This window comes from Somniosus microcephalus, unplaced genomic scaffold (genome assembly GCF_052327205.1).
Source record: "Somniosus microcephalus isolate GS21.2 unplaced genomic scaffold, FLI_Smic_1.0 unresolved_chr2, whole genome shotgun sequence".
Lineage (NCBI taxonomy): Eukaryota > Metazoa > Chordata > Chondrichthyes > Squaliformes > Somniosidae > Somniosus > Somniosus microcephalus.
This window is the reverse complement of record NW_028225180.1, coordinates 37,459,011-37,531,099: the sequence shown is the minus strand read 5'-3', so window position 1 is coordinate 37,531,099 and position 72,089 is coordinate 37,459,011. Positions and strand designations below refer to the sequence as shown.

At 44.1% G+C, this 72,089-nt stretch overlaps 1 protein-coding gene across 1 annotated transcript; it reads right to left on the bottom strand.

Moving 5' to 3' along the window:
• Positions 1-53,707: 53,707 nt before the first annotated feature.
• Positions 53,708-70,421, bottom strand: LOC147092534 (NACHT, LRR and PYD domains-containing protein 3-like). Its single transcript, XM_085975600.1, has 7 exons — positions 70,388-70,421; positions 69,894-70,269; positions 61,608-61,694; positions 61,199-61,261; positions 55,922-56,029; positions 54,020-54,190; positions 53,708-53,879 (listed from the first exon to the last, which is right to left on the bottom strand). The coding sequence occupies exons 1-7, from the start codon at positions 70,419-70,421 to the stop codon at positions 53,708-53,710; spliced, it is 1,011 nt and encodes a 336-aa protein (XP_085831726.1).
• Between the last annotated feature and the right edge of the window lie 1,668 nt (positions 70,422-72,089).

Below are 72,089 nucleotides of genomic sequence, written 5' to 3'. Positions count from 1 at the left end.
CCAGCATTTTCTGTTTTTACTTTGTGCTCAAGCCTCTGGACTGGGGCTTGAATCCACAACCTTCTGATTCAGAGAAGACCTGCTGAACCGCAACTGATGCCATACAACGCCAAGTTTTTTTTATCTTTCTAATCCTGTAACAAGAATCAAAGTTTAGCCAGCAATATAATAGTCGGTGGATTGTCGCGGAACATTGATCAAACATATCTTTTTCTTTTATTCTGAGCATAATATGATCAGACACTTGCTTTTTCCTTCGTTTTCTCTTTTTTGCAGCGAATTTTGTTATCATTGTCAACCTGTGCCGAGGCAAATGTGGTCTCTCCAAATTGGTCACTCTCTACTTGTTGACCATGGCTCTCTCGGATCTCCTCGCCATCTCTTTTTTCATCATATTTGATTACCTCGCCTGTTTCCACATCTCATCTTTACTATTTTTGTCTACTGCCATCTGCACATTCAATGACTTCATGAAATCTGCCTTCATGGACTGTTCCGCTTGGTCCACAGTGGCTTTCACCTTCGATCGCTTCGTGGCTATCTGTCACCAGGGGCTCAAAGCCAAATATTGTACCTTGAGAATGGTGGCCACCGTCCTCGCGACCATCTGGGTGGTGAGCATCCTGAGGAACATCCCCGATCTCTTTAAGTAGGAGCCTATCGTCACGAATGGCCATCATGGTTGGGGCTGCCGAGTGAAAATCGCCTTTTGGAATCTACTGGAATGGGCCATCTTTGACTTAGTCCATCACCTACTGACGCCACTCATTCCATACATCTCCATCCTCCTCTTCAACTGCCTTACCATCAAGCACATCTTGGTGACCAGTTCGGTCCGGAGGAGACTCCAGAGTCAATCCGGCACCAGCAATGTCGAGTTACAACCCGGAGAAAATCTACCATTCTACTTTTCAGCATATCAGCTAGCTTCATCCTGCTGTGGATGCCCAATGTCATTAATTTCATCCTGGACAGAATTGCCAAGATTTAGTACAGTCCGGTTGACTTTACACACCCCTTGACAATTCTCCGCCTGACTGGAAACATTTTGATGCTTCTGAGTTCCTGTGTCAACATCTTTATTTATGCCTTGGCTCAACTACGTTCTGGAATGAGCTGCAGAATGGGCTGACCTTTCCTTTTACTGTGATTGTTAAGTTAGTTAAATTAGTTAAGTGAAGAGAACATCTGAATATCCCTGAGCTTGTCCCACCTGCAAACCACTGATCTGAGCATTGGCTTCAGCAACGGGTGCTTGTAGCTGCTTCCTCCCACAATTTAGCCGTCTGCATCCTGTGCACCACTTAGACTCAGAGCACCTTACAGCAGAGGCAGAGGCCGTTCTGCCTATCCTATCTGGTCCCTGCTCTACCCAATTAGTCCCACACTTCCTTGCTCTTTCCCCAAAGCCCAGCAAAATTGTCTCTGTCATGTGTTTATCGAATTCCCTTCTGAAAGTCACTATTTAATCTGCATCCACCTCTCTTTCAGGCACTGCATTCCAGGTCATCGTCCCACTGCTTCCTTTGCAAATTATCATAAATCTGTGTCCCTTGGTTATTGGACCAACTGCCAGTAGAAATAATTTCTCCTCGCCTACTTGAACAAAGCCCTTTATGATTCACAACATCCATATTAAATCTCCAGTTATCCATCTCTGCTCTAAGGCGGACAATCCTAGATTCTCTAGTCTCTCCACATAACTGAATTCCCTCACTCCTGGCCTCATTCTGCTGGGTCTCCTCTCCGGTGATGCGAACTTCCCTCGTAGGTCCTCTACTCCTCTCTCTGCTGCAATAACTGCCCCCTGTTCAAGTTTTTATCCAATATCATTTTGAATGTTACTATTGAATCTGCCTTCACCATCCTTTCAAGCAGTGCATTCCACCTCATAACAACTCACTGCGCAAAAAGATATTTCCTCATGTTGCTTCTGGTTCTTTTGCCAATCACCATCATTCTGTGTCCTCTGGTTACCAACCCTTCTGCTACTGGAAACCGGTTCTCATTACTTATTGTAGCAAACCCTTTGGTGATTATGAACACATCTATTAAATCTCCTCTTAACCAGCTCTGCTCTAAGGAGATCAATCCCAGTTTCTCCAGTCTCTCCACATAACTGAAGTCCCTCATACCAGCTAAATCTCTAGTAAATCCCTTCTGCACCCTCCATAAAGCCTTGATAGCCTTCCTAAAGTGTGAGGCCCAGAACAATAATCCAGCTAAAGTCTATCCGATAAATTATAAATGTTCAGCATAACTTCCTTGCTTTGTAATCTGATCCTCTATTAATAAAGCCGAGGTTTGTTTTTTAAATACTTTCTCAAGTTGTCCTGCTACATTCACATATTCGTGTGCATAATCTCCCGGCAGTGACATTAAGGAGAAGGGAGTCAGATTTCAAAAGGGAGTTGGATAAGTACCTGAAGGAAAAGAATGCAGGTCTATGGGGTCAGAGCGCTGGAGTGGGACTAGCTGAAGAGCGTTTACAGAGAGCGGGCAAGGGCTCGACCGGCCGATAGGCCTCCTTCTGTGCGGTAGCCATTCTATGAATTAGAAAAAGGGAAGAGATTGAGGAGTAGGGATCAGATTGAGGATAAGGGATCAAATTGAAGAGAAGAGTTCAGATTCAGGAGAAAGGGTCATTTCAGTTTCGAGGAGACTTGGGGCAGGTTAATGGCTGTTTGTATATTTGAGATAGAATGTGCTGAGAAGAGGAGTCGAGCTGACGTTGCATGTATTCACAGGGCAGCTGTGGGCACGGAATGGAGCGACTGCAGTTCCCGACCACAGCCACTCAGTCTCGCTGTTTCAGCTATAATCAGAGCTTGAGTAGCTCAGTTGGTAGAGCATCAGAATTTATGTGACAGTTTTGCAAAGCTCTGGTTAGGCCCCGTGAGAGTTCACGGTTCAAGTCACTGTTTGGACGCTGCTTTTATCAATGAAATCACCATTTAATATACAATTTAAAGCAACGACGTTGGATTATAAAGGATAATAATATTGTTGTAAGTTGCAAAAAAAGAAAAATATTTTTGTATTTTATTGAGTCTGCAGGAAAGATCAGCGTGAATTGCTCGTGTTTTACAGTCCTATAAGGAAGTAAGATTTGAAAATCCTAAACTAAATTAATAGCCTGCACCCTCATATTTAAAATCTGATGCACCACCGACTGAGAAAGCCAGGCTTATGCTTTCAATTTGAAACAGCGACCTCCAATGGCTTACATGGAACATTACATCTTTCACATTCCACATTTCAAAGTACATTAATCCCGCATATACAACGCATTTCTCCCGAGCCCCCTCTAGTTAACTTGCCAATCTCTATCAATCTGTGTCCTGTGCTTACCAACCCTTCTGCCACTGGAAAGAGTTTCTCCTTTTCTACTCTATCAAAACCATTGGTGGTTTTGAACACCTCAATCAAATCTCCTCTTGACCTTCTCTGCTCTAAGGAGAACAACCCCAGCTTGTAACAACACAAGTGTTAAATCTCCAGTTAGCTATGTCTGACTCTAAGGACGACAGTCCTAGATTCTCTACTCTCGCCACGTAACTGAAGTCCCTCATCCCTGGTCTCATGATGGTAAGTCTTTGCTTCAGGGATGCGAATGTCCATCGCAGGTCATCTGCTCCTCACTCCGCTGAAGTCACTGCTTCTCCAAGACCACATAATGATGTTCCTCCATTGTAAATTTCCCAGCCAATTTCACAGCCAACCCTTTGGATCTTATGTTAAAATCTGTTCAATGGCAGTGAAAGTCTCTCAATTTAGTCAATATATTGATAGTCAAATAAGGAAATCATATTGAAACTGGGAAGTGAAGGTGCGTGGCAGAAGCTAATGTAATGTTGGCCATTTTCTCAAGGGGACTGGAATACAAAGGGGAGGAAGTTATGTGACAGTTTTGCAAAGCTCTGGTTAGGCCCCGTTTAGCGCATGGCGATCAGTTCGGCACCAGGCACCTCAGGAAGGACATCTTGGCAATGGAGCGGGTGCAGCGCAGATGCACCCGAATTATAATGACGCTAAAAGTGTTAAATTATGAAGACAGGCTGCACGGACCGGGATTGTATTCCTTTGAGTAAAGATGAGGAAAGGATGGTTTAATAGATGGGTTTATGATGATTAAAGGGGTTGGTGGGGTAAATTGAGAGAAACTATTTCCTCCGGTCTGCGATTGTAGAACAAAGGGGCAGAGACTTTAGATTGGAGATCAACTGTTCAGGGTGATGTCCAGAAGCACTTCTTCACACAAAGGTTAGTGGAAATCTGCAACTCTCTCCCGCCATAATCTGTTGAGGCTCGGTCCATTGAAAATTTTAAAACTGAGATTTTGTTAGCCAAGATTATTTAGGGTTAGGGAATCAACGCAGATAATTGGAGTTCAGAGGCAGATCTGCAATGTTCTAATTGAATGAGGGAAATGGCTTGATGGGTTGAATGGCCTCCTCCTGTTCCTATATTCATAGAATTCCTGTATTCCTAGACTAAGAAGGGATGGTAAGATTCAGGGGCAATAAATCGTAAGGACATAAAAATGGAGCAGGAATAGACCATATGGAGGTTCGAACCTGCTCCGCCTTTTAATAAGATCTTGGCTCATCTTCGGTCTCAAATCCACTTTCCTGTCCGATTCACAGTTCCCGTGATTCGCATGGAGTCCAAAATCCATGTATCTAAGACTTGAATGTGCACAAATACTGATCTTCCATACTGCTCTGGGTTAGAGAATTCCAAAGATTTGTATAAACTTTTACAATTTAAATCACTATCATTAGAAAATCACCCATTAAAATATCAGGTTTTGTTGCAATTTTGAAAACTATATCTAATATATGTTTTATCGATACAGCAGGAAACATTGGCCCAGTAATTCCGTTCCAAACGCGTGAGTACGGACGGGGTACTCACGCGTCTGGCCGGAGGAAATGCCGGTTTTCAGCATGCACAGCGCATGCGGGGAAAACCGGCATTTCCTGTCCTCTGAACGAAGGGGTTCAGAAGCACAGCGCGTGCGACTGCACAGGCAGCGCGTGCGCAGTGAACTTCGTCGATTTCATTCATGGATTCAGTGAGGTTAAGTCCTTACAACTTACACATGAAAAAAGCATGTGTAAAGTTGCTCCAGAGGCTGCGGAGGAAGATATATTTTATCGTGGAGCTTCTGAAAGGCAATATTTTTGTTTGGGAAAGGGAGGAAAGTTATTTTAAGAAATGATGAGGTAAGTTTTAAAGTTTAATTTTTTATTTTTAACGGGTTTTCAGTACTGTAGGTAGAAGGAGCAATTGTGGCTGTGTGAATTGAATTTGCTGTGTTTATTAAATGTGAAAATGACTGTTCTAAAATGAGTAATGTAACACTTCCAACATTTTTAAGAAAGAAACTTTTCATCAGTAATAAATTCTTTTAAGTAATTAAATATGTATGTCTGTATATATTCCTTTACGTATATGTATATATTCCTTTACTTATGTGTATGAATGTATGAATTTAATTATGATTTTCCAATAAGTTACTTTCTCTGAAAGTCATAATTAAATACATACATTCATACACATAAGTAAATGAATATACACATACATATACGCAAAGGAATATATACAGACATACATACATAATTACTTAAAAGAATATATTACTGATGAAAAGTTTCTTTCTTAAAAATGTTGGAGTCATTTTCACATTTAATAAACACAGCAAATTCAATCCACATAGCCACAATTGCTCCTTCTAGCTGCAGTACTGAAAACCCGTTCTAAAAAACAAAAATAAACTTTAAAACTTACCTCAGCATTTCTTAAAATAACTATCCTCCCTTTCCCAAACAAAAATATTGCCTTTCAGAAGCTCCACGATAAAATATATCTTCCTCCGCAGCCTCTGGAGCAACTGTACTCATGCTTTTTTCATGTGTAAGTTGTAAGGACTTAACCTCACTGAAAGCATGAATGAAACCGGCGAATTTTACTGCGCACGCGCTGCCTGTGCAGTCCCATGCGTTCTGCCTCTGAACCCCTTCATTCAGAGGACAGAAAATGCCAGTTTTCCCCGCATGCACTGTGCATGCTGAAAACTGGCATTTCCTCTGGCCAGACGCGTGAGTACCCCGACCGTACTCATGCGTTTGGAACGGAATTACTGGGCCAACATTTTACATGTCAATAATATGAAAAATTTAACAATTGCACGATTTGCCCCCTCGCATCTGCGACTGAGGGGCCAAGGAGGTGCATTGCGCAAGAGGTCATCATCGTACGTATCCTCACATTGTTCCCTTTCGGGAACTGTATGAAGTGGTGGAAGGATTTCTGGCCACATTAACGCTCCTTCCGTGACCATAACCATCCTCATACCAGCCATTAGGGTGGTTAGTCCTATGGCGTGAGGGTTTTACGGGCTCCCACAACCCATCTGGGGGGGGGCATCCACCCCTGCGGACGCAAGTATCCCACTGGATGTCCACCCAGAATTTATAGTTGGAGCTCCGACTCCACTTGCCGGGACTGTCTGGAGCGGGGTTCGAAACCCTACTCCTTCTGGCCCAGCGGCGGGGATGCTTACCGCTACACAAAAGGCCCACTCCACGCAAAAGGTGACACCCATACGTTTCCTGCGCCTTTTCCCTCCCCGTGACTGGAGCCCTATGCTGCCACTTGAAAGACCAAGCTATCATCTGTCCTTTTTGCAGCGCCTTTGACTTCTCATTACCAATGATGATCAGGCGCTGCGCCTCCACCTCGTTGAGGAGATTGCTGAGGTCATCATCAGTTCAATTGTGAGTTTTTTTAATGCCGTGAATTGTGCTCATTCCAGCCATTTCACGTTACTAATCGGATTGGGCATTTGGTGTAGTGTTAGGATCCTGCCGCTGGGCCAAACAGAGTAGAATTTCGAATCCTGCTCCAGACAGTCCCAGCAAGTGGAGTCGGAGATCCGGCTCTAAATTCTGCGTTGACATCTAGTGGGATATTTACGTGTGTGGGTGGTCCCCCCTCTTCGTATAGCTTGTGGGAGCTCGCAAAACCCTCCCACCATAGGACTAACCACCCTAATGGATGGTTACGGTCACGGAATGAGCGTTAATCACGGCCATAAATCCTTCCACCACTTCATACAGTTCCCCAAAGAGAACAGTGTGAAGACACGTATGACGACGACGTTGCAAAATAAATAAATGGAATGAAATTTTTTTTTTCAGGGCCTTTATATTACTTTTATTCTGTTTAAAACTACTTCAGATTCTTCAAAATAATGTAAACGTTTTTAAAAGTTTATATAAGTTACCAAAAGCTTCATAAAAATACCAAAAACCTATTTGAAATGCTGCTCTCCATGTAAAAATGCTTTTCAGCTTGTGAGAAACATTGGGGGCGTGTCCTATTAAACTGAGACCTCAAGGGGCGTGTCTCAGTTGCACAGCGCGCTACGGGCTTCGCGCTGGCTGCACTCCTGGGCGGCGTGACATCAGACGCTGCCCGGGATTCTTCTGTTTCAAAAAGGAATTCCAGGCGTCCCTGGAGGTGAACGGCAGGCGCGTCGGGTAAGTGCAGATCGGGGGCTTGCACGCGCGGAAAACCCCCAACCCGAATTTCTGCCCCATTATTGGACAAATTTCACACCGAGCCACAAAAGGAGATATTACGTCAGATGACCATGAGGTAGGTTTTAAGGAGTGCTTTAAAGGAGGAGAGAGGAATCGTGAGGCGGAGAGGTTTAGGGAGGGAACTCCAGAGCTTTGAGCCTAGGCAGCTGAAGACCATGGCCGCCAATGTTGTGGCGAATAAATTCGGCTGCGGGGGTGTGCAAGAGCCCAGAATTGGAGGAGTATGGCGAACTTGGAGGGTTGTAGGGCTGGAGGAGGTAACAGTGATAGTGATCGGACGAGGGCCACTGATGATTTGAAAACAAGGATGGGGAAATGAGAAGATTGAGAGGAGATCTGATAGACGTGATCAAAACCATCAGGGGTCTGGATAGAATAGAGAGAGAGAAACTCTTCCCAAAGGCGGAAGGGTCGAGAACCAGAGCACACAGATTTAAGGTGATTGGCAAAAGAACCAAAGGCGACGTAAGAAATAACTTCTTTATGCAGCGTGTGATTAAGATCTGGAATGCACTGCCTGAAAGCGTGGTGGAGGCAGATTCAATCTTACCTTTCAAAAGGGAGTTAGATGAGGATCTGAATGGAAAACAATTGCAGGGCTACGGGTAAAGGGCGTGGGACTGGGACTAGCTGAGAGAAGGCACGTGTTCAACGGGCTGAATGAACTTGTTCCGAGCTGTAACCATTCTATGATTCCATTCTATGATTCTAACATGCTCTGCCACCTTCAAAGATTTGTATATACATAATGCACCGGCGGTAAGATTAAGGAAGAGGGATTCAGATTGTGGACAAAGAATGAGATTGAGGATTAAGGATCAGACTGTGCTGACGTGTATGCTCCACGCAAGCCTCCTTCCACCCACTTCGTCATCCAACCCAATCAGCATACCCTTCTATTCTTATCTCCCTCATGTGTTTATCTAGCTTTTTTTCAATGCATCTATGCTATTCATGGATTCATAGAAACTTACAGAATAGAAGGAGGCCATTTGGCCTATCTTGTCCATGCCAGCCAGCAAAGAGCTATCCACCCTAATCCCACTATCCTGCAATTGGTCCGTAGCCATATACGTTATGGCATATTGGCCCAGTAATTCCGTTCCAAACGCGTGAGTACGGTCGGGGTATTCACGCGTCTGGCCGGAGGAAATGCCGGTTTTCAGCATGCACAGCGCATGCGGGGAAAACCGGCACTTCCAGTCCTCTGAACGAAGGGGTTCAGAGGCACAGCGCGTGCGACTGCACAGGCAGCGCTTGCGCAGTGAACTTCGTCGATTTCATTCATGGATTCAGTGAGGTTAAGTCCTTACAAGTTACACTTGAAAAAAGCATGTGTAAAGTTGCTGCAGAGGCTGCGGAGGAAGATATATTTTATCGTGGAGCTTCTGAAAGGCAATATTTTTGTTTGGGAAAGGGAGGAAAGTTATTTTAAGAAATGCTGAGGTAAGTTTTAAGGTTTAAATATTTTTTAACGGGTTTTCAGTACTGTAGGTAGAACGAGCAATTGTGGCTGTGTGAATTGAATGTGAAAATGAGTGTTCTAAAATGAGTAATATAACATTTCCAACACTTTTAAGAAAGAAACTTTTCATCAGTAATAATTAATTATGTATGTATGTCCGTATATATTCCTTTACGTATATGTATGTATGTTTTATATTCCTTTACTTATGTGTATGAATGTATGTTTTTAAGTATGATTTTCCAATAAGTTACTTTCTCTGAAAGTCATAATTAATTACATACATTCATACACATAAGTAAAGGACTATATACATACACGCAAAGGAATATATACAGAGATACATACATAATTACTTAAAAGAATATATTACTGATGAAAAGTTTCTTTCTTAAAAATGTTGGCGTCATTTTTACATTTAATAAACGCAGCAAATTCAATTCACATAGCCACAATTGCTCCTTCTACCTACAGCACTGAAAACCCGTTTTAAAAAACAAAAATAAACTTTCAAACTTACCTCAGCATTTCTTAAAATAACTTTCCTCCCTTTCCCAAACAAAAATATTGCCTTTCAGAAGCTCCACGATAAAAAATATCTTCCTCCGCAGCCTCTGGAGCAACTGTACTCATGCTCTTTTCATGTGTAAGTTGTAAGGACTTAACCTCACGGAAAGCATGAATGAAGCTGGCGAATTTTACTGCGCATGCGCTGCCTGTACAGTCGCACGCATTTTGCCTCTGAACCCCTTCGTTCAGAGGACAGGAAATGCCGGTTTTCCCCACATGCACTGTGCATGCTGAAAACCAGCATTTCCTCGGGCCAGACGCGTGAGTCCCCCGACCGTACTCGTGCGTTTGGAAGGGAATTACTGGGCCAACATTTTACATGACAATAAAATGAAAAATTTAACAATTGCACGATTTTCCCCCTCGCATCTGCGACTGAGGGTCCAAGGAGGTGCATTGCGCAAGAGGTCATCGTCGTACGTATCCTCACACTGTTCCCTTTCGGGAACTGTATGAAGTGGTGGAAGGATTTCTGGCCACGTTAACACTCCTTCCGCGACCATAACCATCTTCATACCAGCCATTAGGGTGGTTAGTCCTATGGCGTGAGGGTTTTACGGGCTCCCACAACCCATCCGAGGGGGGGGCCACCCACACCCGCGGACGCAAGTATACCACTGGATGTCCACCCAGAATTTATAGTTGGAGCTCCGACTACACTTGCCGGGACTGGCTGGAGCGGGGTTCGAAGCCCTACTCCTTCTGGCCCAGCGGCAGGGATGCTTACCGCTACGCAAAAGGCCCACTCCGCACAAAAGATGACACCCTTACGTTTCCTGCACCTTTTCCCTCCCCGTGACTGGAGCCCTATGCTGCCACTTGAAAGACCAAGCTATCATCTATCCTTTTTGTGGCGCCTTGGACTTCTCATTGCCAATGATGAGCAGGCGCTGCACCTCCACTTCATTGAGGAGGTTGCTGAGGTCATCATCAGTTCAATTGTGAGTTCTTTTAATGCCGTGAATTGTGCTCATTCCAGCCATTTCACGTTGCTAATCTGAGTGGGCCTTTGGCGTAGCGGTAGCATCCCCACCACTGGGCCACACGGCATAGGGTTTCTAAACCCTGCTCCAGACTGTCCCGCCAAGTGGAGTCGGAGCTCCGGCTCTAAAATTCTGGGTAGACATCCAGTGGGATATTTGTGTCCATGGCTGTGGGTGGCACCCCCTCCTCGTATCGGTTGTGGGAGCCTGTAAAACTGTCCTGCCATAGGATTAAGCACCCTAATGGCTGGTACAAAGATGGTTACGGTCACAGAAGGAGTGTTAATCACGGCCAGCAAATCCTTCCACCACTTCATACCGTTCCCCAAAGGGAACAGTGTAAAGACACGTACAATGACGACGTTACTAATTAAATAAATGGAATGGAAAAAATGCTTTCAAGGCTTTTAATACTCCTGAAATCGCTTTAATTCTGTTTAAAACTACTTCAGATTCTTCAAAATAATTTAACAGTTTTAAAAAGTTACCAAAAGCTTCTTAAAAATACAGAAAACCTATTTAAAATGCTGCTCTACATGTAAAAATGCTTTGCAGCTTGTGAGGAGCATTGGGGGCGTGTCCTTTTAAACTGAGACCTCAAGGGGCGTGTCTCACTTGCACAGCGCGCTCCAGGCTTCGCGCTGGCTGCACTCCTGGGCGGCGTGACGTCATAACAACATAAGAACATAAGAAATAGGAGCAGGAGTAGGCCAATCGGCCCCTCGAGCCTGCTCCACCATTCAATAAGATCATGGCTGATCTGATCCTAACCTCAAATCTTCTATCACTCTGCATCCACCCGAACCCATGTGATCTCCCGGGAGAGGCGAAAAACCAGATAAAGACCCAATGGCCAATTTGGGAGAAAAAAATCTGGGAAATTCCTCTCCGACCCATCTAGGCGATCGAAATTCTTCCAGGAGATCACTCTGTCCCTATATTTTCTACAGTACTTACCTTCTGTAAAGGCGATCTCCACCCCAGCCAGGAACAGGAATAAAACCATCTCCTGAAATCTAACAGAATTAGAACACAGTAGGAGCAGAACAAGGCTACACGGCCCCTGGGCCCACTCCACTACCCACAGGGCCATGACCATTCCGAACCCAGACTCATGTCCAATTTCCTGCCCGCTCCCCGTAACCCTTAATTCCCTTTACTTCTAGGAAACTATCTATTTCTGTTTTAAATTTATTTAATGATGTAGATTCCACAGCTTTCTGGGGCAGCAAATTCCACAAACCTACCACCCTCTGAGTGAAGAAGTTTCTCCTCATCTCAGTTTTGAATGAGCAGCCCCTTATTTTACGATTATGCCCCCTAGTTCTAGTTTCACCCATCATTGGGAACATCCTCACCGCATCCACCCGATCAAGTCCCTTCACAATCTTATATGTTTCAATAAGATCGCCTCTCATTCTTCTGAACTCCAATGATTAGAGTCCCAAACTACTCAACCTCTCCTCATATGACCACCCCCTCATCCCCGGGATTAACCGAGTGAACCTTCTTTGTACTGACTCGAGAGCAAGTATGTCTTTTCTTAAGTATGGACACCAAAACTGTATGCAGTATTCCAGGTGCGGCCTCACCAATACCTTGTACAACTGCAGCAATACCTCCCTGTTTTTATATTCTATCCCCCTAGCAATAAAAGCCAACATTCCATTGGCCTTCTTAATCACTTGCTGCACCTGCATACTAACTTTTTGAGTTTCGTGCACCAGGACCCCCAGATCCCTTTGTACTACAGTACTTTCCAGTTTCTTGCCATTAAGATAATAACTTGCTCTATGATTTTTCCTGCCAAAGTGCATAACCTCACACTTTCCAGCATTGTATTCCATCTGCCAAATCTCTGCCCACTTACTTAGCCTGTCTATGTCCCTTTGCAGGTTTTTTATGTCCTCCTCACTCACTACTTTCCGTCCCATCTTTGTATCATCTGCAAACTTTGATATGTTACACTCGGTCCCCTCCTCCAAATCGTTAATATAGATTGTAAAGAGTTGGGGACCCAGCACTGACCCCTGCGGAACACCACTAGTTACTGGTTGCCAATCTGAGAACGAACCATTTATCCCAACTCTCTGCTTTCTGTTAGAGAGCCAATCCTCCACCCACGCCAGAATATTACCCCCAATCCCGTGATTTTTTATCTTGAGCAATAATCTTTTGTGTGGCACCTTGTCAAATGCCTTTTGGAAGTCTAAATACACTACGTCCACTGGTTCCCCTTTATCCACCCTGTATGTTACTTCCTCAAAAAACTCAAGCAAATTTGTTAAACATGACTTCCCCGGGATTCTTCAGTTTCAAAATGGAATTCCAGGCGTCCCTGGAGGTGACCGGCAGGCGCGTCGGGTAAGTGCAGATAGGGGGCTTGCACGCGCGGCAAGCCCCCGACCCGAATTACTGCCCCATTAATTTCATATCCAAGTGCTTTTAAAATGTGATGAGCGTTTCTGCCTCTACCATCCTTTCAGGCAGAGTTCCAGACGCCCACCACCAACTGGGTGAAAAATAATCACCTCTAAACCTCCTACCAATTACTTTAAGTCTATGCCCCCTTGTTATTGACCCTTCTGCTCTGGAAAATAGGTCCTTCCTACCCAGTCTATCTAGGTCCTTCTTAATTTTATACACCTCAATTAGGTCTCCTCTCAGCCGCCTCTGTTGCAAAAAAAACAACTCCAGCCTATCCAATCTGTCATCATAGCTAATATTCCCCAGCGCAGGCAACATCCTCGTAAATCTCCTCAGCACCCTCTCCAGTGCAATCGCAACCTTCCTGTAATATGGTGACCAAAACTGCATGCAGTAATCTAGTTGTGGACTAACGAGAATTTTGTGCCATACTAAGTTAAACTCCCTGCTTTTATATTCTATGCCTTGGCTAATCAAGGCAAGTATCTCGTAAGCCTTCTTTATCATAGTGTCTAACTGTCCTACAGGGGTGTGTGGACATGCACTCCAAGTTCCCTCTGATCCCCGCCACTTTTCAGTTTCCTGCCATGTATTCCGTTGCCTTGATAGCCCTCCCCAAATGCATTACCTCACACTTCTCCAGATTGAATTCCATTTAACACCGTTCTTCCCGCCAGAAAGGTCTATTGATATCTTCCTTCAGTCTGCAGCTTTATTCTTCATTATCAACCACACGGCCAAATTTTGTATCATCTGCAAACGTCTGATGCTGCAAAGCTTTAAAAACATAAACAGAAGCGACTCCATTAGTAGATACAGAGTAAAAGCAACTGGGCAATTGTCTCCTGACGTTCTGTGTTCTGATATACTGTAAGATGATTGACGTTGCATTAAAATAAATGAAGCATTCTACGAAAGTATTGAAAAGGTCAGTTTTTTTCTCTCCTTCCCACTCACTGTGTGCCATCTTAGTTAACAGGGCGTGGGTGCCAAGAGCTCTCCAGCGTGTCACCACGACACTATTGCCATCCGAGTCTAGTCAGTGAGCCCAGCATTGGCACCGGTGTATCTCCCAGCCCAGGGATTGGTTCCAGACAAAATGCAGTGATAATCCGATAATTTTTACTTTGTGTGATAGTGTTAAACGGGCGATAGTGGAACGGCTGCTCCCTTATATATCCCTCCTGGTTTTTATTGCCGTTTAATTCTGCCCTCTCAGTTGGATGTGGAATATCCCATGGCACTATTCGTAGAAAGAATTTGCATTGACATTGCGGCTTGTACAACCACAGAATTCCCAAATCGACTTACATCCAGTGAAGTACTTTTGAACTGTTGGCATGTAGGAAACGCAGCAACCATTTTCCAAACAGCAAGTTCGCACAAACAGCAAAGCGACAATGTTCAGTCAATCTCTGCTTTAGTGGGTTAACTAATTGGCCTGGACACTTGGGAGAACTCCTCTGCTCTTCTCTCCAACTGTGGCGTGCGATTGTTTACATCCACCTGAGAGGGCAGACGAGGTTTAATGTCTCTTCCAAAAGATGGAATTTCCGACAGTGCAGCATTCTCTTGGTACAGCACTGGATTGGCAGCCTAGATTGGGTGCTCAAATTCCAGGAGTGAGAATTGAATCAAGGACTATTTCCCGACTTCAGATTTGAGTGCGCTACTAACTGAGCCAAGGCTGGCACAATAATATGTCACAAATTTAAAGAGCAGGGGAGTTCTTCCCAGTGTCCTTGAGAAAGTATTTAATTGGCTGTAAAACGCTTTGTGACGTCACGTGGGCGTGATAGCCACAGTATAAATGCAGCTCATTCTTACACATTTAAATAATTCTCACATTTCCATTGCCTCTCTCTGAGCGCAGCTACGCAGTGGAGTAAGGGAAGTTTGTTTATTTTCCATTCCCAGGACAGTCTCAGCACCAGATAGACAAAGCCAGTCAATTCTGGAGAGAAGGTAGGAAACACATCTTCAGGCAATGGATGTTAGAAGTGTGGAATTCTCTCCGACACAAAACTGTTCAATTAATCAATTTAAATTGGTGATCGGTCGAGTTTTGCTGGAAAAGGGTACAAAAGGATTTGGAGCCAAGGCATGGATGGAATTCGGATGCAGATCAGCAATGATCTTATATTTCTTTCTTTCAAATCCTACTTTCCTGGAGAACAATAAAACGCGAGCAATTCATTTCTGCTGTATCAGCATGAATATTTCCCTATTTAAACCGATTTTTGTGGTAGGCTATAATCTAACGTCGGTGCTGTAAATTGTTGTTTCCATTGATTAAAAGCAACGCCCGAAGAGGGACTTGAACCCTGGACCCTCACTTTAAAAGTCTGATGCTCTATCAATTGAACTTTCTGGACCCGGAAGAGTAAACAAAACAGCGGCACTGAGTAGCTGTGGTAGGAATTACATTTCCCTCACTTCCTGCCCACAGCTGCCCTCTGAACACACGCACCATCACCGCATTGCTTCAGCTCGACACATCTTTTAAGCACATTCAACCTCAAACATACGGACAGCCATCAATCTGCCCCGAATCTGCTCCGAACTGAAATGACCCTTTCTCCTGAATCTGATCACTTCACTACAATCTGATACAAAAAGAAAATACTGCAGACGCTGGAAATCTGAAATAAAAACAGAAAATGCTGGAGATACTCAGCCGGTCAGGCAGCATCTGTGAAGAGAGAAACAGATTTAACATTACAGGTCGATTGCTTTCGTTCTTGAGTGCATGTCCACAGATCCCTAAAGGTAGCAGGACAGGTAGCCAAGATGGTGAAGAAGACATACGGGATACTTGCCATTATTAGAAGAGGCATAGAATACAAGAGCAATGAGGTTATGCTAGAATTGCACAAAACACTAGTTAGACCACAACTACAATACTGCGTGCAGTTTCGGTCACCACATTACAGGAAGGATGTGATTGCACTAGAAAGGGTGCAGAGGAGATTTACGAGGATGTTGCCTCGGCTGGGGAAATTTAGCTATGAGGAAAGATTGGAGAGGATCGGGTTGTTTTCTTTGGAACCGAGGAGGCTGAGAGGAGACCTAATTGAGGTGTATATGATTATGAGGGGCCTGGATAGAGTGGTTAGGAACGACCTATATCGATTAGCAGAAGGGTCAATAACCAGGGGGCATAGACTTAAAGTCATTGGTAGGAGGCTTAGAGGGGATTTGAAGGGGAAATCCTTTCACCCCAAGGGTAGTGGGGGATCTGTGAACTCATCGCCTGAAAGGATGGTAGAGGCAGAAAAACGCATTACATTTAAAAGTACTTGGATATGAAATTGATGTGCCATAACCTACAAGGCTATGGACCAAGTGCTGGAAAGTGGGATTTGGGTGGACATCTCTTTGTCTGCCATCGTGGTCAAGATGGACCAAATGCCCTCCTTCTGTGCTGTAAGTTTCCATGAATACATGAATAGCATAGATGCTTTTAAAGGAAGCTAGATAAATACATGTGGGAGATAGGAATAGAAGGATATGCTGATTGGATTGGAAGTCGCAGGGGGTTTGAAGGAAGCTCGTGTGGAGCATACACATAGGCACAGAGAATTAGGGCCGACTGGCCTGTGTCTGTGTTGTAGACTCGCTGTAACACGAGGATACGAATTAAAGTTTGGGAACATTTTCCACCACCAAAAATCCACGAATGCTCACCCAAACTTACTGAGCGGTTGCGAAACACTTTTCAAAATGATAAGCCCGGTAAAATAGTAAGGTTTATTTCAAGTATTGCCTGATCTGAAATTCCAAATTCTACAGGGGAGCAATTGGGGCAAAGAAACTTATGAGAGCGAAAAGGGAACTTTATAAAACACAACAGCAAGCAGTCACAAGGAAGTGTAATACAGACAAACACCGCCCCACGCAGAGAAAGACTTGTTCGAATCAATCAAGCGAACTTCAATTGCTGCACTCAGATTGTAGCCAGCAATAAAAGCAATCATTGACATTTCTCCTCAGATGTGATCTGATAGTGCGGCGTTTCAGGCAAATGACAATCTGTCATCACACGCTGAAAATTAGTCATATTTATGTTGACATTTATACCTCTAGGAAACCTCACTATGGACGATTACACGACAACTTACTCACCCTCCCTTGAAGAAACAGATTCAGACACCAACTGGTGTTGTTTTGATATTAATAAATCGGTTAAACACTTTATACGTACTGTCTGAAGGTAGATAAAGGTGGGACTGAGTACAGTGAGTGATATAGGGAGACACCAGCAGAGGGAGATAGATAAAGTGTGACCGAGACCAGTGAGTGATACAGAGAGACACCAACAGAGGGAGCGATATAAAGGTGAGTCTGAGTATTGCGATATAGAGAGACACCTGCAGAGTGAGAAAGATAAAGGAGAGACTGACTACAGTTTTCTGTTTGCAAACAGAGTCCAGTTGAGGCCGAACAATGTTTTATAAAAGTGAAGCATAACTTCCTTGTTTTGTAATCTATTCCTCTATTAATTAAGCCAAGGGTCCCATATACAGTTTCTTTAACAGACTTAGCAACTGGTTGAAAGATTCGTGGATATATACCCCGGTGTTGGCCTTCATCTCAAGGGGGCTTAAATATAATGGGCTGGGTGCTATGGTACCATATTACAAAGATCTGGTTAGGTCCCATTTAGATTATTGCATTCAGTTATGGGTAACGCAACTCAGGAAGGTCAAATTGGCCTTGGACAGGGTGCAGCCTAAGTTACCAGAATTATACCGGTTCTAAAACGGTTACATTTTGAACATAAGAACATAAGAAATAGGAGCTGTAATAGGCCACATGGCCTCTCGAGCCTACTCCGCTATTCAATAAGATCATGGCTGATCTTGGGCGCAACGCCACTTCCCCGCCCGCTCCCCATAACCTTCCCTCCCTTATATTGCAAAAATCTGTCTATCGCCACCTTAAATGTATTTACTGAGCCAGCCGCCACAGCTCTCTGGGGCAGAGAATTCCACCGATTTACGACTCACTGAGAGAAGAAATTCCTTCTCATTACAGTTCTGAAAGAGCGATGCTTTATTCTAAAACTCTGCCCCCGCCATCTAGATTTCCCCACGAGAGGAAACACCTTCTCTGCATCTACCTTGACGAGCCCCTCAGTATCTTGTATGTTTCAATAAGATCACCTCTCATTCATCTAAATTGCAATGAGTATAGGCGCAGCCTGCTCAACCTTTTCCTCATATGTCAAGCCCTCATCTCTGGTTTTAACCTAGTGAATCATCCCTGAACTGCTTCCAATGATGACAGGCTGTATAGACTGGGCTGGTATTCATTTGAGTCTATAAAATGAAGGTGTGATCTAATTAACCTATTTAAGATGATGAAATGAGTTGATATTGTAGATAGAGAGAAACGATTTGCTCCCGTGCGGGAATGCAGAATAAGGGTCTTAACCTTGAAATTAGAGCTAAACCATTCAGGGCTGATGTCAATAACCATTGCTTCATACACTGGGAAGTGGAAATCTGGAACACTCTGCCGCAAGAACCTGATGAGGCTGGGACTCAATTGAACAAAGGGATTAGCAGATTTTTGTCATGCAACGTTGCTAAGGGTTAGTGATCTAAGGCAGGTACATGGAGCTAAGATGCAGATCAATCATAATATGATTAAATGGCAGAACAGGCTTGAGAGGCTGACGGGCTTACTCCAGTTCCTATAATCTGAGAATAAGATGAGGCGACGAGGTTAAGGAGAAGGGAGTCAGATTGGGGCGAAGGGATGAGATGAAGGAGCAGGGATCAGATTGAAGAGACGAGTTCAGATTCAGGAGAAAGGGTAATTTCAGTTTGAAGGAGACTCGGGACAGATTGATGGCTGTCAGTATGTTTGAGATAGAATGTGCTGAGAAGTGGTGTCGACCTGCAGCAATTTGGTGACAGTGCATGTGTTCAAAGGGCAGCTATTGGCAGGAATTGAAGGGAATTGTAATTCTAACCACAGCCATTCAGTGTCGCTGTTTCCGTCATTTTCAGATGGCTCAGTCGGTAAAGCATCAATATTTTAATCTAATGGTCCGGGGTTGAACTTCTTGTTCGGGATCTGCTTTAATCAATGGAAACATCATTTGCTGTACACATTAAAGCACCGACTTTGATAACAACTTACCTAATGTCCGTTGAAATTGCAAAAAAATGAGAAAAAGTTCATGAATTTTATTGAGACTGCAAGAAATATCAGCGTGAATTGCTCATTTTTTATGGTGCTTTCAGGAAGTAAGATTTGAAAATGCTAAAATAAAGATTTAGCCGCAGCACGCACTTGAACCCTGGAGCCTAATATTTCAAATCTGGTGCTCTACCGACTGAGATAGCCTCTACCAAATCACCCCAAACTCCTTTGCTTTAATGAAAATAAATCCAGCTTCTCCAACCTGCCCTTGTAGCTAAGGTCCCCCAACCGCAGAACCATTGTGCTACATCTCTTCTGCACCCTCTCAAGGGCCTTCCCATTCTTCCAAAAGTATGGTGACCCGAACTGGATGCAATGCTCCAGTTGTGGCCTAACCAGCGCTTTAGAAAAGTTCAGCATAACTTCTCTGCTTTTGAACTGAATGCTTCTATTTATGATAAATATGCTTTGCTTAGCACTCTCTCAATATCTCCTGCCGCCTTCAGGGACATATGTAAATTAATTCCAAAGTACCTCTTTCCCTGCACACTCTTTAAAACTGTGCCATTAAGTATATATTGCCTCTTCCTGTTCCTTCTGTCAAAATGCATCACCTCACACTGCTCTACATTAAATGCCATCTGCCACTTGTCTGCCCATTCTGCTAGACATTCTATGTCCTTTTGCAATCGATTGGTATCAGCCTCATTGTTTGTCACACCACCAACTTTGCTGTCATCGGCAAACTTACAAATTCTACTCTGTATTCCAATATCCAGTTTATTTATATATATCAAACAACGTAGTGCCCCAGCATTGACCCTTCGTGAACACCACTGTCTACCATCCTCCAGTCTGAAAAACAGCCATTTACCACAACTCGTTGTTTTCTGTCCTTAAGCTAATTGCTTATCCAAGCTGGCCCTGACCCACCTCTTCCATGGGCCTCAACTTTGTTAACCAGCCTTCTATGTGGTACTTTGTCAAACGCCTTCCTAAAATGCATGTAGACAACATTCATTGCATTCCCTTCATCGACTTTCCCTGGTACGTCATCAAAACATTCTTTTAGATTAGTCAAACATGATCTGCCTTTTACTAATCCGTGTTGGCCTCCCATAATTAGCTTAAACCTCTCCAAGTGCCCGTTAACTTTTTACTTGATTATGGTTTCTAAAACTTTACCCAGCACTGATATTAAACTGACCAGCCTTTAGTTACTAGGATTGTCCTTGCACCCTTTCTTGAACAATGGTGTCAAATGTGCCACTATCCAATCCTCAGGAACCTCCCCCGCATCTAGGGAAGATTGGAAAATTATGGCAAGCACTTCCGTTATCTCCTCCTTCCCATTCCCTTAGCAATCTGGGATGAAAACCATCGGGGATGAAAGCCATCGAGACCAGGCAAGTTAGCAACTCTAAGCATACCGAGCCTTTCAATTATATCCTGTCTATCAATTCTAGCTTTTCCACTGCTACCGAATTTTTGTCAGCATCCACCTCCTTAGAAAACATCGCTATAAAATACTCATTGTGTATTCTAGCCTTGCCTGCGCCTCTAATCATATATCACCTTATTGTCGCGATTAGGCCCCATGCCACCTCTTACTACTCGCTTACTGTTTAAATGCTGGTGAAAGATATTTGGGTTCCCTTTTATGTTAACCGCCATTTCACCCTCATATTCTCTCTTTGCCAATCTTATTAGCATCTTAACTTCCCATCTCAAGTTATTGTATTTGATCTGGTTCCCCCTTGACGAATTCACCTGACATGCATCATACACCATCTTTTCTTGTTTCATCATATTCTCTATCTAACCCATCGTCCAAGGAGCCCTTTCTTTGTTCCTTTACCCTTCCCTCTTGTTGGAATGTACTCAGCCTGTACTTGGAACATCTCCTCCTTAAAGTTCACCGATTGTTTTCATGTCAGCCTTTGGTTCCATGTTACCCAGGCTAGATCCTTTCGCATCCCATTGAAGTTAGGCCTATTCTACTTTAAAAGTTCCAATCTAGATTGCTCCTTGCTCCTCTCCATTGCTAATCTAAATCTTGTGATACAATGATCTTTTGTACACAAGTATTCTCCCACAGACACTTGGCCGGCCTGGCCTACCTCATTCGCCAGCACCAGATCCAGCAATGCCTAGATCGGTCAAGAACATACCGGTCAAGGAAATTCTTCTGAACACATTTCGGAAGTTCTTTCCCCTCCTTACTCTTTACCCTACCATTATCCCAATCGATATTTGGGAAATTAAATTCCTCCAATATCGCCACTCTAGCCCTTGTGATTTCCCTGCAGATTTCCTCCTCTACCTCCCTCTCACTATTTGGAGGCCTATTGACTGCCCCAGTAGCGTGATCATACCATTTCTGCTCCTCCACTCTAACCAAATAGATTGTGTCCTTGTCCCCTCAAGAATAGCCTCTCTTTCCAAAACTACAATGTCTTCCGTAAGCAGCCAAGCCACCCTACCTTCCTTCTTCCCTTCCCTATCTTTTCTGAACACCTTGTACCCTTGAATATTAAATGCCCGGTCCTCGCCGTTTTTAAGCCACTTTTCCTTTATTGCCACAGCAACATATTGCCACAACATCATAGAAACATAGAAACATAGTAGATAGGAGCAGGAGTAGGCATTTCGGCCCCTTGAGCCTGCTCCACCATTCAATGCGATCATGGCTGATCATCCAAATTCAGTATCCTGTCCCTGCTTTCGGCACATATGCCTTGATCCCTTTAGCCTTAAGAAATATATCCCACTCCTTCTTGAATATTTTTAATGAATTGGCCTCTACTGCCTTCTGTGGTAGCTAATTCCACAGGTTCACCACTCTCTGGGTGATGAAATTCCTCCTCATCTCAGTCCTAAATGACTTAACCTTATCATATTTAGACCTACAAAGATTAGTTTTTTATTCGTTCATTTATGGGATGTGGGCGTCACTCGAAAGGCCAGCATTTACTGCCCATATCTAATTGCCCTTGAGAAGGTGCTGGTGAGCCACCTTCTGGAACCGCTGCAGTCCATGAGATGAAGGTAATCCCACAGTGCAGTTAGGGAGGGAGATCTAGGATTTTGACCCAGCGACGTTAAAGGATCTGCAATATACTACTAAGTCAGGATGGTGTGTGACTTGGAGGGGAACTTGGAGGTGTTGGTGTTCCCATGCGCCTGCCCTCTTGTCCTTCTAGATGGAAGGGGTCGCAAGTTTTGGAGGCGCTGCCGAAGAAGCCTTGGCAAGTTGCTGCAGTGCATCGTGTAGATGGTACACACTGCAGCCACGGTACGCCGCTGATGGAGGGAGTGAATGTTTAAGGTGGTAAATGGGACGCTAATCAAGCGGGCTGCTTTGTCCTTTATGGTGTCGAGCTTCTTCAGTTTGGTGAGAGCGGCACTCATCCAGGCAAGTGGGAAGTATTCCAACACACTCCTTACTTGTGCCTTGTAGATGGTAGAAAGGCTTTGGGGAGACAGGAGGTGAGACACTATCCACAGAATACCCAGCCTGTGACCTGCTGTTGTTGCCAGAATATTCATGTGGTAGTTCCAGTTAGGGTTTTGATCAATGGTGACCCCCATGATGTTGATGGTGGGGGATACAACGATGGTAATGCCATTGAATGTCAAGGGGAAATGGTTAGGATCTCGTTTGTTGGAGATGGTCTTTGCCTGGCACTTGTGTGGTGCGAATGTTACTTGCCACTGGTTAGCCCAAGTCTGAATGTTGTCCAGGTCTTGCTGCATATGAACACGAACTGCGTCAGTATCTGACGAGTCTCGAATGGTGCTGAACTCTGTGCAGTCATCAGTGAACATGATTCCAGCTAGTGAAGAGTTTTCTCCCCGATTCCCATTGACCTCCGTATTACAATGGCTCCTTCATGCCACATTCAGTCAAATGCTGCCTTGATGTCAAGGGCAGTCACTCTCACCTCTCCTCTGGTATTCAGCTCCTTCGTCCATTCTTCGGCCAAGGCTGTAATGAGGTTCGGAGCACAGTGTTGTTGGCGGAACCCACAATGGGCGTCAGTGAGCAGCTTATTGGTGAGTAAGTGCCGCTTGATAGCACTGTCAATGACACATTCCATCACTTTGCTGATGATTGAGTGTAGACTGATGTGGTACTTGGCCGGATAGGATTTGTCCTGTTTTTGGGGACAGGATATATCTGGGCAGTTATCCACATTGCCGGATAGATGCCAATATTGCAGCTGTACTCGACCAGCTTAGCTAGAGGTGCGGCTAGCCCTGGCAAGCAAGTCTTCAGCACAATAGATGGGATGTTGTCGGGGCCCATATCCTTTGCTGTATCCAGTGCGCTCAGCCGTTTCTTGATATCACGTGGAGTGAAACGAATTAGCTGAAGACTGGCTTCTGTGATGGTGGGGACCTCAGCAGGAGGCCAATATGGATCATCCACTCGGCAGTTCTGGCTGAAAATGGTTGCAAACGCTTCAGCCTTGTCCTTTACATTCACTTGTTGGTCTCCACCATCATTGAGGATAGGGATATGGGGATATTCATATTACCTCCCCCTCCCGTTAGTTGTTTATTGGTCCACCACCATTCACGATTGGATGTGGCAGGACTGCAGAGCTTTGATCTGATCCGTTGATTGTGGGATCGCTTAGCCCTGTCTATAGCATGCTGCTTCCACATTTCAGCATGCATGTAGTCCTGTGTTGCAGCTTCCCCAGGTTGGCACCTAATTTTTAGGTAGGCTTGATGCTGCTCCAGGCATGCTCTTCTACACTTCACAATGAACCAGGGTTGGTCCCTTGGCGTGATGGTAATCGTAGATGAGGGATATGCCGGGCAATGAGGATAAAGATTGTGGCGGAATACAATTCTGCTGCTGCTGATGGCCCACACCGCCTCATGGATGCCCTGTTAATGAACTGCTGGATCTGTTGTGAATCTTTCCCATTTAGCACGGTGGTGGTGCCACAAAACACAATGGAGGGTGTTCTCAGTGTGAAGACGGGACTTCATCTCCACAATGACTGTGCAGTGGTCACTTCTGCCAAGAGTGTCATGGACAGATGCATCTGCGACCGGTAGATTGGTGAGGACGAGGTCAAGTTGGGATTTTCCTTCGTGTTGGTTCACTCACCACCTGTCGCAGGACCAGACTGGCAGCTATATCCTTCAGGACTCGGCATGCTCGATCAGTAGTGATGCTACCATGCCACTTTTTGTGATGGACATTGAAGTCTACTGCCCAGACTAAATTCTGTACCCTTTCTAGTCTCAGTGTTTCTTCCAAGTTGTGATCAAATTGGCAGAGTATTTATTCGTCAGCTTGGGGGGGGGGTGTGATAGGCAGTACTCAGCAGGAGGTTTCCTTGCCGATGCTTGACCTGAAGCCATGAAACTGCATGGGGTCCGGTGTCAGTGTTGAGGACTAACACGGCCACTTTCCCCGACTGTATACCACCCCAATTCCTGTCCCACCGGCTACAGGTGTAGTGCCAGAGGACTGGAGTTCTGCTAAATTGGTACCGCTGTTTAAACAGGTAGAAAGTGATAGACCGATTAATTACAGGCCAGTCAGCCTAACCACGGTGATGGGAAAAATATAGGAAAAAATTCTGAGGGATAGGATAAATCTTCATTTAGAAAAACACGGATTAATCTGGGAAAGTCAATCTGGATTTGTGAAGGGAAGGTCGTGTCTGACTAACTTGATTGAATAATTTGAGTAGGTAACAAGGAGGGTCGATGAGGTCTTAATGTATTTTAGCAAGGCTTTTGTTAAGGTCACGCATGGCAGAATGGTCAGGAAAGTAAAAGCCCATGCGAAACAAGGCAAAATAATATACTTCGTGCAGTTCTGTTCACCACATTACAGGATGGATGTGATTGCACTAGAGAGGGTGCAGAGGAGTTTTACGAGGATGTTGCCTGGGCTGGAGTAGTTTAGCTATGAGGAAAGATTGGCTAGGCTGGGGTTGCTTTCTTTGGAACAGAGGAGTTTCAGGGGAGACCTAATTGAGGTGTATATAATGATGAGGGGCCTTGATAGAGTTGATAGGACGGGCCTCTTTCCCTTAGCAGAAGCGTCTATAACCGATGGCATAGATTTGAAGTAATTGGTAGGAGATTTAGAGGTGATTTGAGGAGAAATCTTTTCACCCAGACGGTGATGGGGGTCTGGAACGCACTGCCTGAAAGGATGGTTGAAGCAGATACACACATTACATTTGAAAGGTACTTGGATAGGCACTTGAAGTGCCGTAACCTACAACACAAAGGACCAAGTGCTGGAAAGTGGGATTAAGAGTGATAGCACTTTTTCGGCAGGCTCGGACAAGATGGGCCGAATGGCCTCCTTCTGTGCTTCAACTTCTATGATCTATGAATCGAAAATACGCATTTAAGTCGAAGCTAGCTAAACACATGAGATAGAAATGAATAGAACGTTATGCTGATTGGGTTTGATAAAGAAGGTGGCATGAGGAGGCTCGTGTGGAGCATAAACATCAGCACGGAGAATTAGGGCCGAATGGCCTGTGTCTGTGCTGTAGACTCGCTTTAACTCGATTATATGAAGTAAAGTTGGGAGCCTTTTCCACTATATAAAAGCCACGAACAGTCACTCAAACTAACTGACAGTTTGTGAAACACCTTTCAAAGTGATACGTCAGGAGAACAGTAAGCTTTATTTCAAATACTCTCTCATCCGAAACTCTGAAAGCTGCAAGCGAGGAGTTGTGGGTGGGGGTCGGGGGGGGGGTTGCGGAAATGAAAGAGCGGGCAGGGAACTTTATAAAACATGACAGGAAGCAGTCAGAAGGTAGAGTAATACAGGCTAACACCGCCCCATACATAGAAAGACTTGTTTGAATCAATCAATCGATCTTCAATAGCTGCATTCAGATAGTAGCCAACAATATAAGCAATCATTGACATTTCCCCTGAACTGTGATCTGAATGGGTGGCTTTTCAGGCCACGGATAATCTGTCGTCACATGCTGTAAATGATTCATATTTATATACACATTTATACTTCCAGGAATCCTCCTTAGGGACAGCCCGATTACACAATGATTTACATTAGTCAGCCTCACTTGAACAAACATTGTCAGACACAATCTGGCGTTGTTTTGATATTAGTAATTTGATTACACACTTTAAATGCACTGCCTGGAGGTAGATAAAGCTGTAACGGATAACACTGAGTGATACAGGGAGACAGCAGCAGAGGGAGTGTGATAAAGGTGAGACTGAGTACCGTGAGTGATACAGGGAGGCACCAGCAGAGGGAGTGAGATAAAGGTGAGACTGAGTACGGTGGGCGATACAGAGAGACACCAGCAGAGGGAGATTGGCAAAGGTGAGACTGAGTACAGTGAATGATACAGAGAGACACCGGCAGAGGGAGGTAGATAAAAATGTGACTGATAAAGTAACACAGAGTGATACCAACAGAGGGAGATGTTTAATTCCAATCATTTCTTTACCATGACCACATGATTGCACTCATAAGTACTTCCCATTCCCAAAAAACACGTGATCAAGCTGACATATTCCAGAAATGACTGAGTGACTTACACCAGGCTATTTATCTGTGAAGATATCCTTACTTTAGGCATCGTTGAAACATTCACCCCAGCACAGCGCAAAGCTGGTTTAACTCACCATGTGTTGATTGCAAAGACTGCATAGAAATAACATCGAGCTACCCAGGTACTGAGAACCCTCGTTCCAACAAAGCACTTATGCAGTAAGTGGGTGTCTGTTGAGCAACTTCCCCTCAGAGTTGCTGAGCAGGGGACCAAGGTGCAGACATTGTGGGTCATCAGGGAGGAGAGAGTGTCCGGGACACGTTGAACCAGGAGGCAGTCACACGCTTAGGTTAGGTAGTGGTACAGGTCTGCTTAGTGGTCAGGGGCAAGATTTTGTGACTGCAAGTCAGAAATGTAAGTGGAGCGCAGGTGCAGTATTGGAGGAGCCTCGGCCTTTACCCTTATCCACTAGCTACCAGGTTCTTACTGCATATATGGATGAAGGCAAAATCTGCAGGGTGGATGAGAAATTTGACCATGATACTGTGGTACAGAAGGCCTTTCAAATGGGAGGGTGTTAAAATGACTGTGGTAGTGAAAGGGGACTGTATATTCAGGGGGATATATAATGATCTCTGCAGCCACGATCGGGAATTCTGAATGATGTGTCGCCTGACCAGTGCCAGGGATAAGGGCATTGCCTGGCACGAGGAGAAGAACCTGGAGCCGGAGGTTGAGGACTATTGTATACCCACTATTTCTGGAATGTTTTCTATGTCTACTACCATGAAGGTAGATGCAAAGTATTCATTTTATGTCTCTGCTATTTCCTTATTCCCGATTATAATTTATCCTGTCTCTAGCTCTCAGGGACCAACATCACCTTTCGCCAACATATAACTTTTTACTTCACTTTACATCACAAGGGGCTTGATCGGGTGTATGCGGTGAGGATGTTCCCAATGATGGGTGAAACTAGAACTAGGGGGCATAATCTTAGAATAAGGGGCTTCTCTTTCAAAACTGAGATGAGGAGAAACTTCTTCACTCAGAGGGTAGTAGGTCTGTGGAATTTGCTGCCCCAGAAAGCTGTGGAAGCTACATCATTAAATAAATTTAAAACAGAAATAGACAGTTTCCAAGAAGTAAAAGGAATTAGGGGTTATGGTGAGCAGGCAGGAAATTGGACATGAGTCTAGGTTCGGAACGGTCATGGCCCTGTGGGTAGCGGAGCGGGCCCAGGGGCCGTGTAGCCTGGTTCTGCCCCTACTTCTTGTGTTCTAATTCTGTGTTAGATTTCAGGAGATGGTTCTATTCCTGTTCCTGGCTGGGGTGGAGATCACCTTTTACAGAAGGTAAGTACTGTAGAAAATATAGGGACAGAGTGATCTCCTGGAAGAGTTTCGATCGCCTAGATGGGTCGGAGAGGAATTTCCCAGATTTTTTCTCCCAAATTGGCCATTGGGTTTTTTACCTGGTTTTTCGCCTCTCCCAGGAGATCACATGGGTTCGGGTGGGATGCAGAGTGATAGTAGATTTGAGGTTAGGATCAGATCAGCCATGATCTTATTGAATGGTGGAGCAGGCTCGAGGGGCCGATTGGCATGCTTCTGCTCCTATTTCTTATGTTCTTATGTTGTTTAGAACATTCAGCAATATTTCTATTACATCCTTGCAGTAATTTGGTTTCCAGGTAAATAATATCAGAAATTTGAAAAGAAGAACTTCTCTGCTAACTGCTGTATATTTTTCAGGTTGTTACTCTCGTGTCTACCTCCTATTTATGGTTAATTTTATGCTAGGAATATTTACACACTCAGGATGAAGCTCTTGTTATGATTAAATACTAGATAATCATATAATTTTACAGTGCAGGTTTTTGAAAGTGAGGTTAGGGAGAAACTGTTTCCACTGGCAGGAGGGTCGGTAACCAGGGACAAACATTTAAGGTCATTGGCAAAATAATCAGAAAGGAGATGAAATTTTTTTATGCAACTTCATGTTATGATCTGAAATGCACTGCCTGAAAAGGTGATGGAAGCAAATTCAATATTAACTTTTAAAAGAGAATTGGATAAATACTTCAAAATGAAAAAAAAAACATTGCACGGCTTTGGGTACGAGAATAGTGAGTGGCATATAATTGGATAGGTCTTTCAAACACCCGCCACAGTTCAGATGGACCGAATGGCCTACTTCTTTTTTTATTCGTTCCGGGATGTGGGTATCGTTGTAAAGACCAACATTTATTGCCCATCCCTAATTGCCCTTGAACAGGTGGTGCTGAGCAGCCAGCTTGAACCGCTGCAGTCTGTGTGATGAAGGTACTCCTGCAGTGCTGCCAGGGAGGGAGTTCCAGGATTTTGACACAGCGATGATGAAGGATCGGCGATATACTTCCCAGTCAGGATGTTGTTTAACTTGGAGGGGAACTTGGAGGTGGTGGGGATCCCATGCATCTGCTGCCCTTGTCCTTCTAGCTGGAAGAGGTTGCGGGTTTGGGAGGTGCTGCCGAAGAAGCCTTAGCGAGTTTCTGCATTGCCTCTTGTAGTGAATATTGGTCGATAACCTATCCCCAGAGATGGAGACGGAGAAGTCGAGAAAGGGAAGGGAAGAGTCAGAGATGGACCATGTGAAGGTGAGGGAAGGGTGGAAATTGGAGGCAAAGTGAATGAAATTGCCAAGTTCGGGGCGAGAGCAGGAAACAGCACCAATACAGTCATCAATGTATCGGAAAAAGAGGTGAGGGAGGGGACCCGAGTAGGACTGGAACAAAGATTGTTCCTGCAAGCCCACTGACTCTCACAGCTACCTGGACTACACTTCCTCCCACCCCGCTTCCTGTAAGGACTCTATTCCATTCTCCCAGTTTCTCCATCTCCGCCGTATCTGCTCCGACGATGCCACCTTCCACACCAGTGCTTCAGACATGTCTTCCTTTTTCCGCAACCGAGGATTCCCCTCTACCATGGTTGACACTGCCTTCGACCGTGTCAGTTCTATCTCCCGCACTTCTGCCCTCACCCCTGCCCCTCCCTCCCGGAACCACGATAGGGTTCCCCTTGTCCTCACCTTTCACCCCACCAGCCTCCACATTCAACGGATCATCCTCCGGCATTTCCGCTACCTCCAAAGTGATCCCACCACCAAACGTATCTTCCCCTCCCCTCCCCTTTCAGCATTCCGCAGGGACCGCTCCCTTTGAGACACCCTAGTCCACTCCTCTATCACCCCAAACAGCCCTTCCCCTTCGCCTGGCACCTTCCCGTGCAAGCGGAGGAGATGTAACACCTGCCCCTATACCTCCCCCCTTCCCACTGTCCAGGGCCCCAAACACCCCTTCCAGGTGAAACAGCGATTTACTTGTACTTCTCACAATCTAGTATACTGTATTCGCTGCTCACGATGCGGTCTCCTCTACATTGGGGAGACCAAATGCAGATTGGGTGACCGCTTTGCGGAACACCTCCGTTCAGTCCGTAAGGGTGACTCCGAGCTTCCGGTCACCTGTCATTTTAATTCACCGCTCCATTCCCACTCGGACCTCACCATCCTTGGCCTCTTGTATTGCTCCATGGAAGCTCAACGTAAACTCGAGGAACAGCACCTCATCTTCCGATTAGGCACTCTGAAGACTTCCGGACTCAATATCGAGTTCAACATTTTCAGATCATAAGCTCGGCCCCCATTTCATTTTTTCTTGTAATTTTTCCACTCCTTTCCCCCCCCCTTTCCTTTTGTTTCTCTCTCACACATGGCAGCTATCTTTTGCCCTGCCAGTACACTTTACACCTAATCTCAGCCTATTACCATCTCGTCTAGCTTCTAATCTCTTTTACTTCTTTTGTTTCTTTTATTCTTTTGTCCGATCGCAGCCCTGCCTTCGATCCAGTTTCTTTTTGTTCCAGTTTTGAAGAAGGTATCGGCCCGAAACGTCAACTCAAATTTCTCTCCACGGATGTTGCCTGACCTGCTGAGTTTTTCCAGCATTTTCTGTTGTTATTTCCTGAACACTGAACCCACATTTGAAATCTGATGCTCCACCAACTGAGATAGCGCGTCTCACGCTATCAATTTCACACAGCGACCTCCACTGACTGATTTGGAACATTACATCATTCACATTCTGCATTTCCCACTATATTAATCCCGCGTGTACAACGCATTACTCTCACACATATCCCCTCTAGTTCATTGCCAATCACTATCAATGTGTGTCCTCTGGTTGCCGATCCTTCTGCCAATGGAAACAGTTTCTCCTTGTCTACTCTATCAAAACCATTGGTGATTTTGAACACCTCAATCAAATCTCCTCTTGACATTCTCTGCTCTAAGAAGATCTACAACCTCAGCTTCTCACAACAAGCGTGTATTATCAATTATCAGGCGTGTATTATTAATTATCAGGCATGCATTATCAATTATCAAGTGTTTATTACCAATTATCAGCCGTGTATTATTAATTATGCATGCGTGTAAACGCAGGAAACATGGTAAATTGGGTTGGTGAGCTGCAGGCGCAAATGCCCACCTGGGAATATGATGTTGTGGTGATAACGGAGACATGGCTCAATAAAGGCCCGGATTGCGTACTAAATATTCCAGGAGAAAAGGTGTTAAGGAAAGTTTGTTTACTCTACAAACCATTGGTGATTTTGAATACCTCAATCAAATCTCCTCTTGACCTTACCTGCTCGAAGGAGAACAACCCAGCTTCTCACATCTCCGGTGTTAAATCTGTAGTTAGCCATCTCTGCTGTAAGGTGCACAATCCTAGATTCTCTACTCCCACCACTTAATTGAAGTCCCTCATCCCTGGTCTCATTATAAGTCTTTGCATCGGGGATGCGAATCTCCGTGGCAGGTCTTCTCCTCCTCTCTCCGCTGCAATCACTGCCCCCTGTCCACATAATCCTTTCCCTCCATAGTAACTCGATCTGACAAATTCACAGCCATCCCCTTGAATCTTATGTTAAAATCTGAAAAAGGGTGGTGAAAGTCCCTCAATTTATTCAATAGTCAAATTAAAAACACATTGAAATTGGGAAGTGCAGATGCGGGGCAGAAGCTAAAGTAATGTTGGCCATTCTCTCAAGGGGGCTGGAATAAAAAGGGGTGGAATTTATGTGGCAGTTATGCAAAGCTCTGGTCACACCCCCATTAGAGAACGGCAATCAGTTAGGCACAGTGCATCTCATGAAGGATATATTGGCATTGGAGCAGGTGCAGCGCAGATTCACCAGAATGGTAATGAAGCTAAAAGTGTTAAGTTATGAAGACAGGCTCCATGGGCCGGGATTTTATTGCTTTGAGTAAAGACGATGAAAGGATGTTCTAATTCAGGTGTATAAGATGATTAAACGAGTTGGTAGGTTTAACAGAGAGAAACTCTTTCCTCCGGTCTGGGAGTGCAGGGCACAGGGGCATATATTTAAGATTACAGCTATTCTGTTGAGGGTGATGTCCGGAGCACTTCTTCACACAAAGCGTAGTGGAAAGCTACAACTCTCTCCCACAGTAATCTGCTGAGGCTCGGTCAATTGAAAATTTTAAAACTGAGATTAGTAGATTTTTTTAAGGCAAGATTATTTAGGGTTAGGGAATCAAGGCAGTTAGTTGGAGTTCAGAGACAGATCAGTCATGATCTAATTGAATGGGGCAACTAGCTTGATGAGCTGAATGGCCTCCTCCTGTTCCTAGAATTTCTATATTCCTAGACTGAGAAGGGATGTTAAGATTCAGGGGAACATAAACCATAAGGACACAAGAACTGGAGCAGGAATAGCCCTTGCGGGCCCTCGTAACTTCTCCGCCATTCAGTAAGATCATGGCTGATCTTCGACCTAAACTCCACTTTCCCGCCTGATCCATAGTTCCCGTGATTCCCCTGGAGTCCAAAATCCATCTATCTCAGACTCCAATACACTCAACGACTGATCTTCCATACCCCTCTGGGTTAGAGTGTTACAAAGGTTTGTATAAACTGTTTATATTTAAATCACTCTGATTAGAAAATCACCTATTGAAAATCAGGTTTCTTTGCAATTATTAAAACTGAATTTAATATATGTTTTATCGATACAGCAGGAAAATAATTGAACAAATTTGATACCGAGCCACAAAAGGAGATATTACAATTCAATTTCAATTCAATTTCAATTTTATTTGCCACATAACCAATACAACAAGTGTAATCCAGTCAGTGAAATGCTTTTTTCTTAACGAGCCGTGTGCACCAAGCAGCAAAGGACACTTAGCTGCCTGGTACGCATGGAGCCCACAAGGATGGCAGCCATCTTCATCGGCGCCATCACAATAGCGTCCGCTCTCGCCTCGCTCCACCTTTCCCGCACTCCTGCCCGACAATCTTCAGCCGCCGTGATACCAACATCCCGGGGCCTGCTTCTCCCTGGCTCTCCCTCCACCCGATCTGACCTCTGAGCCTCCTGCGGTGTCCGACCTTCCAGGGCCTGCTTTTCCTGCCCTCGGTCCCCTGGCCGCCTCCCCTCCTACCGGTTCGACCTCCGAGCCTCCCGCCGAGGAGCTGCCGGCCGCCGTGCTACAGCGGGTCATCATGGCCTCCAAAAATCAGTTTGGACCTGCTGCCTAAAATGGGTGTACTTTGTGAAACTCCTCACATCCTCACATCAGGCTGTGTTTGCACTGTTCGCTGCCCCCGACTCAAAGCCCATCTGCAGACACAGTCCCAATGCGATGTGCTGCAGTGAGGAGGCTGCTGTCTTCTCCCTTACTCGGGGCCATGATATCTCCACTCCCTGATGTGTTCAGCAATCATCAGCCGAGCACAGAGGAAACGGCCCCCGCTGGCAGAGCTGGGGGAGAGGAGCTCGCAGGAGCCCTTCCTGTCGGTTTAAACACTGTGTACAACAGATGACCATGAGGCAGGTTTTCATGAGTTGCTTAAAGGAGGCGAGAGGAATATAGTGGCGTAGTGGTTTAGTGAGGTAATTCCAGAGCTTTGAGCCTAGGCAGCTGAAGGCCATGGCCGTCATTGGTGGGGCAATTAAAATCGGGGGAGGGGGCAGTGCGCAAGAGGAGCATGGCGATCTTGGAGGGTCATAGGGCTGGAGCAGGTGACAGTGACAGTGAGCGGACGAGGATCATTGAGGATTTCAAAACAAGGATGGGAAACTGAAACTTGAGGCACTGCTCAAGCAGGAGCCACCGTCCACAGGGGCGATGGGTGAACGGGATTGGTGCGAGTTTGGAGGAGCTCTAGCGAGCATGATGGGAGTCCAGCCAGGAGTGCGGTGGAATAATTAAGCCTAGAGGTAACAAATGCATGGATGAGGGTTTCAGCAGCAGATGAGCTGGGGCAGGGAATGTGTCAGGTGATGTTACGGAGGTGGAACAAGGCGGTCTTGGTTATGGAGCAGATATGTGGTCAGAAGTTCATCTGGGGTTCAACTACAATGCCAAGGTTGCGAACGGTGTCGCTCAGCCTCAGATAGCTGCAAGAGAGAGGGCTGGAGTCAGTGGCTATGGCATGAACTTTGTGGCGGGGAACGAAGACAATTTGTTGGTCTTCCTAATGTTTAGTTGGAGGAAATTTCAGGTCATCCAGTACGGCATGTTGGACAAGCAGCGCAACAAATTAGAGAATGTAAAGGGGTCAAGAGATTTGGTGGTGAGGTACAGATGGGTGTCATCAGCCAATATGTGGAACCAAATGCTGTGTTTGTGGATGAGGTCGCCGAGGGGATGCATGTAGATGAGAAATAGGAGAGGGCCAAGGATACATCTTTGAGCGAGTCCAGGGGTAATTGTGCGGGAGCGGGTAGAGAATCCATTGTTGGCGAATATCTGGTCATGACTGGAGGGAAACAAATGGAACCAGGCGGGTGCAGTCAGTCCCAGCTAGATGAAAGAGGAGAGGCATTGGAGGAGGATGGTGTGGTCAACCATGTCAAAGTCACCAGGCAGGTCGAGAAGAATGAGGAGGGATAGCTTACCACGGTCATAATCACATAGGATGGCACTTATGACTGAGATAAGGGCCGTTTCAATGCTGTGGCCAGGGCAGAAAGCGGATTGGAGAGAAAGATAATATTTGGAAGGGTTCCTTTAATTATAAATATATATCAGTTAATATGGATAACTTCAGGTAACTACTACGGTGTGCATAACTTGTAAGCAGCAGGTCCTTTATGAAGTCATACAGCCTAAGTTCCTGAATTCACGCTTTAAATCATCGGCATTATCTTATAACCGGTCACAAAAATCGTTATAAGTTGCATTATATGAGTAATATTCATTTGTTTTATTTTATAAAAATCTGGTGCTCCACCGACTGATACAGCCAGGCTCACGCTTTCATTTTCACACAGCGCCCTCCACTGGCTGACATGGAACATTACATCTTTCACATTCCACATTTCCCAGTACATTAATCCCGCGTGCCAACGCAATTCTCTCACACACCCACACTCACTGCCAGCCAGATGCCTCACTTCACAAATACTGTCCCACCCACCCACTTCTTGCTCTTTAACAGTGCTACAATCCAGTATACAGCGAACAGTAACGGCTCCAGTTTGCATTAAGAAACAATTCAATCTGTTTCTGTAAAGTGTGCTGCTGGGAAGGGAGAGAAATGTTCTGAAAAAGCAGAATCTTTAACAGGCTCAAATGCTAAAAGCTGTACAACGCCAAAGAACGAAGCTGAATTTATTGATGATTATTCATACTCTAACCTATGGAAATTGGGAAGTGAACATGTTGGGCAGAGGCAAAAGGAATCATAGAATGATATGGTACAAAAGGAGGCCACTCGGCTCATCGCACTTCTGCCGACTCTTTGGTAGAGCAATGCAAATAAATAATCCCCCTCTCCTGCTCTTTTCCGTCGCCCTGTAAGTTCTTTCCATTCAAGTATTTATCTAATACTCCTTTAGATTTTACTGTTGAATCTGCTTTCACCACCCTTTCGTGCCGTGTTTTCCACATCATAACAACTCACTGCGTAAAAAAATGTTTCCTCATGTCGGCTCTGGTTCATTTGCCTATCACCATCAATCTGTGTCCTGTGGTTACCAAGCCACTGGAAACTGTCCATCCGTATTTAGTCTATCAAACCCATTGGTGAATATGAACACCTCTATCAAATCTCCTCTTAAACTTCTCTCCTCTAAAGAGAACAACCACAGATTATCCCGTCTTTCCATCTAATTGAAGTCCCTCACCCCGGGTAACAATTCAGTAAATCTCTTCTGCACCATCTACAAACCTTGATGTCGTTCCTAAAGTGTGCTGCCCAGTACAATAATACATCTGAGACCTAGCCAATGGTTTATACATGTTTAGCATAACTTCCTTGCTTTCTATTTTATTCCGCTAAGAATAAAGCCATGGATCCCATCTGTTTTTAAATACTTTCTCAACTTGTCCTGCCACCTTCATGGATTAGTGTACATAAACCCCCAGCGTTGAGATTAAGGAGAAGGGAGTCAAATTTCAAAAGGGAATTGGATAAGTACCTGAAGGAAAACAAATTACAGGGCTACGGGGACAGGGCAGAGGAGTGGGACCAACTGAGGTGCTGTTGTAGAGAGCCACCATGGGCTCGGTGGTCTCAATGGCGTCCTTCTGTGCTGTAACCATTCTATGATTCTATGATTTGGCAGCAGAGATCAGATTGACGAGCAGGGATCTGATTGACGAGCAGGGATCTGATTGACGAGCAGGGATCTGATTGACGAGCAGGGATCTGATTGACGAGCAGGGATCAGATTGATGAGCAGGGATCAGATTGAAGAGAAAGATCAGATTTAGGAGAAAAGGTCATTACAATTCGGAGGAGACTCAGTGCAGGTTGATGGCTGCTAGTATGTTTGAGGTAGAACGTGCTGAGAAGAGGTGTTGAGCTGAAGCAATGGGGCGACGGTGCGTGCATTCACAGGGTGGTTGTGGGCTTGGATAATGGAATGTAATTACTTACCACAGCAACTCGATGTCTCTGTTTCTTTTATACTTCAGAACCCAGATACCTCAGTTGATAAAGCATCAGACTTTGAATCTGAGAAACCAGCATTCAAATCTCTGCCTGGCTATTGTTTTAATCAATAGAAACAGCAATTTCAAGCAATAACATGAAATTATAACCAGTCAAATTCACCTCGGTAATGGGGAAGCTTTGAAAAACAGTAATCGGGAAAAAATTAACAAACACTTGGATACGTTTGGATAAATTAACGAAAGCCAGCACGGATTTGTTGAAGGCAAATCATGTTTAAACAACTGGGTCGAGTTTCTTGATGAGGTAACAGAGAGGGTTGTTGAAGGTAATGCGGTTGATGTAGTGTACATGGATTTCCAATAGTTGTTCGACAAAGTGCCACATAATAGGTTCGGCAGCAAAGCTGAAGGCCATGGAATAGAAGGGACAGTGGCAGCATGGATACGAAATTGGCTAAGTGACAGGAAACAGATAATAGTGGTGAAGGGTTGTTTTTCAGACTGGAGGAAGGTGTACAGTGGTGTTCTCCACGGGTCGGTCATCAGTTAAATTGATGGACTGGAGAAGCTGGGGTTATTCTCCTTGTAGCAGAGAAGATTGTGAGGAGATTTGATAGATGTGCTCAAAATCATGAGGGGTCTGGACAGAGTAGATAGAGAGAAACTGTTCCCACTGATGTAAGGGTCGAGAACCAGAGAACGCAGATTTAAGGTGATTGGCAAAAGAACCAAAGGCGACGTAAGAAAAAACTTTTTTGTGCAGCGAGTGATTAAGATCTGGAATGCACGGCCTATAAGTGTGGTGGAGGCAGACTCATACCTACCTTTCAAAAGGGAGTTGGATGAGGATCTGAAGGGGAAACAATTGCAGGGCTACGGGGACTAGTTGAGAGACGGCACGGGTTTCATGGGCCGAATGGCCTTGTTCCATGCTGTCAGCAAGCATGCTATGATTTTATTCCATGATTCTAATTGTCCTGCCACCTTCAAAGATTTGTGTACATAACCCCCCGGAGGTAAGTTAAGGAGAAGGGTGTCAGATGTTCGACAAGGAATGAGATTCAGCTTCAGGAGAAAGGGTCATTTCCGTTCAGAGCAGACTCGGAGCAGGTTGATGCCTATTAGTATGTTTGAGGTAGAATGTGCTTGACGAGGAGTCGAGGTGAAAAAATGCAGTTACAATGCGTCTGTTCAGAGGGCAGCTGTGGGCAGGATGTGAAGGAAGCGTAATTACTACCACAGCCACTCAGGGCCACCCTTTTATTTGCACAACAGAGTTCGTAAACCTCAGTCAGTAGAGCATTAGACTGTTAACCTGATGATCCAGCGTTCAAGTCCCTTTTCAGGCTCTGCTTGTAATCAATGTAAACAGCAATTTACAGCACCGACGTCAGATTATAACCTATTACAAAAATCGTTTTAAATTGAAAAATATTCATGTATTTTATTGAGACTGCAGAAATGAATTGCTCGTGTTTTATGGTTCTCTATGAAAGTAAGATTTGAAAGAAAGAAAGATAAGATCATGGCTGCTCTGTATCCGAAATCCATGCCCCGCTGTGTCTCCATATCCTTTTATACCCTTGTGTATCAAAACTCAATCGATCTCCGATTAAATTAATTAATTGAACTGCTTTCCGTGGGAGAGAATTCCACACTTTTACCATCCATTGCATGAAGAAGAGTTTCCTGATTTCTCTCCTGAATGGCCTGGCTTTGTCTATCTGTTGCTGACACTGTTCTGTGGAAGGAAAATTTACAAACTTCCCTTACCCTGATGTGCAGCAGTGCTCAGACAGAGAGTGACAATGGAAATCTGAGAACAATTTAAAAGTGTAAGAATGAGTTGCATTTATACTGCGGCTATCACGCCCACAGGACGTTGCAAACCGTTTTACAGACAATTAAATACTTTCTCATGGACACCGGGGAGAACTCCTGTGCTCTTCTCTAAAGATGGTTAACTTTATTGTGCCAGCCTTGGCTCAGTTGGTAGGGCACTCAAATCTGAAGTCGGAAAGTAGTCTTGTATTCAATCCTCATTCCAGGGATTTATGCACTCAATCTAGACTGACAATCCAGTGCAGTACCAAGACAGCGCTGCACTGTCGGCAGTTCCGTCTTTTGGAAGAGACGTTAAAATGCGTCTGCCCACTCAGGTGGGCATAAACAATCTCACAGCCACACTTGGAGAGAAGACTAGAGAAGTTCTCCCCAGTGTCATGGCCCAATATTTACCCCACTAAAGAAGAGATTGTGTGATCATTATCTCATTGTTGTTTGTGGGATCTTGTTGTTCGAAAATTGGTTGCTGCATTTCCTACATTCCAACAGTTTAAAATAACTCATTGATTGTAATGCACGTTGGGACGTCTGTGGTTGTACAAGGCGCTATATCAATGTAAATTCTTATTCGAGTAGTGCCTTGGGATCTTCCACAGCCACCTGAGAGGGCAGAATTTCCTGGCAATCAAAAGCAGCAGAGATATATAAGGGGGCAGCCATTTCACTATTGCCGGTTTCACACTATCGCACAAACTCAATATTACCAGATTTTCACTGCATTTAGTCTGGAACCAGTCCCCGGGCTGGGACAAGCAGAGTTGTGAATGCTGGGCTCACTGACTCGACTCGCACGGCAAAAGTGTCTGGTGACACGCTCGAGAGTTCCTGACACCCGCGCTCTGTTAACTAAGATGGCACACAGTGAGGGGGAAGGAGAGAACAAAACAGGCCATATTCAATACATTCGCAGAATGCTTCAATTATTTTAATGCAAAATGAATCATCTTACAGTATATCAGGACACAGAACGTCAGGACACAATTGCCCAGTTGCTTTTAATCAACATCTACTAAAGGTGTCGTTTCTGGTTATGTTTTTAAAGCTTTACAGCAGCAGACGTTTGCAGATGATACAAAACTTGGCCGTGTGGTTGATAATGAAAAATAAAGCTTGAGACTGAAGGAATACATCTTTGGACTGGTCTGGTGGGAATAACAGTGGTAAATGGAATTCAATCCGGAGAAGTGTGAGGTAATGCATTTGGGGAGGGCTAACAATGCAAGGGCATAGACAATAAATGGCAGGATACTAAGTAGAGCAGAGGATCAGAGGGATCTTGGAGTGCACGTCCACAGATCCCTGAAGGTGGCATGATAGGTAGACAAGATGGTGAAGAAGGCATATGGGATATTTGCCTTTATAAGCCGAGGCATAGAATATAAGAGCAGGGAGGTTATGCTAGAATTGCATAAAACACAAGTTAGGTCACAACTTGAATACCGCATGGTCACCACATTACAGGAAGGATGTGATTACACTGGAGAGGGTGCAGAGATTAACGAGGATGTTGCCTGCACTGGGGAATTTTAGCTATGAGGAAAGATTGGATGGGCTGGGGTTGTTTTCATTGGAACAGAGGATGCTGATGGGAGACCCAATTGAGGTGTATAGCAGAAGGGTCAGTAACGAGGGGGCATAGACGTAAAATAATTGGTAGGAGGTTTAGAGGGCAGTTGAGGGGAAATCTTTCACCCACACGGTGGTGGGTGTCTGGGAACTCATTTCCTGAAAGGATGGTAGAAGCAGAAACCATCATCGCATTTGTAAAGCACTTGGATGTGAAATGGATGTGCCATAACCTACAAGGCTCTGGACCAAGTGCTGCACTGTGGGATTAGGTTTGATAGCTCTTTGTTGGCCCGCATGGACAAGATGGGCCACATGGCCGCCTTCTACGCAGTAAATTTCTGTGAATCCATGAATAGCATAGATGCATTTAAAGGAAGCTAGATAAACACATGAAGGAGATAGGAATACAAGGATATGCAGATTGGGTTGGATGCAGAGGGCGTTTGTAGGAGGCTCGTGCGACGCATAAACAGCAGCAGAGATAATTAGTGCTGAATGGCCTGTGTCTGTGTTGTAGACTCCCAGTAACGCGAGGGGATGAAGTAAAGTCTGGGAGCATTTTCCACTATATAAAAGCCACGAACGCACATCCAAACTAACTGAGCGGTTGCAGAACACTTTTTAAACTGATAATTCTGGATAACAATAAGGTTTATTTCAAATATTGCCTTATCCGAAATTCCGGAAGCTACATGTGAGGAATTGGGGAAAAGAAACATCTGAGAGTCAAAAGGGAACTTTATAAAACATGACGGGAAGCTGTCAGATGGAAGAGTAATACAGACTAACACCGCCCCATACATAGAATGACTAGTTCAAGTCAATCAATCGAACTTCAATAGATGCAATCAGATTGTAACCAACAATAGAAGCAAACATTGACCTTTCCCTTGAGTTCTGATCTTATTGGGCGGCGTTTCAGGCAACTGACAATCTGTCGTCACATGCTGAAAATGATTCATATTTATATTGACATTTTTATCTCTATGAAACTTCCCTAGCGACAGTCCGATTAGACAATGATTTACATTAATCACCCTCACGGGACCAAACAGATTTAGACACCATCTGATGTTGTATTGATATTAATAAATCGGTTAAACACTTTATATGCACTGCCTGAAGGTGGATAAACGTGTGACTGAGTACAGTGAGTGAACCAGGGAGACACCAGCTTAGTGACATAAATAAAGGTGAGACTGAGAAATGTGAGTGATACAGAGAGACACCAGCAGAGTGAGAAAGAGAAAGGTGAGAAAGAGTAAAGTGAATGACACAGAGAGACACCAACAGAGGGAGATAGATAAAGGTGAGACTGAGAACAGTCAGTGATACAGAGAGACACCAGCAGAGGGAGATAGATAAAAGGTGAGATTGAGTACAGTTTTCTGTTTGTAAACAGAGTACAGTTGAGGCCGATACAGTATTTTAACAAAGTTCAGCAAAACTTCCTTGCTTTGTACTCTATTTCTCCATGAATAAAGCCAAGGATCCAATATGCTTTTTGAACAGCCTTTGCAACTTGTACTGCCACCTGCAAAGATTTGTGTACATAAACCCCATGTTGGGCTTTATCTCAAGGGAGCTGAATTATAAAGCAGTGGATGTTATGTTACCGAAATATTGCCTTATCCGAAATTCCGGAAGCTACATGTGAGGAATTGGGGAAAAGAAACATCTGAGAGTCAAAAGGGAACTTCTTCACTCAAAGAGTGGTGAGCCTGTGGAATTCCCTGCCACAGAGGGCTGTGAAGGCTAATTCAATAAATATTTTCAAGAGAGAATTGGATATATTTCTGAAGGCTAAGGGGATTAAGGGTTACGGAGAAAAGGCGGGGACGGGGTACTGAACTGGTAAGATCAGCTATGATCTCAGACGAAGATCAGCCATGATCTCAGTAAATGGCGGAGCAGGCTCGAAGGGCCGAATGGCCTACTCCTGTTCCTATCTCTATGTTCTATGTTCTATGAATAACAAAGCTCTGGTTAGACCCCATTTTGCTTACTGGATTCAATTCTGGGTAATGCAATTCAGGTAGGACAAATTCGCCTTAGACAGGGTACAGCGCACAGTTGCCAGAATTATACCGGCACTATAATGGTTACTTTATGAAGACAGACTGCATAGACTAGATTTTATTTCCTTGAGTATAGAAAATGAAGGCATGATCTAATTGACCTATTTAAGATGAAGAAATGCTTCCATATTGTAGGTAGAGAGAAACGATTTGCTCTGGTGGAGGAATGCAGAACAAGGGGGCTTAACCTGAAACTTAGAGCTAAGCCTTTCAGGGCTGATGTCAATAACTACTAATTCATACACTGGGACGTGGAAATCTGGAACACTCTCCTGCAAAAACCTGATGATGCTGGGGCTCAATTGAACATTTCAAAACCGAGATTGTCAGATTTTTGGTGTGCAAGGGTACTAGCGCTTAGGGAACTAAAGCGGGTACATTGAATTAAGATGCAGATCAATCATGATATGACTGAATGGCAGAACAGGATTGAGGGGCTGAGTGGCCTACTCCTGCTCCTTTAATCCTAGAATAAGATGAGGCAGTGAGATTAAGGAGAAGGGAATCAGATTGGGAAAATGGGATGAGATTGAGGAGTATGGATCAGCTTGAAGAGAAGAGATCAGATTCCAGAGAAAGGTTAATTTCAGTTTTTAGTAGACTTGGGGCAGTTGATGGCTGTTAGTGTGTATGAGATAGAATGTGCTGAGAAGAGCTGTCGAGCTGAAGCATTGGGATGATGGTGGGTGTAATCAGAGGGCGGCTGTGGGCAGGAAGTGAAGGGAATGTAATCCCCTACCACAGCCACTCAGTGTCGCTGTTTCGCTAATACTCAGAGCCCGGATGGCTCAGTCGGTAGTGTCCTGTATTGATTGCGAGTCTGACACCAGTCAATAAGTAATGTGATGTGCGAGTTTAACACCAGTTAATACGGTAATGTAATGTGCTTTGCATTATGGGAATTACCTGGGAATGCAGCAGTCAGCCATTTTAACAATAAAGAGAACATCGTATTTATAAGCCTGTCTACCTGACACTGATTTAATTCAACGTATCTACATGCTTGATGGAGCACATTAAAGCATAGATACAACATTGCGACGAGGATAATGAAAGGAATAATTTTAAATTGGTAGATACCCAAGTTTTAGTTAGCTAGGATGGAGAAGACCGGAATTCAAAATTTTGCATGCTTCGCCAAGCCAGCCACGTTGGGTCCAAGATGGATGAGGTGGTTAACGTCTTTTGAGCTTTATGCCGATGGCAAAGGACTCATTATCGACGATACCTCTACAGCTGCCAGAAAGCAGAGGAGAAGAGCTCTACTTCTACACCTAGCAGGACCATATGTCTAGGATATCTTTTCGACTCTACCGGGCACAGGAGAGCCAGCAGTCTACATGGTGGTGGTTAGTGCTTTGAACCACTACTTCGTGCCCCAGGTCAACGCAGCATTTTCTAGATAGACTTTTCATAATTTGTCCCAGAAGGCAGGTGAGACTGTGCAACAATTTGCTACTCGCTTGCGGCAGGCTGCTAAAGACTGTGCTTTTGGGGGGGTTGCGGATAATCAAATAAGAGACACTATCCTGAGTAGGTGCATGTCAGCCTATGTGCAGAGGAAATTGCTAGAGGAAGGGCACGATCTAACGCTCGCCCGAATGTTACAATTGGCCTCACTATGTGAAAACGTCAAAGAGCAGATTTCAGCCATGTCATGTACAGAGAAGGCGGAGACAGATACTGTTCGTCATGTTACACAGAAAAGAGGGTATTATGCAAAAAGCTCGACAGAGAAACCAAAGGGAAATGGCGATAGGAAAGAAAGGAAATGTTACAGATGTGGACACACAGACCACATGGGCAGAGATCCGAAATGCCCAGCATACGGACAGACGTGTCATAAGTGCAAGGGAAAGGATCATTTCTCCAAAGTATGGCACACAAAGGATACAAAGAAACACGGTGTGAACAACATAGAGGATCAAAATAACTGTGCATTTGCTGTTACTGGAAATAACGTGACAGAGAGACTTACCTTTTGTGTGGGGGGAGAAAACCTGAGAATGTTAATTGATTCGGGTGCAACTAATAATGTGATAGATGAGAATACATGGGAAAGATTAAAGTCAGAACACATTAAGTTTTAGTCACATGGCCCTAAGACAGAGAGAAAGTTATTATCTTATGCTTCTAGCCGACCACTGTCAGTTAAAGGTGTATTCACATGTGGGATTACAATAGGTAAGAGAACTGAGCAAGCGGAGTTCATTGTGGTTAAAGGCCATGGAGAGCCGTTGCTAGGAAGGGAGACAGCCATAAAACTGGGAGTTTTAAAAATAGGCGCAGATGTCTCAGCTGTGGTAGATGTAAGACAGCTAATAGAACAGCGGTATCCAAAGGTGTTCCAGGGAGTAGGAAGGCTGAACACAAAACAGATCAGTTTGTATATCGACCCACAAGTGAAGACTGTGGCCCAGGCACTCAGGCGAATACCATTCAACTTAAGGGGGGCAGTAGAGGCCAAAATAAAACAATTTATGGAAGTGGACATTATCGAACCTGTAACTGGTCCCACCCCATGGGTAAATCCTGTGGTTATTGTACCAAAAGCGGATAAGGACGTAAGGTTATGCCTAGACATGAGACGAGCAAACCTGGCAATAGTGAGGGAACGATATTCAATCCCCACCGTTGATGAGATACTCCAAGGTATGAACGGCTCGATTGTGTTTAGTAAGCTAGACCTGAAATGGGGTTATCACCAGCTAGAACTGACCCCTGAGTCACGAGAAATCACAACGTTTGCAGTACATAACGGAGTAAACAGGTACACGAGGCTGATATTCGGTGTATCTTCAGCTAGTGAGCATTATCAGCACGAGATAGCTAATGCCTTAGCTGGAATAGAGGGTGTTGAACACATCTCAGATGACATTATCGTGCATGCACACGACCAGGAATTATTTAGTTGTGTGGTAAGACACAAGTTTGTAAAAAGTTTATAAATCAATTAAGTTATGCAGTGTTATTGTAAGCAACTGTTTGTAAACTGCAAGTTGGTTTCCTAGGAAAAGGGGGATGTCGTGTATTGATTGCGAGTTTGACACCAGTCAATACGGTAATGTAATGTGCGAGTTTAACAGCAGTTAATACGGTAATGTAATGTGCATTGCATTATGGGAATTACCCGGGAAAGCAGCAGTCGGCCATTTAACCAATACAAAGAACATCGTAATTATAAGCCTGTCTACCTGACTCTGAATTAATTCGACGTATCTACATGCTTGATTGAGCGCATTAAAGCATAGATACAACAGCTAGAGCATCTGACTTATACTTTGAGAGTTCAGGGTTCAAGTGCCTGCTCAATCGCTACTTTATTCAATTGAAACACCGTTTAATTTACTATTTATATCACCGGCTTTAGATAATAACTTATCACAAAAATCGGTTGATATTGCGGGAAAATGAAAAATATTCATGGATGGATTTATTGTGCTTTATGGTGTTATAAGGAAGTAAGAATTCAAAATCTGAAACTGAAGGAATAGGCTCAGCTCGCACTCGAACCCTGGACACTCGTATTAAAAATCTGGTGCTCCAGCGACAGAGATAGCAAGGCTCACGCTTTCAATTTCACACAGTGCCCTCCACTGGCTGACGTGGAACATTGCAGCTTTCACATTGATGCTGTTGGTTGAGAGAAACGATTTGATCTGGTGGGGAATGCAGAACAATGGGGCATAACCTTAAAATTGGTCAGTCGGTGGAGTATCAGATATTTAATCTGAGCTCCAGGATTAAAGTCCCTGTTCAGACGGTGCTTTAATCAACGGAAACCCCAATTTAAAGCACCGACATTAGAATATAACCTATCATAAATGTCGTTTTAAATTGAAAAATATTCTTGTATTTTATTGAGGCAACCGGAATGATCAGCTTGAATTGCTCGTGTTTTATGGTTTTCTGTGAAAGTACGATTTGAAAGAAAGAACGATGAGATCTTGGCTGATCTGTATCCGTACTCCATCCCCGCCTTGAATCTATATCCTTTTATACCCTTGTATACCGTTTCCAATCCTCTCTGGCTACAGGTGTGTATCCAGTGAACTGGAAGACTGCTGTGGTACCGCTGTTTAAAAAGTGAGAAAGGGATAGACCGTGTAATTACAGATCAGTCAGCCTAAACTCGGTAGTGATAAAATTACTTGAAAAATTCTGAGGGACAGAAAAAATCTTCATTCAAAAAGACACGGATTAATCTGGGACAGTCAGCATGGATTTGTTAAGGGAAGTTCATGCCTGACTAACTTGACTGATTTTTTTGAGGAGTTAACAAGGTGGGTCGATGAAGGTAGTGCATTTGATGCAGTATATTGATTTTAGTAAGGCTTTTGATAAGGACCCGCATGGCAGACTGTTCACGAAAGTAAAAGCCCATGGGATCCAAGGCCAAGTGGCAAGTTGGATCCAAAATTGCCTCAGAGGCAGGGAAAAAAAGGGTAATGATCGAAGGCTATTTATGTGAATGGAAGGCAGTTTCCAGTGGGGTTCCGCAGGGCTCAGTACTGGATCCTGTGCTTTTTCTGGTATATATCAATGCCTGGGATTAAAATGTAGGAAGTTTGATTAAGACGTTTGCAGATGATACATAAATGGCTGTGTGGTTGATAATGAAGAAGAAAGCTGTGGCCCGCAGGGATATATCAATGGACTGGTCATTTGGGCAGATCAGTGGCAAATGCAATTCAATCTGGAGAAGTGTGAGGCAATGCTATCAAGGCAAGGGAATACACTTAAATAGCAGGAGACTGAAATGTGCAGAAGATCACAGGGACCTTGGCGTGCATGTGCACAGATCCCTGAATGTAGCAGGACAGGTAGATAAGGTGGTTAGGAAGGCAAACTGGATACTTGCCTTTATTAGCCGAGGCATAGAATATAAGAGCAGGGAGGTTATGCTTGAAATGTATAAAACACTAGTTTGGCTGCAGCTAGAGTACTGCGTGCAGTTCTCGTCACCACATTACAGGAAGGATGTGATTGCGCTTTATTGCAATGGGGATGGAGTATAAAAACAGGGAAGTCTTGCTGCAGTTATACAGGGTATTGGTGAGGCCACACCTGGAATACATCGTACAGTTTTGGTTTCCATATTTAAGAAAAGATATTTAAGAAAAGATATTTAAGAAAATATATTTCCATATTTAAGAAAAGACACCTGCCGATTGCGCTGTACGGTAGTGAAGTATGGGGCCCGCTCAATCACCATAGCTACACTAAATGGGAAAAACACACAATAGAAGCCCTACATGCAGAATTTTGCCGAAGCATCCTTCGCACTCAAAGGAAAACACCAACAAATGCATGCAGAGCCGAACTAGGCAGATACCCACTGATAATAAACATCCAAAAACGAGCACTTAACTTCCTAAATCACCTCAAATCTAGCTCCCCAGACACCCTTCATTTTAAAGCCTTCCAGACCCAAGAGCTAAACCCAGAAAAGAGTCCCCTGAGTCAGCTGCTACTGAAACTAAGTACTCCTACTCAGCCGGACCCTGACCAGTCCCAGACCAACACTGCCGTCCAAACACCAATCCGAGTGAACCAAATCATTAAACAAAGCAAAGAACCTACCTGGAACATTGGAACAAAATAACCAAAAGCCAAAGCAGATTAGAATGTTACCGGGCCCTAAAAAGAGAATATAAACTGGCAGACTATCTCTCGGCCATCAGAGACACAAAACAGAGACAGACCCTCACCAGGTACAGACTAAGCGACCACCAACTGGCAATTGAAAAAGGAAGATACAAGAAATCCTGGCAGCCTAGAGAGAATAGAACATGTGATCAATGTCTGGCCGGCGAGGTTGAGACAGAGATGCATTTCCTGCTAAAATGCGAAAAGTTCAACACATCAAGAAACATATTATTTGACAAGCTCAGCCAAACAACCCCAGATTTCAAGGAATTGGATGACCTGTCAAAATTAAGATTAGTCCTGGGAGAAGGAGACAGACCATACCTTGGTGCCAAATATGTAACAACATGTCACAACCTGAGGACTGTTTAAAATTAATACTGAATATACCCACTGATGTACAAAGTCTGTTTAAATTAATATTGTTTAAAGTAATATTGTATGTACCCAACGAAGGTCAAAATTGTTTGACACCTACAGAATGTTGGAAAACTGTACTTTTTGTTATGTAAGCTTTGGCAATATGGTTCCCTGTAAACTTTCATGCCAATAAAGCATTTGAATTGAATTGATATACTTGCTCTCGAGGTGGTTCAGAGAAGGTTCACTCGGTTGATTCCAGAGATGAGGGGGTTGACGTATGAGGAAAGGTTGAATAGGTTGGGACTCTACTCATTGGAGTTCAGAAGAATGAGAGGCGATCTTATCGAAACATATAAGATTGTGAGGGGGCTTGATCGGGTGGATGCGGTGAGGATGTTTCCACTGATGGGTGAGACTAGAACTAAGGGGCATAATCTTAGAATAAGGGGCTGCCCTTTCAAAACTGAGCTAAGGAGAAACTTCTTCACTCAGAGGGTAGTAAATCTATGGAATTTGCTACCCCAGAGAGCTGTGGAAGCTGCAACTTTAAATACATTTAAAATGGAGATAGACATTGTCCTAGCAGATAAGGGAATTAGGGGTTACGGGGAGAGGGCAGGGAAGTGGACGTGAGTATAGATTCGGATCAGCCATGATCGTATTGAATGGCGGAGCAGGCCCGAGGGGCCGTATGGCCTACTCCTGCTCCTATATCTTATGTTCTTATGCGCTAGAGGGGGTGCAGAGGAGATTTACGAGGATGTTGCCTAGGCTGGGGAATTTTAGCTATGAGGAAAGATTGGATAGGCTGTGGGTGTTTTCTTTGGATCAGAGGAGGCTGACCGGGAACCTAATTGAGGTGGATAAAGTTTTGAAGGGCCCAGATAAAGCGGATAGAAAGGACCTATTTCCCTTAGCAGAACGGTCAATAACGAGGTGGCATAGATTTAGAATAATTGGTAGGATGTTTCGAGAGGATTTGAGGAGAAATCTTTTCACCCAGAGGGTGGAGGGGGTCTGGAACTCACTACCTGAAAGGGTGGTAGAGGCAGAGACACTCATCTTATTTAAAACGTACTTGGATATGCAGTTGAAGTGCCATAACCTACGAACCAAGCACTGTAAAGTGGGCTTAGGGTTGATAGCACTTCGCCGGCTGGCATGGACAAGATGGGCCGAATGGCCTCCTTGTGTGTTGTAAATATCTATGATTCTGTCGCTGATCTGTATCCGAACTCCATCCCCCGCCTTGGCTCCATATCGTTTTATACCCTTGTTTAGCAAAACTCAATCAATCTCCGATTTAAAATGATTAATTGAACTATTTTCTGTGGGCGAGAATTCCACACTTCTAACACCCTTTGCATGAACAAATGTTTCCTAACTTCTCTCCTGAATGGCCTGGCTTTGGCTATCTGATGATGACACTGTTCTGGGAATGGAAAATAAACAAACTGCCCTTAATTCGATGTGTAGCAGTGCTCAGAGAGGGACAAAGAAAATGTGAGAATAATTTAAAAGTGCTGGAAGGAGTTGCATTTATACTGCGGCTATCACGCCCAAAGAACGTCAACAAGGCATTTTACAGCCTCAAGTTTATTCATTTTTGAAATGTAGGTACTGTGGCAGTCAGTTTGCACACAGCAAGATCCCACAAACAACAATAAAAAATGATCAGATTATCTGCCCTGTTTTGTGATTTTTATTAATGGCTAAATAATGGCCCAGGACACGTGGGAGGCCTCCCCTGCTCCTCGCTAAAGAGAGAGAAACAGAGTTAAATTGTCAGGTTGATTAACTTGCGTCAGAACTGGAAAAAGTTGCAGATGCAACAGGTTTTTAAGCAAGTGTAGGGGTAGAGAGAGGGGGCAGGGGAGAAAAGAACAAAAGGGAAGGCCTGTGATAGGATGGAAGGCAGGAGAGATTAAGAGACAAAAGGGATGATGGTGCAAGTCAAAAGGAGATGGTAATGAGACAAGTTAATAAACGAAAGGTGGCTCGAGATGAAGTGTAAATGAACATGGCAGAATGATCGACAGCTGCCATGTGAGAGAGAGGATAATAACGATAGGGGCAGAGGTTATGGTCTGAAATTGTTGAACTCGATGTTGAGTCCAGATGGCTGTAAAGTGCCTAATCGAAAGCCGAGGTGCTGTGCCTCGAGTTTACGTTGAGCTTCATTGGGACAGTGTAAGAGACTGAGAAGAGGTCAGAGTGGGAGTGGCGCAGAGAATTAAAGTGATCAGAAGCTCGGGGTCACCCTTACGGAATAAATTGTGGTGTTCCACAAAGCGATCACCCAATCTGCGTTTGGTCTCCCCAATGTACAGGAGACCACATTGTGAGCAGCGAAAAGAGTATACTAGATTGCAAGAAGTACAAGTAAATCGCTGTTTCACCTGGAAGCGGTGTTTGGGGCCCTGGATATTGGGAAGGGAGGAGGTGAAAGGGCAGGTGTTGCATCTCCTGCGCTTGCACGGGAAGGTGCCGGGTGAAGGAGAAGGGCTGTTGGGGATGACAGTGGACTGGACCAGGGTGTCGTGGAGAGCGCGGTCGATTCGGAATGCTGAAAGGGGAGGTGAGGGGAAGATGAGTTAGGTGGTGGGATCACGCTGTAGGTGGCGGAAATGGTAGAGGATGATCGCTTGAATGTGGAGTCTGGTGGGATGAAAGGTGAGGGCAAAGGGAGCCCCTTTCCTTGTTCCAGGAGGGAGAGGAAGGGGTGGGAGCAGAAGTGAAGCAAATAGAATGGACAGGGTCAAGGGTCGTGTCAACCATGGTAGAGGAGAATCCTCAGCTGAGGAAAAAGGAAGACATTTCGGAAGCAATATTATGGAAGGTTGCATCGTCAGACCAGATGCAGCGGAGACAGAGAAATTGGGAGAATGGAATAGTCTTTACAGGAAGCAGTGCGGGAGGAAGGGAAGTCCAAGTAGCTGTGGGAGTCAGTGGGCTTTTAGTGACTGTACGTCAAAGCAACAACAAAACCTTGTATTTATATAGCGCCTTTAAATTAGTAAAACGACTCAAGGTGCTGCACAGGAGTGTTTTAAGACAGAAAATTTGATACCGATCCACTTAAAGAATAAATTAGAGCAGGTGACCAAAAGATTTGTCAAAGAGTTAGGCATTAAGGAGTGTCTTAAAGTAGTAAAGAGATGTAGTGATGCAGAGAGGTTTATTCAGGGAATTCCAGAGCATAGGGGCTAGGCAACAGAAGGCATGGCCACCAGTGGTTGAGCGATTATAATCAGCGATCCTCAAGTGGCAGAATTAGAGGAGCACAGCTATCTCGGGGGGTTGTGGGGATGAAGGAGATTACATAGATAGGAATGGGCCAGCCCATGGAGGGATTTGAAAACATTGATAAGAATTTTGAAATCGAGGCACAGCTTAAACGGCAGCCAATGTAGGTAAGCGAGCACAGGTGTGATGGGCGAACAGGACTTGGTGCGAGTTAGGACAGGGGCTGCCGGGTTTTGGATGATGTCAAGTTTACGTAGGGTGGAATGTGGGAGGCCAGCCATGGGTGCATTGGAATAGTCAAGTCTAGAGGTAACAAAGGTATGCATGCGGGTTCCAGCAGTGCATGAGCTGAGGCAAGGGCGGCGACGGGCGATGTGAGAGAGGTGGAACAAGGTGGTCGTAGTTATGCTGCGGATATGTGGTCAGATGTTCATTACTATGACAGCGACGTTGTGACCAATGTGGTTCAGCCGCAGACAAATGTTAGGGAGAGGGACGGATTCATGAGCTAGGGAACGGAGTTTGTGGCAGGGACCGAAAACAATGGCTTTGGTTTTCCCAATATTTAATTGGAGAAAGTTTTTGCTCATCCAGAACTGTATGTGGGACAAGCAGTCTGACAATTTAGACACCGTGGAGGGGTCAAGAGAAGAGGTAGTGAGGTAGAGCTGGGTGTCGTCAGCGTACATGTGGAAACTAACACTCTGTTTTCGGATGAGGACATCAAGGATGCTGTCAAAATCTCATCCCCAGAGTGAAGGGTGGAATTGGAAGCAAAGTGAATGAAATTTTCGAGTTCTGTGCGAGAGCACCCTTACAGTCATCAATGTACCGGAAAAAGAGTTGAGGGAAGGCTCCTGAGTAGGAATGGAACAAAGCATGTTCCACATATCCCACGAAAAGGCAGGCATAGCTGGGACCATGCGGGTTCCCATAGCAACAGCTTTCATTTGGAGGAAGTGAGTGGAGTCAAAGGAGAAGTTGTTCAATGTGAGAACAAGTTCAGCCAGTCGAAGGAGGGTGGTGGTGGAAGGGGACTGGCAGGGCCTCTGTTCAAGGAAGAAGCAGAGCGCCCACAGGCCATCCTCCTGGGGGATGGAGGTAAAAATGAGAGGGTTGGCCTTTCAGCCAGTTCAGTAATGTCCTTTGACACTGAATCCAATTTCTTCCTTTAATGATTGCCTCATTTCCTTTGGCCTGTCATTTCCCCGATCGATATTAAAATACTCAAAATTTGATTTATATTTTATTAATTCATAGTTGACCTACACTTCCCTTATTTCATGCTTTGTTCCACGCATTCCACACTCCCTTTCATCGCCACCTTTGCTCCACTAGTTACTCTTCATTCTGCCGAATCCCAGCTCCACAGGTTTCCCACGCTCCGTCGGTTCCCTCGAAATTCCGGTCCCCATTCTATGGGGGAATTTCTGCTGGGCGGAAAATTGGCGATCACGGGTCAGGTGTGAACCCACATAGATGCATCTTGCAGCAGGGTCACTGGGGACCGATACAGAGCGGGAACCCCGGTTAATGTTACCCCTCCAAACCCAGGAATACTGAGTGCAATTTTCAGTGTCCCACTGCAGCCCAGACTGAGCCCCACCCTGGGCCCTTCCTGTCTGTGCATTTCCCCAGGAATAAGTGCAATTCACCAGTGTTTATTAAGAATACCATCATAACAACAACAACAACAACAACATGTATTTATATAGCGCCTTTAACGAAGGTGCTTCACAGGGGCATTATCAAACACAGTATGATATTGGGCAACATTCAGCCCCGGAGCTCCTGCAGAAGCAGCGCTGTGGTGCCGGCGGCTGGGTCTCGGGACCCTGTGGCTGGGCCTCTGACGTCACAATGGGAGATGACGCTCGCTCAGCTCGAGCAGGAAAACCTTAAAGGGGCCGATAGGATTTAAACGTGGAGTGCGGCTGCTTAAAGGGGAGGGGCAGAAAATCAGCCAAACAAAGTCACATAATGAGACCAATAATGTTCATCAACTGACATGATCATATCTCAATTTTCAGTCCGCTTCTTAAATTCTTCAGAGCTTGAGCTGAGAAATTCCATTCGAATGGAACTGATTCCCCACCAACCTTAAGGATTAAAGATTAAACAGGAAATAAATAGATTGATCAACAATACCTATTGGAAGACTGGGGTTAATATTTCAATAATAATTACAGAAGATATACCAAAAAACTAAGTTCTATTGATATTTAATTATTACATTAAACTTTAACATAAGAACTCACCAGATCTCCTTCAGACTCTTACAGGACAACATGAGGCGGCAGAGAGCGCGGACAGATAGGTTTGTGTAGGAGTTTAACCCCAGGCTCAGAATCGTCAGTGACTGGATTGCACTGAGAGCGGAGGCAAGTTCCTCGGCACAAGAATCTGTGAGGCTGGCACAACACAGCCTGGGAATCAGAGAGATAAATATAACAGGAAACAGATTAAATCCCCAGCGTTTATTAATAACACTATTACTGATATTATTAACCTACAGTGTCAGACATGCAGTTATTATAAACACAATCTCACACAGGTTGGTACTTACCAGAGTTCCTCTATTTTACATTCCGGGTTCCTGAGAGCCTGAGATAATAGTATCACTCCTGAATCTCCCAGTGTATTTTCATTCAGGTTCAGAACCGTTAGTGAACGGTTTGTATTGATAACGGAGGCCAGATCCTCGGCACAAGAATCTGTGAGACCGTTATTATCCAGCCTGTGGAATAGAGAGAGACAGAGATAGAAATAGCACGAATAGGTGTAAGTCCCCAGTGTTTGTAAAGAACACCATTAGAAAAACAACATGTATTTATGTAGCGCCTTTAACGTAGGCGCTTCACAGGAACATTATCAAACAAAATATGACATGGCAGCACATAAGGAGCTATTACATGGATAAGAACATGAGAACATAAGAAATAGGAGAAGGGGTTGGACATTTGGACCTTCGAGCCTGCTCCATCATTCAACAAGATCATGGCTGATCTTCGACCTCACCTCGACCTTCCTGCACTATCCCCATACCCCTTAATTGCCTCGGTTCCCTAAAATATAGCGACCTCTGTCTGAGTATACTCAACAACTGAGCATCCACAGCTCTCTGGGTAGAGAATTCCAAAGAGTCACAACCATTTGAGTGAAGAAATTTCTCCTCCTCTCAGTCCTAAATGGCTTAGATGAGCAGATTTGTTTTCCAATTAAATATTGGGAAGATGAGCAAATGAGCAAATGCATCGTCAAAGAGGTAGGTTTTAAGGAGCGTCTTAAAGGAGGAAAGGGAGGTAGAGAGGTTCAAAGAGAGGGAACTCCAGAGCTTAGGGCCTTGGCAGCTGAAGGCACGCCAACCAATGGTGGAGTGATTAAAACCGGGGATGCTCAAGATGCCACAATTAGAGGCGCCCAGATATATCGGAGTGGTGTCGGGCTAAAGGATATTGCAGATATAGGGAGGGGCGAGGCCATGGTGGAATTTGTAAAAAAGGATGAGAATTTACAAAATTGTGACTTGCTTAAACGGCAGCCAATGTAGGTCAGCAAGCATTGGGGCGATGGCCGAACGGGAATTGTTGCAAGTTAGGACACGGGCAGCCGAGGTTTGGATGACCCCAAGTTAACAGAAGTTAGAACGTGGGGGGAAGGCTAGGAGGGCTTTGGAATAGTCAAGCCTAGAGCTAACAAAGGCAATAGTGATGGTTTCAGCAGTAGGTGAGCTGAGGCAAAGGCGGAGTCGGAGGTTGTTATGGAGGTGGAAATGGGGGTCTTAGTGATGGAGCGGATATGTGGTCGAAAGCTCATCTCGGGGTTAATTATGGCACCAAGTTTGAGAACAGTCTTATTTTATTGGAGAAAATATCTGCTGCTACAGTACTGGATGTCGGACAAGCAGTCTGACAATTTGGAGACAGTGGAGGGGTCGAAAGAAGTGATGGTAAAGTCGATCTGGGTGACATCAGCGTACATTTGGAAACAGGCACTGCGTTTACTGAATTTCTTTTCTTTCATTCTGGCTTGTGGGCCAGCATGTATTGCCCATCTCTATTTGCCCTTGAGAAGGTGGTGGTGAGCTGCCTGCTTGAACCGCTGCATTCCGTGTGGTGAAGGTACTCCCATAGTGCTATTAGTGCGGGAGTTCCAGGATTTTGACCCAGCGACAATGAAAGAACGGCGACATGTTTCTAAGTCAGGATGATGTGTAACGTGGATGGGAACTTGCAGGCGATGGTGTTCCTTTGCACCTGCTGTCCTTGTCCTTCTAGCTGGTAGAGGTCGTGGCTTTGGGAGATGCTGCTGAAGAAGCCTTGTACGCATTGCATTATTATTAGTGTCAGTAATAGTGTTATTAATAAACACTGTGCATTATTAGTAACAAAATTATTATACTAATAAAAATCTAAAGTGTTAGACATCCAGTTATTATAAGCACAATCCCAAAGAGTCTGGTAATTACCTCAGTTTCTGAATTTTACATTCTGGGTTTCTCAGAGCCGCAGACATTAGTTTCGCTCCTGAATCTCCCAGTTTATTATTACTCAGGTTCAGAAGCGTCAGTGACCGGATTGTGCCGGAAACGAAGGCGAGATCTGCGACACAAGAACCTGTGAGCCCGTTATTTTGCAGTCTGGGGATCAGAGTTACAAAACTAACATGAGTCAGAGTAAAATACAGCCTTTAATTTGAGCACTATTACTTATACTCGTGATAATGTTGTGTTTATTAGTAACGCGGTTGCTAATTCTCAGAGTAATATAGATTGTTTATTATTAACAATATTATTGATAATAATCACTTAAAGAGTCAGACATCCAGTTATTATAAACACAATCTCACACAGTCTGGTACTTACCCCAGTTCCTATATTTTACTGTCCGGGTTCCTCAGAGCCGCTGACAGTAGCTTCACTGCTGAATCTCCCAGTTTATTATAACCCAGATTCAGAACTGTGGTGTATGTGCCTTTAAGAGCAATTGTGGTGTATGTGCCTATAAGAGCCCCAGGTGTGAGTAATGCCGGTAATTGCCACTTGGGCTATATAAGCCTGTGTATTGTGTATATCCTTTAGAACCCACCCCCCAGACTTGCTTAGTAAATACCTATGAACCAACTCCTGCCTTCAGTGTCTTTATCTACACACGGACACTACAGTGGCGACGAAGTGGAAACGGACTTACCTGCAATTCGGCAGCACCTCAAGGACATCGATTCCTCCAGCGTCCAGAAGACTCAAGGAAGTAACAGAAACTGTGGTTTCACCAGCTGGCCAAGCTGGTGGCAGGTACTGCGCTAATCCTTCCTGGGCGTCAGGCTGGGGCTCCAGCGGCGAGCTCTGCAGCTGAGACAGGCAGCGAAATCGGAGGGTGCACTCGGGAGACGGCCGGCGCGGCAAGCAGGTCAGCGTTTAGACCTCCGTCGGGAACGAGTCTCCAACAGTGAATAAACGGAAACCACAGTAAAACAGCGTTGTTATCGGCAGCAGCGGCGGGAAAGCGCGGGAAGCACCATATCGTTGCTACAGAGAGAAAAAAAAGCGCGGGAAGCGCCATATCTTTTTTTTTTGAAATGCCTAAGTTTGGCAATATTGATGCTTTTGATAACGAAACAGAGCCTAACTTTGGCAATATTGATGTTTTTGATAACAACATAGAGGATTGGACCACATATGTAGAAAGAGTGGAGGTGTTTTGCACCGCAAATGGAATAGAAGATGAAAAAAAAGCTTCAGTGCTTCTGGATCTAATGGGCGCAGAAACATACAAGCTGTTATGCAACTTAATCACTCCAGCCGAACCGATGGACAAGAATTTTGAAGAGATTGTTGATACCCTACACTGCCAATTCGAGGCAGGACTGGCAGATTCTCTGCAAGACAAATTCATCTGCAATCCCCTAAGTGTAGAAACACAAAAAAAGGTATCTTCTGGAAAAGATTTAACACTGGACAAGGCTTTCAGTGCAATAGGAGCGGCAAAGATACAGCAAAGGCCACAGGACTTCGGCACCCATGAAATGACACGGGGTTTCAAGAGATGTTATCGCTGCGGCAGATCCAACCATGACCAGAGGGATTGTTGGTTCAATGAAAAAGCAAGCAGGCGATGCGGAAAGATGGGACACATTCCACGTGTATGCCGATCTGAAAATAAAAAATCCACTAACGGGAAAAGAATCAATAAGGAAAAGCACAGAAAGGTACAAATGATGACGGACAGTAGCTCCAAAGACCAGAAGAGCGATAGCGACTCCGGGAACAAGAGACTAAGCTCTCTCAAATTACATAATGTAATTGCCAATGAAGATTACCAGACCATTTGGGTTACCCTCATAATAGCAGGGTCCCCAGTTAAAATGGAGCTAGATACAGGATCAGCTCTAACCGTAATAAATCGACGAGATTACGAGAGGCTATTTTCGCATATACCTCTAAAAGACACATCCATTATCTTAAAAACATATACGGGGCAGAAAGTATACCCCAAAGTAAAAATAAAGGTGCCTGTGGTATACAACGGCAAAGAAATACAAAAGTTGTATTTATACATTCTACAAGATGGTGGTCCACCGTTGTTGGGACGTGAATGGATAAGGAAGATACGTTTAGGCTGGCACGACATTCAGGCACTGACGGTGACCAAGAAGGAAAAAAACAATGATGACATCATACCTGAACGATTAAAAGACATCTTGGCCAACGCCAAAGAAGTGTTTCAAGAGAAACTAGGAACCTTGAAAGGCATCACCGCCTCAATAAAAGTGGACGATACAGCAATTCCCAAATTTTTTAAGGCAAGACCGGTGCCATACGCAATATGTCCGGCAGTCGAGGCAGAGCTGGAGAATTTGGAAAAGTCAGGCGTATTATCCAAAATAGATTGGAGCGAATGGGCAACACCCATCGTTCCAGTCATGAAAAAAGCATTGAAAAATAACTCTGAGGAACAGAGAAAAATTCGCATCTGTGGGGACTTTAAGGTGACTGTAAACCCGGTCCTTCACACGGTACAGTATCCTCTTCCGAGGATAGAAGATATTTTCGCCTCACTATCCGGAGGGAAACGTTTCACAAAAATTGACTTGGCACAGGCATATCTACAGATGGAGGTTGAGGAGACCTCTAAAAAGTATCTCACAATAAATACACACAAAGGCCTGTACCAGTACAATCGACTGGTTTTTGGAGTAGCATCAGCTCCAGCTATCTGGCAAAGAGCTATGGAGCAAGTCCTGCAAGGGATTCCGGGGACTCAATGCTACCTAGACGACATCCTTATAACAGGAGAAAACGACAACGAGCACCTTGCCAATTTGGAGCAGGTGCTCACTAGGATCGCCCCAAGTGCGAATTTTTCCAAAATCAGATATCATATTGTGACCACATAATTAATAAGGAAGGGTTGCATAAGTCACCTGAGAAAATTGAAGCAGTTATAAAAGCCCCAGCACCTGAAAATGTTTCACAATTAAGGTCATTCCTGGGATTAATAAATTACTATCATAAATTTTTACCGAACTTATCAACTATTCTACACCCTCTTAATGATCTTCTACAGACAGGAGTGATTTGGAAATGGAACGAAGACTGTAAACGTGCCTTCCATAAATGTAAAGACTTAATCACATCCGAGAATGTTTTGGCTCATTACAACCCATCACTACCAATCAGACTGGCGTGCGATGCATCCCCTTACGGCATAGGAGCAGTATTATCCCATAAATTCCCTGATGGCTCAGAACGGCCGATAGCTTTTGCGTCACGCTCATTAAACTCAGCTGAGCGTAACTATGCCCAAATAGACAGAGAAGCACTCAGCCTGGTATGGGGAGTGAAGAAATTCAACCATTACCTACACGGACAAAAATTTACCTTGCTGACTGACCATCAACCCCTCATCTCCATATTCAACCCTAAAAAAGGTGTGCCCGTTATGACAGCACAAAGATTACAGAGGTGGTCCCTTTTTCTAGGGGCACACCAATACAACATTGAATACAAAGGGTCAAAACAGCATGGGAATGCTGACGGTTTATCGCGCCTACTGTTGCCAACGATAGAAGAGGCACCTACAGTAGACCCAGTGGAGATATTCCACTCTACCATAGTGCAATGTCTACCGGTGACAAATTCTGCCATTGAAAGGGAGACAAGAAATGACCCTACTCTCTCACTGGTCTACGATTTAACAGTGAAGGGATGGCCAGCACATGGCGAGCCACTATTGCCAGCATTCTCGCAAAGAAGAGAACAACTGTCAGTGTGCCGAGGAACCTTGATGTGTGGATCCAGAGTGGTGATTCCACCCAAACTCCAGGATAAAGTACTAAAGGAGCTTCACGAGGGGCATCTGGGTGGAGTGAAAATGAAGAACCTAGCTAGAGCGTTTGTATGGTGGCCAGGTATCGATGGAGACATCGAAGACATGACCAAGAGCTGCCTAGGATGCCAGAAGGTCCAAAATGCTCCGCCACAGGCCCCTCTACATCCATGGGAGTGGCCCTCATCTCCCTGGCAAAGGGTGCACATCGACTTTGCTGGTCCATTTATGGACTCAATGTTCTTAATCGCAATTGATGCACACTCCAAGTGGCCGGAGGTAATAAAGATGTCCTCCATCACCACGGAAAAAACCATCACAGTATTAAGGACCATATTTGCCAGGAATGGGCTGCCGGAACAGATATGTTCTGATAATGGACCGCAATTTGTGTCCGAAGAATTCAGAAAGTTCTTAAAGAATAATGGGGTAAAGCACTACACGTCCGCCCCATACCATCCCGCCACCAATGGATTGGCTGAAATGTTTGTCCAGGCCTTCAAGAAGGCCATAAAGGCCATGGGTAATGAAGACATAAAACTTCAGCACAAGGTGGATAACTTCTTATTTGCATATAGGAATGCAACACACATGGTTACCAACCAAACTCCCGCCATAATGTTCTACAATAGAAACCTAAGATGCCAGCTGGATTTGGTCAAGCCCAACATCCGAAGGGACGTGGAGAACCGGCAGTTTCAGGGCATGAATGAAAGGCCAACTAGGGCCTTCCAGATAGGCCAACCGGTTTTGGCCCGGGACTATCATACCAAGAAATGGCAGCCTGGAACTATCTGCACACGACTAGGACCACTGATGTATACCGTGGACATCGGAGACAGCATAATAAGGCGCCATGCTGACCAAATCATCAAGTCATCCGAAAAGGGACAACCTACACCACCACTCTATACATCTAACGATGAAGTAGAGATACCCATATCTACCTCCGATCCGGTGATACTGGAACCCGATGAACCCGACACTGGCATTCAAGCCGAATCAGCCTTGCCAGAAGAACCTACTACACCACCAGAAACTACTACACCCCCGAGGCGTTATCCGGACCGAGTCAGGAAGCCTCCTGAGAGACTAACTTATAATTAATTAATACAGCAATGTATATTATTTTGCATATAACATGTAATTAATAATTACTTAAAAATATGATGTACTGGTTAACTAAAAGGGGAGGAATTGTGGTGTATGTGCCTTTAAGAGCAATTGTGGTGTATGTGCCTTTAAGAGCCCCAGGTGTGAGTAATGCCGGTAATTGCCACTTGGGCTATATAAGCCTGTGTATTGTGTATATCCTTTAGAACCCCCCCCCAGACTTGCTTAGTAAATACCTATGAACCAACTCCTGTCTTCAGTGTCTTTATCTACACACGGACACTACAAGAACAATCAGTGACCGGTTTGTACCTAGATCTGAGGCGAGATCCCCAGTACAAGTATCTGAGAGATCGTTTGCATCCAAGCTAGAGTTTGGAGAGAGAGAGATAGAGTAAGAAATTACTGGAATATGTGTAAATCCACATGGGCGCTAGAAATTCGCCTGGGGTGGTGGCGCAAAGTGGGCAGTATCGGATCGGCCGCCCGTTATACGCAGTGCCTGATATTCAGCTCTACAGCAGTCAATGGAAATAAATATCAGGTGCTGCCTGTAATGGCGGCCGATCCGATACCGCCCGTTTTTCGCCACCACCCGAGATGAATTTCTAGTCCCAAGTGTTTATTAATAACACTATAAACAATACTAATAATAATGTACAGTGTCAGACAGTCAGTTATTATAAAGTCAATACCATAAAGTCTTGTACTTACCGCAGTGTCTGTATTTGACAGGCCGGGTTCCTCAGAGCTGCAGACAGTAGTTTTACTCCTGCATCACCCAGATGATTATTCTTCAGACTAAACATAAATGAAGAGAGTGAGAAACGAAAGGAATCAAACTCTAACTCTAAATTAACCTCAGTGGGGGTATTTTTAGCCTTTGGCAATAGTGTAATATGGGCTACATCCTATCGGCCCCCCATTCTAAATGTCGCCCAATTTTGCTTTCTGTTTAACTCAATGGAAAATAAATATGGGCACGGTGTAAACTGACTGAGAATTCAGTATCACTGGTTTTACAAACAATTTCATTCGTCAGTACTTACTATCAGGCTTCATAGTAGAGGAAGAGGTTTATATACCTGACCTTCCAGGGAAATTAATAATGAATCAAGGTCTGGAACTGGAACTTAACGTAAGCAAGAACAGAGTATCAGAAAAAAATAATCGCACTAACGACTAACAAATCCCCAAGACCTGATTTTTTACAAGCCTAGGGTTCAAAGGTAGTGGGTGAGGAAGTTGCAGATGTTTAGCCATGATCTTACAAAGCTCTGTCGTTTCAGGAATTGTTCCCAGATTGAAAAAATTGCAAATGTAAATACATTATTTATGAATGTTGATAGAGAGCAACCAGGAAATTATAGACCTGTTAGTCTAAAATCTGTTGTGGGGAAGTAATTGGAACCTATCATTCAGGTCAGACTGAATGAGCTCTTAGAGAAATATCAGCTGATTAGAGCGAGCCAACGTGGAACTGTAAAGAGTAGTGACTCTAATTGACTTTCTGACGTCAATTATACATTAATATTACTGGTGGTGATCTTACTCGAACATTACTGGTTGGGAAGCTATTCTGACATTTCTCATGGTTACCCTACTGTAACCTTACTATTGGTGACCTAACTTCACCATTTCTTGACGTGAGACTAAGCCACCATGACTGCCGATGACCTTACACCACTGTTACTGCTGATGACCCTGCTTTACCATTAGAGTGCTTGACCATACTCTAACATTACTGGCGGTGGCTCTACTCTAACATTAATGGTGGTGACCCTAATTTAACATTACTGGTGGTGACCCTATTCTAACATTACTGGTGCTGACACTAATCTAGCATTACTGGTCGTGACTCTATTCAAACATTACTGGTGGAGACGCTGCTCTAACATTACTGGTGGTGACCCTAATCTAAAATACCGGTGATGACTCGACTCCAACATTACTGGGTGTGACTCTACTCTAACATTATTGGAAATGATCTACTCTAACAGTACCGGTGATGACCATACTCTACCGTTACTGGTGATGACCTTACTCTGACATTAATGAGTGTGATCCCAATATAATTTTACCGGGTGCGAACCTACTCTAAAATTACTGTCGGTGACCCTATTCTAAGATTATTGGAAATGATCTACTCTAACAGTACTAGTGATGAACCTACTTTAACATTATTGGGTGTGATCCTAATATAACTGTACTGGGTGCGAACCTAGCCTAACATTACTTGTGGAGACCATACTCTAACATTACTGGTGGTGAATGTACGCTAACAGGACTGGGCATGACCCCACTCTAACATTACAGAACGCTAACAATATTGGTGGTGACTCTAATATAACATTACAGGTGGTGACGGAACGCTAAAATTACTGGTGGTGACCGCATTCGAACATTACTGTTGGTGACTGTACTCTAACATTACTGATGGTAACTCTACTCTAAGATTACTGGTGATCATTCAACTCGACCATTGCTGGTGATGACCCTTCTCTAGCATTACTGCTGTTAAACTTATTCTAAAATTAATGGTGGTGATTCTACTTTTACATTACTGGTGGTGACCCTACCATAGCATTACTGCTGGTGACCCAATTCATAAACATTACTTGTGAAGACCCTCCTCTAAGACTGTTTTCGGTGACTCTACTCCAAGGTTACTGGTGGTGATCCGAAACTAACGTTACTGGTGGTGACAGGAATCTAGCATTATTGATGCTGAATCTACTCAAACAGATCTAGTGGGGACCCTACTCTAACATTAACTGCATGACTCTACACAAACATTACTGTTGGTGACCACCTCTAACATTACTGGGTGTGACGCAACACTAACGTTATTGGCTGTGTCCCTACTCGAACATTACTCGTGATGTGTCTGTTCTAACATTACTGGTGGTGACCCTACACAAATACTACTGGTTATAACACTATTCTAACATTACTGGTAATTATCCTACTCTAACATTAATGCTATTGCCCCTGCTCTAACACTATTGATAGTGATCCTAAATTAACATTACTGGCGGTTACCCTACTCCAACATTACTGGTGGGTACCCTATTCTAACTTTACTGATGATGAACTGACTATCACATTAATGGTGTTCACCTACCACAACATCCAGCTGGTGGCCCGACTCTAACACTAATTTTGGTAACCCGGCTCTAACTTTTCTGCTGGCGACAATCTCTGACAGTAATGACGGTGACGCTACTCTATCCTGACTTGAGATGACCCTACTCTAACGTTACTGGTGGTGACTCTACACTAAAATTACTCGGTGTGTCCCTACTCTAGCATTATTGGTGGTGACGCTACTTTAACGTTCCTGGTGGAGAATCTACTCTAACATAACTGGCTGTAACGCTTTTGTAACAATGCAGGTGTTGACCATACTATAACATTACTGGTGATGTCACTCCTATAAAATTATTGGTGGTGAACCTACTCTAACACTACTGATTGTGACTTTACTCTAACATTACTGGTGTTGACTCTGCTCTAACATTACTGGCGATGCCTTTACCATAGCGTTACTGGTTCTGACCCTACAGTAACCTTACTGGTAATTCACCCACTCTAACATTACTGCAGGTGATTCTACTCTAATATTACTGGTGGCATCTCTAAACTCACATTTCTCTTTGTGACCCTACTCTAACGTTATTGATTGTGAATCTATCTAACATTACTGGTGATGATCCGACTCTGTCGTTACTAGTGGTTACACTACACTAACTTTACTGGTGTTGACTCTACTCTAACATTAATGCTGGTGAACCTACTCTAACATTACTGGTGGCTACTGTACTCTAACTTTACATCTGATGAACCTACCATCATGGCTGGTGACCCTATTATAACATCCAGGTGGTGGCCCGAATCTAACATTACAGATTGTGATCTTCTCTGACAGTAATGGTGGTGGCTCTACTCTAGCATTACTGGTGCTCTAAAATTACTTGGGGTGACGCTACTCTAACGTTATTGGTGATGGTCCTACACTAACGTTACTGGTGGTGAGCATAATCTAACATGAATGGTGGAGAACCTACTCTAAAATAACTGGGTGTTACGCTATTGTAACAATACTCGTGGTGACTATACTATAACATTATTTTCTATAAAATTATTGATGGTTAACCTACTCTAATATTACTGATTGTGACTCTACTCTAACATTACTGGCGATGAACCTACTCTACAATTACTGGTGGTGACTCTACCCCAATGTTACTGGAGGTGACTCTACTCTAACATTACTGGTGTTGAATCTACTCTCACATTACTGGCGATGCCTCTAACATAGCATTGCTCGGTATGTCCCTACTGTAACCTTTCTTAATGCCCCCATTCTAACATTGCTGGTGAGGACCCTAATCTAACATAACTGGAGGTGACGCTACTCTAACAAAACTGGGAGTAACCATATTCTATCAACTGGTGGTGACTCAATCTCTCATTACGGGTGGTGAGCCTATTATAACATTACTGGTGGTGGCCTACTCTAACATTTCTGGTTGTGACCCTACTCTAACAATAATGGTGGTGACTCTACTCTATCTTTACTGGTTGTTACTCTACTCTAACGTTACTGGTAGTGAACCTACACTAACATTATTGCTGGTAACCCTACTCTAACATTATTGGTCGTGACACTTCTCTAACATTGCTGGTGTTGACTGTACTGGAACATCATTTGTGGTGACCCCCTTTAATATTAATGGTGGTTACTCTACACTAACATTAATGTGTGTGACCCTACTCCAACATTACTGGTGGTGACGTTATGCTAACATTATTTGTGGTGACCCACTCTAATATTGTTGGTGGTGATTCTACACTAACATTACTGTGTGTGACTCTACTCCACCATTACTGCTGGGGAAGCTTCTCTATCATTACTGGTGGTGATGCTGCTCTTACATTACTGGTGGTGACCCTACTCCAGCATCATTATTAGTGGCCCTACTTCAGCATTTCTTGTATTGACCGTACCTTAAATTTACAGGTGTTTCCACTACTCCAATGTAAAGCTCATGTAATTGAAGGCATATTATTCACCTGGTTGATGGATTGGTTAGGAAGTATATAACAGGGAGTTGTGATAACGGATATGTGTTCGAATTGGAAGGTAGTGATTAGATTTGTCCCAAAAAGATCTATGCTGTGCCCTCAAATATTCTCTATATTTATTAATGACTTAGATAACATAATATAGCACCATGTATAAATGTTTACAGATGGCACAGAGATTGTTGCTGAGTTATAGTGCACACGGGAGCATAAATTTACAAAGAGAGTTTGATAGATTAAGTGAGTGAGCGAAACCTTGGCAGATGGATTTCAACGCAGTTAAGTGTGAAGTCATCCATTTTGGACCAAAAAGCATTGATCCGCATATTATTTAAACATTGAAAAGCTAGAAACAGTGGAGGTCCAATGATACTGAAGAATCCATATGCACCGATCAATACAATGATATAGTCAAGTACAAATATGAAAAATGTAATGGAATGTTAGCCTTTATCTCATTGAAACATACAAGATTCTAAAGGGGATTGACAGGGTAGACGCTGAGCAGTTGTTTCCTCTGGCTGGAGTGTCTAGAACTAGGGGGCATAATCTCAAGATAAGGGGTGGGCCATTTAAGACTGAGATGAGGAGGAATTTCTTCACTCAGGAGGCTGTGAATCTTTGGAATTCTCTGCCCCAGAGGGCTGTGAATTTTGAGTTTTGAGTATATTCAAGGCTGAGCTAGATAGATTTTTTGTCTCTAGGGGAGTCAAGGGATATGGAGATGGGACGGGAAAGTGGAGTTGAGCTCGATGATCAGCCATGATCTTATTGAATGGCAGAGCAGGCTCGATGGGCCATAAGGCCTACTCCTGCTCTTATTTCTTATGTTCTTAATAACTAGAGCGCTGGAACTTATACAAGGAGGAAGTTTTGCTACCACTAGCAAAGACGTGGTTAGACCACATCTGGCGTACTGTGTACAGTTTTGGGCACCACATCTGAGAAAGGATAAATCGGCCTTGGAACAACTGTAGCGTAGATTCACCAAAATGTTAACAGAGCTCCAATGGTTAGATTATGGAGGAGAGATTATGTAAACGAGGTTTGTAGTCCTGGAACAAAGATGGTTAATGGGTGATTTGATTGAGGCTTTTAGGATTTGGAAAAGAATTGATAGGGTGCAGAGACAAACCTTTTCCGCTGCTGGGTGAGACTAGGAGAATCGAACATAACTTTAAAATCACAGCCAGGCCATTCAGGAGAGAATTTCGGAAAGACTTCTTCCAGCAAATGCTGTTAGGAATATTTAACTTTCGCACAATTAGCAATAGATGCTAGTTCGATTAATAATATTAAATCTTAGATCTGTATTTGTTTTTGCTAGACAAAGTTATAGAAGTGTGTGGAGCCAAGAAAGGTGGATGGAGTTAAAGTATAGACCAGGCATATCTCATTAAATGGCGGAAAAGACTCGAGGTGCTGAATGGTCCACTGCTGTTTCTCTGTTCCTATGTTCTGCATTTATTAAATAAAGTACTGGCTGTGTGAAGCCTTCAAATGTCCCTCAGTTTGGTCTGAATCCCCGCTGATCAGAATTAACCATGTGGAATCTATCTATATATATAAAAGGATACTTCTGTCTGTCATTCCGTCTGTCTGTCTGTCTTGAATTAACTCGAAAGTTATAGAGCGTACCTACACGTGCGTTACGTCGAAAGAAAGCTGACGATTCCAGAACCGTCCTAAGCATATTTACGTTGCGGCTGGACAAATTTTGTTCGCGCGTTATGCAAAAAGCCTTCAAAATTAAACTCATTATCTGCTAAGTAGCATTGATTGACTGACGTCAAGGTCAACCAATCCTGTGCCGGCACGATTGACCAATCCTGCAGTTCAGTTGCCTGATGGTTGGCGAATCGCTGCGTCTGTGGGTGGGACTAATCGTTTTCATCTCAGGGATCAGCCAGCCATTGCCTCAAGCTAAAAACCCCATTTACTTCCAGCTCAAAATCTGCTAATCCAGCTTCGAAAAAGTTAGTATCTCTTTGAAAAATAACATAAGATTTAACAAAAACGTTTTATAAGTACTTTCACTTTCATCTTTCAAGGTATTAAAAGGTAGAAATGTTGCCCGGCAGCAGATTGAGAGAGGGACACAAAGACAGGGCCCAAAAGCCTGGGACTCGATTTAAAATGTTGCCAGGCAGCAGATTCACAGAGGGTCACAGAGAGGCCCCAAAGCCTAGGACTCGATTTAAACCCCCTGGCCCAAAACAGCCCTGGCAAAGCCAGGCTCCCCCAGCTAGTTAAATGATAAAGCACTGATTTTCTGTACTTTATAGACTGTGCTTTTTCTTCATCTGTTTAAGATCTTGGGCTCAGTTATGCTGCTGTAAAAATATATTGTTACAAGGAGAGATTATTCTTTTACTGTTACAAGTTGTAAATGTCCCTGTACTCCTAGTTTTAGAGGGAGGTGAGCTCATCACTCTATTCTCCAGTACCTTCTCGCTATAGTTATTTCAGGCCCGTTTATTGTTAAATTTGGATGGAATTTTCGGGAATTACCGACGTGAATGGAATAAAAACTGGAAAGGTGTAAACGGGTTACCGACTTGCTATCACCTGTTTTCTATGATCGCAATTGTCAAGATCAACCCAATCGTTATATAGAAGATAGGAGCAGGAGTAGGCCATTCGGCCCCTCGAGCCTGCTACGCCATTCAATGAGATCATGGCTGATCATACTCCTGGGAAACAATCGGACAATGAGAGAATTTTCAGGCATTTTAAAATAGACAGGTTTCCTTATTTAATGTACAGGATTGGGAAAAATCTAAATAATTACTGCTGAAAAAGTTCCTTTTCCGAATATTCTCAATATTGAAAATTTATTCTCCTCATCGAAAGCCATTGCTATCTACATCACGTTGTAATATATGTTATCTATTGTCTGTGTCGTTTTTAAGTTGATATTTTAAATTATTGGTACATTTTATATTATTTGTGGTGAACTGGAGGGTCATTTTCTTTTATAATGAAAAGTTAACACATTGAGTGACGGTTAGCAGCTCAAGTAACAGTTACAGAAACAAATAAACAGTTCCTCAGCTCCCGGCATTTGTACAGTACGGGTGCCAACCGCTGGAATCCTTCACACTGAAAGTAACAGTAGTGTAGATCGATGTGTTTTATGGTCGCAGAGTCCAATGACATGAGACAGGGCCGCACAGTCAATCGAGGTCAACGTTAATCCACTAAAGGTCAGTGTTTCCACAGATCCTACTGTGTTCCGAGCCAGTGCTGTGTTCTGAGTCTCAAACAGGTAGTGCAATGTGTTCAGGAGGTTCCTTTTACCAGTTTCACTCTGTGTTTCCAATCTGTCCTTCAACCTTCTCCATCACCCAATTAGTCACTCAGCAGGTGGTTTGATGAAGAAATGGACCCAGAAACTCCTACAGGGGCCAAGTTGACGGTGTGGAGGAGAGACCAGCAACAAAACGGAGAAAAATCTCAAATCGCCCATTTTCCTCGCTATGTGCTTCTCTGAGGAGTTTCAGGATGGCCCCAAGATCTGGAGTCAGGAACTGTGCAAGTGCGGCTACAAAATCTTGGATGGTGAGGTGCGGAAATGTGTACACCACGCTCTGGGCAGAATCATCTCTCTCCAAATGTTCCATCATGAACACAGACAGGAATGGGAAGGTTGCAGATTGTACTTGATCAAATCTCCATTGCTAAACACAATCTTCTTCTCGGAGACTCCTAGTGAAGGCCATCTCACCAAGCTTCAGTAACACATCATGGGGGCTTTCAATCTCTCGGCCATGATTTTTCAGAATTTTGTAGATATAGTTGGAATATATTTGAGTGATGGTCTTGGGAACATGCTGTTGTTCCCCGTCTCTTTGTGTAAAGAAGGGGCCCAGTGACAGACCGAGGATCCAGCAGTAGAAAGGGTTGTAGCACATGGTGGACAGGATCTCATTCTCCTCCATGTGTTTGATAACAGCTGCTGCCACCGTCTGATCATCAAAACACTTGTTGAAATATTCCTTCCGTTCTTCACCAACAAATCCAAGGATGTCAGCCCAGACACTAATCTCAGCCTTTTCCAATAAATGTAATCCAGTGGGGCGGCTGGACAATAGTACTGAACATCCTGGGAGCAGGTTGTGCTCTATTAAACTAAACACAATGTCAGACACTTCACAACAACATTTTTGATCTGTGCACACGGACTGATGTTCTGTATTTCTCTGATTGTCAGCAAAATCGATCCTGTCCTTGAATTCATCCAAATCATCGAATATAAGCAGCAATGCATCTGGGTTCTTCCAGAGCTCTCCCAAAGGAAGGATACAGATCCAATATCAGATTCCTCAAGTTTATTCTGCAGTTAATAGCGTTCAACTAACGGAATTTGAAGCTGAAAACTAATTGAAAGTGTGGGTATATTTTACCAGTGGCCCAGTCATTAACAATCTTTCGTACCATTGTTGTATTTCCAAACCCCGGACTCCGCTCACTGCTGCTGAACTCCCAAAATTGGATTTTCTCCGGGAAAACTGCAGTAGTACAATTGATCTTTTCCGATTTTCTCCAGTTCTCTGTGGAGAAGTTTCTCTCTCCACTCTTCATGGTCTCGGCCTCTTGCCAGCAATTCATGTTCTACAAATGTTCGATCTCGAACAGTAGAAATGACCGTTAGCTCAGCATATCGAATAACCAGCTGGAAAATCTTAATCTTCTCCTTTATTAGGATAGGGTTCACTCTTCGTGTTTCAGTAATTACCAGGAGTGTTTCTTTGTGTTTCTGTTGAACATCTTCAATATCAAATGACAGAAAGTGGTTCTCAATGTTAGTTACATTGAAATAAAACCAGCTTCTCAATACCACTTTACTATTCAATAAAATGCTGCAAGATTTAATTCACAGCTTGAAAGAGGTGCGTCTAGATATTGAAAATCTGCTAAAGGGAATCTCGGTTGAAACAAAACAACGGTTGAGAAAACCTTCATATCCTCATTTGATTCTAATAAAATAGAGATTGAATGAAGGTGATACTTTCCATCTGACAGTTACTATAAATATTGCCCTGTTCTATAGATACCTCGTTAAAAATCCACGCATGATTTTGATTATATGGTAGTAGCGATTGTAGTGATTACATCGATGAAAACCCCGCCCTGGTGCTCACTATCTGTGGAATTTGCAAACAGGGTTTTGGTTGCTCAAAAGAGGGGGAATGTAAAGAGGAAAGGTATGTATGGGGTTTCTCAGGGTATTATGATCATGCCAGATGTGTATGGGGTTTCACAATATATCAGGATCATGCCAGGTGTTTTTGGGGTTTCACAGTGTATCAGGATCTTGCCAGGTGTGTAAGGGGTGTCACCGTGTATCATGATCCTGCCAGGTGTGTTTGGGGTTTTACACAATATCAGGCTCCTGCCAGGTGTGTATGGAGTTTCACAGTGCTTCAGGATCCTGCAACGTATGTATGGGGTGTCACAGTGTATCGTGATCCTGAATGGGGCGTAAGGGATTTTCAACGAGTATCAGGATCCTGCAAGGTCTGTAGGGGGTTTTGCAGTGCATCAATATCCTGCGAGGTGTATATCGAGTTTTAGAGTGAAGCAGGATCCTGTCGGGTGTATATGGCGTTTCTAAGTATGTTAGGATCCTGCCAAGCGTTTATTTGGTATCACAGTGTATCAGGTAGCTGCCAGGTGTGTATGCGGTTTCACAGTGTAGCAGGATACTGTCAGGTGTGTAAGGTGTTTCACAGTGTATCAGGAACCTGCCAGGTGTGCATGGGGGTTCACAGTATATCAGGATCTAGCCAGGTGTGAAAGGCATTTAAATAGTGTATCAGGATCCTGCAAGGCGTGCATGGGGTTTCTCAATGTATCAGAAACCTGCCGGGCGTGTTTGGGGTTTCGGAGTGTGTCAGGGCCCTGCCAGGTGTGTATGGGGTTTAACAGAGCATCAGGAACCCGCCAGGTGTGTATGGGGTTCACAGTGTATCTGGATCCTGCCAGGTGTTTTTAGGGTATTACAGAGTATCAGGATACTGCCAGGTGTGTATTGGGTTTCACATTTTTTCAGGATCCTGCAACGTGTGTATGGGGCATCACAGTGTATCGGGTTCCTGCCAGGTG

Coding starts and splice junctions, on each gene's coding strand:
- LOC147092534 (XM_085975600.1), bottom strand. CDS start 70,421: ATGGTACGAAAGATTGTTAATGACTGGGCCACTG. Junction 70,270..70,387: donor TGTTAATGACTGGGCCACTG/GTAAAATATACC, acceptor TTCCTTTGGGAG/AGCTCTGGAAGAACCCAGAT. Junction 61,695..69,893: donor AATGAGATCCTGTCCACCAT/GTGCTACAACCC, acceptor ATTTATGTTTAG/TCTGAAGAATAATCATCTGG.